Source organism: Cupressus sempervirens, chromosome 3 (assembly GCF_028749045.1).
Source record: "Cupressus sempervirens isolate cs-2001-9-10 chromosome 3, ASM2874904v1, whole genome shotgun sequence".
Classification (NCBI taxonomy): Eukaryota; Viridiplantae; Streptophyta; class Pinopsida; order Cupressales; family Cupressaceae; genus Cupressus; species Cupressus sempervirens.
Genome location: NC_143120.1, coordinates 612,669,947 through 612,742,035, shown reverse-complemented (window position 1 = coordinate 612,742,035; position 72,089 = coordinate 612,669,947). Strand labels below are relative to the sequence as shown.

General features: G+C 35.6%; 1 protein-coding gene across 1 annotated transcript; it reads right to left on the bottom strand.

The window, feature by feature from the left end:
• Window positions 1–25,205: 25,205 nt before the first annotated feature.
• On the bottom strand, window positions 25,206–57,733 carry LOC149568164 (serine/threonine-protein kinase D6PK-like). The gene is made up of 3 exons (XM_089821168.1): window positions 57,325–57,733; window positions 54,633–56,279; window positions 25,206–26,514 (listed from the first exon to the last, which is right to left on the bottom strand). The coding sequence occupies exons 2-3, from the start codon at window positions 56,036–56,038 to the stop codon at window positions 25,629–25,631; spliced, it is 2,292 nt and encodes a 763-aa protein (XP_089677294.1). The 5' UTR covers window positions 56,039–56,279; window positions 57,325–57,733; the 3' UTR covers window positions 25,206–25,628.
• Between the last annotated feature and the right edge of the window lie 14,356 nt (window positions 57,734–72,089).

Genomic DNA, 72,089 nt, shown 5'->3' with positions numbered 1-72,089 from the left:
GTATCAAAGCTATACCAAATTCTTACATTCTGGAGCATATTCTAAAAAATTTAAGCCTTTCTTGTAAATGTGCCTATAGCCATGTGAGTTTAGTGGATGCGAGCTATGCAAATTTCAATCACGAGTAACCCTAATTATACTTCACATACGCCTGTGTTAGTTTTCTTGAGAAATGAATATTTAGGAATTTAAAAGCTTTTGGAATGTAGTCAGATATTATGTGCTTTGTGTAGCAAACATATCACATTCATTGAGACAACAGATCTATGGAAAGTTGGAGAAATTAGCTTACGAGATGTGGGATCAACGTATTTAGTTAGTGGTGAAAAAAAGGAATCTATCATTGTGAAAAGTTCACATTTCAAATTTTTTTTGTCTTTCTAATTATTAGAATTGATAATAATATTGGAGCATGCATTTTTTGTAATCATATTGTAATGAAATTTGTTTCTAAGATTGTATTTTTGTCTTTCTAATTATTGGAATTGATAATTATATTTGTGTACAGGTTTACAATAATCATATTGTAATGGAATGTGTTTTTAAGATTGTTATAATAATTTCTACTTAAAATTCTTATTTTTATTAATTCCATGAAAATGAAATGAGTTCACTTCATGCTCATTTTGTTATGCATTATCCCAAGGTCTATTCAATTCACAAAGATTAATTTTCTATACGAATTTATTTTGAAAATATTTAACTATGAAAAACTTTACTATAAGAGTTTCTAAATTGACTTTTTTACTTTTAATATTTAAGATTTTTTTGAGTAAAATTTCTACTTCTAAATGTCTTGCAATATTTTCAATTGACACTTGGTCTTATGGAAAAATCTATGTAGTCATCTAGGTGGTATGGAGTTCAAATCCTTGTCTATACAAAAAAAATTTAAAAAATCATGTAACACCATTTCTAATTTTAGATAAAATTAGGAAACTACTTTATTATTGTTTGTCCTTTTAAGCTTTTTTATGTTGTAAATTGGGTTCTTAGTAAAAGTTCTCTAGTATACTTCTAATTCTTTTTCAATTTAATCTTGTTGTCAAAAGAGTCCCTTCTTGATAGTTGATCAACATTTAATTAATTTTGCACAAGAATTTATATGTGATAGCTTATTATAAGTGCAAATTTATTTAGGTCTAGTGCCTCCTTTCTTATTAGATCCATGTTAACATCTATAATTAATCTAAGAAGTACATCAAGATTGGAACCCCTTATACAAAAATCTTATTATTGTACTTTTTTTTCTTTTGTTATACAAATGTTGTCTCGTACCTATTTGTAGAGTGGTTGTGCTTATTTCTAATTTTTCACAGGTTTATAGGTTTCCTCTTACTTGTATTATTTCCACCCATTTATTGAGACCTTTGATTATTTTAGTCTTCTAGAAATCTCATTACCTAGGTGTTGTATCATGGTTTTCCTTATGGTTCCAATCCTTACATTGAAATTGTATTTGGCACTTGCACTTTAGATTTCAATATAGTCACACACTTCTTAAGCTATAAAGGTAACCCACAAACCTCATTTTTTGTCTACTTACTAATTTTTGTGCTTCTTGTCCTTTAGCATTAAGTATTCACCATCCATAATTCCTAATTTACAAATTAACTTTCCTTTAAGTCTCAACATTTTCACGTTTTAGATTTTTCTTACTTGTTTCCCTCATGCTACTTTCTCTTTTTACTTCATCTTTTTTGAATCTAGAATTGAAGGATTAGTTATACTATCATAGTTTAAAGTTATATTGTACTTAATAAAAGTAATAAAATAATATTTGAATATTCTTCTACCTTCTTTCCACTGATCTTTTTCTTCTAGGATTAGGCATCCCGCATTATTGATCCCTAATCCATTTCTCTTAAGTCAGAATTTTGGTGTTTGATATTTTCCTTTATGCCATTCTATACTCCTAATCCATAATCCATTGTCTTTAACATTTTTTTCAATATCATTTAGTGGCCTCATTTTTCCCTAACCCTAATCTTACTCTTCTTTCTTTAGTATTGATTTATTTCATTATTATTGGATATCAAATATACTATTATTATAATAATAATTCTCTTCATGTCATGACTTCTTACAATACGCACTTAGTATGCTTCTTTTTTTAAATGGTTTCTCCTCGAGAGATTTTTTTCCTTCTAGGTAATAATCTATGTGGTTTGTGTGCTCTTAGGCTTGATCTTTTTCTTATCTTTATCACTAGAAAACATATAGTCCTTCGCAACAAATTCATTGGAATTTAAAGACAAAAAAACCATTGAATAAGCTTATCTCATTCCTTGCAAGTGAGTTACATAGAGAAATCCTTAAAAGAAGGCATATCAAACTTACCTCCAAAGGTATATTTGTACCATATAAAGTAGAGACAAAAACTAAATGTTATGTCCTAGATTTGAAATAATGCATAATTCAATTGTGTGAAGATTAATTTTTCAATTGTGTTCTACTAACTTGAATTGGGTGATAAGGTTTTATATTTTGTGAAAAAATTATGGATTGAGACTAATGAGGTAAGTTATATTTTGTGTGTGTGTTTGTTAGATCTTTGAGAGTTGTTATATATTTGGGGAGTTATTATATATTTTTCTTTTGCTCTGAATATCCCACTTCATTTATTTCCCTCAAACATACCTTTCGCTCTCTATCACTCTTCCTCTACCCTCTTTATCTCTCTATGAGTGAGAGAGAGAGAGAGAGAGAGAGAGAGAGAGAGAGAGAGAGAGAGAGAGAGAGAGAGAGAGAGAGCCCTCTTTATCTCTCTATGAGAGAGAGAGAGAGAGAGAGAGAGCCCTCTTTATCTCTCTATGAGAGAGAGAGAGAGAGAGAGAGAGAGCCCTCTTTATCTCTCTATGAGAGAGAGAGAGAGAGAGAGAGAGAGAGAGAGAGAGAGAGAGAGAGAGTAGTTTTATGTTTGTGTACCTAAACTATATACCCTATATCCTATACCTAGATGGGTAGAGAGTGACAATATAGATTGAGTGAGATAGAGAGGTGGTGCAAGAGAGAGGGACAGATCAAGATGATGGGAGAGAAAGGTGGAAAACTAGACAATGGAGAGATAAATAAAGAGTAAGTGGATAAGGGAGAAAGATGAGGGTAAGCAGGGAGGGGGGATATATAAAGAGAGAGGTGGGTAATTAGATATAGATGGAGATTCCAAGGAGGAGAAATATAGAAAGGGGAAAGAAGGGAGAGAGTGGGAGGGAAATGTAATGACCTGGAAAATGGAGGCAGATAATGAGAGTAGGTGGAAAGGGCTAGTATTGGGGGTAAGGAGAGAGGAGAGATAGAGAAGGGAGGAGAAACATGGGGAGAGACTTTGAGATGGGAGGGAGCGAGAGGAGGATGGATAGAAGGGGGGGGGGGGGAGAGAGAGAGAGAGAGAGAGGGGGGGGGGGGGGGGGGGGGGGGAGAGAAATAAGGAATTGAGAGAGGGGATGACATGGAGGAAGTGAGAGACATAGTGAAGGAGGAGATAAAGAGGTGAGAAAAGAGAGAAGATGATATTATTAAATGGGTAGAAAAACTCTACATGCACCCATATGTAACCCACTAAATAACAAATATAAATAACATATAAGATCACATAAAATAATTTTCTTTTACATGTGGAGAATCATGATTCCTTTAGGTACACTAACATACATGCACACTTTGCTCCTTGCATATAAATCTTGCTCTCTTCTTATTCATATTTAGAAAATTTGGTAGAAAAAAAAGAGAAAGTTCAAGGGTTGGATAGGATGACATTGGATAGATTGGTTATTGGAAAGAAACTCATAAAAAAATAAATTAAGGGTTCTTCTTGCTTGATCCAATTAGTTTAATCTTGTGAACAACGAGAGATAATAAGTTTAGATAAGGATGAAAATTAATATAGTTTCAAATAGTTTACTAAATTATGAGAAAGTTATTGTTGGTATTTTTCTTCTTAGAATTATTCTTTTCTTGAGAAGAGGATGCATGACTATGTTAGTAGAGGCTTTACATGTCAATAAGGAGATGACCTTAAATTTATCTATCACCTTTGCATTATTATATAAGTTATACAAAGTGATAAAAGTGGGATAATTATGTGAGATTTTATAATTGTGAAGAATTGGAGCAAAAAACCTAATAGATACCTTCTCAATATTAGATTCAAGAAGAAGATAGGAGATACATGAAATAATGCATTAATAATAGAATATAAAATCAATTTTATATGTACTACTATTGGTCACTCAAATTATATTTTATAACCTTATTCAACTCCTTACATTCATTGGCCACTCATATAATATCATTTTTTTAGAACATAATGAATATATTGATCACTAGAAACAAATTTCAACAAAGAATTTAACCTACATAAAGGTAGTAAATTTTGTAAGATATTAACAACTATTAATCTCTAAATGCACAAGCATTCCCATTGGTCTAACACAATATGCATAATGAATTATTTGATTTGACAAAACATTGCATCTTAAAATTCCCAATCATCAAATCTTAGCATCCAATCAACCAATCCAAGAACACAAGCATTTAATCCAATGTGATAGCAAAAACTCAAAGTTGTTTCCATAAGGTAAAAGCTTAACATGATTGAGAATAACATCCAACGCACATGCCAATAAATCCAACCATCTGTATCTTTAAGGCCAATAATATCAGTAAATACATACCAATATTATTCAACAATGTCTAATAATGTCATACATGAAATATATGTTGAATATGCCATATATTGAATATAACATACCAAAAAATATCAAATATACATCAACTTATGAATGTCCAATAATGTCATATAGGTGTAAAATGTGCATCCTAGATATCTTGTTCCTTCTTTCTAGGGGAAGAAAACAAATCCCTTGCCATCTTTGATCATTGTGAAGAGGGAGATGTTGTGGATAAGGAGATCTTCCTAACACATTGGCTAGTCCATCAGTCTAGACTCTTCTATAACTCGACCTATTACAATCCAAATATATGTGAAATAATAACCATTATACCTCAAAAATAAAATTTACATACACATAAGACAATATTTTCTTACCACTAGTTGATAATCCCCCTCTACATCCACCTTAGGGGCACATGGATGATCGAGAGTAATAAGACCCTACAAAAATGATCAAAATTATCACTAAATCATACTTATGAATATCATATCTAATTTTAATACTAACTAAATTGTAAACAACAAATAAAATTATGCAAACTCTTTCATACTCTATCAGTGGCTCGAAATTAGCAACGACTCCTTGATCAATAAATTGAAGAAGATGTGGAGGAGTCACTGATGTCAATAGTTAAAAATGGTACAACATGATAATCAAATGTGGTTATGAAGAATACATATTTTACTATACCACATCATCAATAAAATGATTTGGTTACCTCTATGAATGTAGCACTATGTCCTTCATTGTGTGGTGTCGATGCCAAAGGTGCAACATTTACCTATTGATTATATATGTAAATATATTAGACATCACATTCTTGTGAAAAATAATGTACTATAGACATACAAATTAAAATGCATTAGTACATGTATATACCTCTGGGGAAAAGGAAGTCATCTAACAACTAGGTGACCCCAAATTAAAGTCACCATGACAACTCTAACTTTGCATATGATCATGTAATAAGCCAAACTAGTTAATTATTCATTCTTTTCTTAAATAAATTTTTTTTTTTGAATAAAATTAACATGTAAACAAATATACCTCTAGATGAGTGGTATCACACCCACGCTCAAAGTCCAATGTGAAAGTCGATGGTTCACCACAGAACTAATGCATGTGGATAAAATTTTTGAGTCAATCTTTCATATGATTACATTATAAATAGATGTGTTATTTTAATGAATACATTAATACATACATATGGAGTCATCAACATGGCATAAAATGGGATTGGGAGATTAGTACTAGTGACAGCAACACTTTGGCCCTAAATTTTGAACAATGTGAAGACATACTAATTTATTAGTCATTCATATACATATGAGATGTGATCAAAATAGTTTAAAATATAATTATTAATATTTACATTTGTATCAATGCCAAATGTGTCATTGAGGAAGTCATCTCTCGTCATCGTATTATCATCACCCTCTCTGTCGAAAGTGTCAAATGTGTACAGAGATCTACATGATGCATATATGTGATCACTAGACTAACAAGGCTCATCTGCAATCAAAGGAATGGCACACTAAATGAGGCTCTAAGTCAAAGCTCTAATAATGCCTACTGTGTCGGCCCCTACATGTTCATTACAATAGATGGAACAATAATATGCTCCACCTAGGGCTTGCCAATAGGTTCCCTAACAACATTAGGGTCATGAAGTTCCCATAATGTATCAAATGATGATCCTGCACGTCCACCCTAAGAAGGAAGAATGTCAAAATAATTGGCGATCTCCCCAAGGACAAACCCACAATATGTCATCTTTTGTAATCTTCTTATTTTTTAAATCTTCATAGGAAATTTTATCAATATAATATATTTTTTGTTCTTCTCTTTTATTATTCCATAGATTCAACTAACTAGTAATAGATGCTACCTAACTCACAATGGTCTAAAGGGATTGTGCCAATTGTGCCCTATCAATATTATTTTGAAGCGAATTCTTAAGCCTCCTAATAATAGTTTTTAACTTAGTTTTCCTTCTTTCAATTTAATTCAAAATTTTCTTGGGTCTCTAGAGGAGGTCTTTTGTTTGGTGGAGGTCGTGGAAGTGGTTGTTCTTCATTTTGAGGGATTTTTCAGGTTGATTCTATAGAGAGTTTGGCGGATTTTGCAGTGGATTATTTACAAGAGGGTTAGGTGGTGCATTTTCTACATTACCAAATAATTAAACAATACTATTTGTAAGAACTAAACAAATTACCCTATTCAAAATTAATATAAAACATTAAAAACACAAAATTTAGCAAAAACAAGAGTTAAGATTCATACCGATTTGTGATTCATTAAACACATGACATACAACCAACAAAAAAATTCGACAAAATAAAAAATACAAAATATACTCAAGGGGATAAGTTCATGAGTTTGTAACGCCCCGCTCGAGAACCCAAGAGAAATGAACCTAACATGTTACAATGTTTACTGAACTATTTTTTTTTTTTTTGAAGTTTAAACAACATCAAGATAACATTAATGCGGAAGCAATATGAACATACACATCAAATACACATATGCAAATATAGATACAGTTTCAATTCCTCAAGAGTTCCTTTACGTTGAGTCACATTTAATAATTTTTAAATTAATTAGTTTAAGTTCCAAGTACAATGTCTCATGATCATAAAGAAATACCAGATACATAATCGCATAAGCAATTGCATAAGTATAAACAATACAATGAAAGTACATCCAATCAATAACATCCACTGCACATGTCACAGGGTATGTGAGAATAGATACAATATATCAGAATACATGATAACATATATACTTCATCTGAAAAGAAGTCTCTGAGATAAGAAATAAGAATGATAAAGGTACATTTTTTGCATCAAACATCCAACAGCTGGCAATGTGAAGGGGAACCCAAATGGTAAGAAGACACTACCTCCCGACCACGTGGTTACCTAGTCAGGCTTCCACTCCCACCGTGCAGGGAAGATAATGAACGATCCACATACGGCTATCAAACATAAAACATTCGTGGGCAAGGTACCCCTAATAGCCAAAACTACCTCAAAGGTAACACATACTACTCAAGAAGATAAAATCATCCAAAAGTAAGAACACTCAATCCAATACCGACACCACATAACCAAACATCATACACGAACCAAGTATAAACCAAATACCAAGATCATAAGATAAAGTCAACGAAAGATAATCATCTCAAGTCAAAATCCACATGTCAAAAGTACAACATCCATGAATCACCAATCATCCTCAATGAAAGTAAATATCCATAATAAACACAATCAATAATAAGTACACCACTAGAGATACACAAAACTATAGAGAAGACTCAGGCTACATACTAGGGAGTGTCATCACATGGCTACTTGATTTACCCTGGACTGATCTTTTAATAGACCCCGGACCCTCAAGCGTTGAGTTACCCAGGACTGGTTACTTTGAACCCCGGACCCTCAACATCACACATATGGAAAACTAGAAAGCCCTCTCAAGAAGACGAGGCACTCATCTCATTCCCATCCTTAGTCTATACAAGCACTAAAGGCATGGGTAGATCAAATCTCTAACTTATCTTTTTAGTGTGTTTCCCCCCATAAATTTTAATTACTAGATTATCACTTATTACATAACTTGCATTAGGTTACCCTGGTACTGACCACTTTGGGTCTCAGACCTCTATTGCAAGCCACTCCCAAGTCACGTACCTAGACAACCTCTCCTAAGCACATAAAAACATAGTTGTGTCACATACCACAACACCCATAAAGATCAAACTCGGTTCCTTAACAAGATGGTTCTCCCATCCAAGTACACATAATTTCTCCACAAGATAAATCTCATAAATATAATCTCCAATATGAATCACAAAACACATCACAACATCTAGTCCCATAAATAGTATCCAAGAAATCTCACAAAACCTCTGGTGTTCATCCTAGACTGGTCAACACCTAATTGACTCCAAAATCCAAAGGCATAAACATCACATAGAAAACAAGACAATCTCACAGTTAGGTTTGATTTGAAAATACAAAGTTGAGTTAAACAATAAAGTTTCTAGTTCATGTTTGTAGTGCAAGCTTCAAGTAGATAAGATTCATCGTTTACCCCTGTAATTTAACCCATTCTTATATTCCTATAAATTGCACAATTATCTCTATTCATTTTTAAGTCAATTCTTTCAAAATTATCAAAGATAATTATTTGTTATTAAATAATACTTATTGATTTTAGAATAAGAAGCTTATAATTTTATAAAACTCAATATTAATAAAATTATATAAGCTTAGAACTTAATTGAACGTCCTTCATCATTAATTAATCTTAATTAAATCATATTTAATTAAATTAATTAATAATTACATAACATATTCATATTAATATACAGTTTATGATTCTAATTTATTTTAATAATAGTTTAATTAAGTTTTCTAATTAAATATTATCAAAACTTAGTAATCTTTTCTCTTATCTTCCAAATACATAATAATATAAATTAATTAAAACTTTTAATTAAACATTATTAAATTCCTTAAGTATTTATTTTATTAATTATTATCTAGACAATAATAATAATAAACAACGCTATAATTATCATCTAGCATTTATTATTTAACACTTAATAAACTTAATAACTTTAAAACATTTAATAATTTTGATATATCTATTAAATAACATTCATATTTATTAAATCACATATATTTTATAATGTAAATTTATTACAATTTAAATTAAATAAATTTTAAAATGTATTAAATTTTATTAAAACAAAATGAAACATATATTATTTAAGCGTATTTAAAGGCCCGCCGGCCTGGTACCTGCGACAGCAGGTACCCTGCTGCACGCAGCAGTAGTACAACTGTTGCCTGCGACAGCAGAAGTACCGACTGTCGCGGCTTATTAAAGCTGGCAGCAGGTACGGGGGGGGGGGGGGTAATATCCCCACCCTACATTATATTATTTTTTTAAAAAAAAAATTTAAAAAAAAAAAACAAAACAAAACCCAACAATATATTTCGACCATTATTAATTTATTTAATTTTTTTTTAACAATTTCAATTTATTCATATTAACTCCATAGTTAATAAAAATAATCAACAAAAACTTATATATATATATATATATATATATATATATATATATATATATATATATATATATATATATATATATATATATATATATATATATATATATATATATATATATATATATATATATATATATATTTTAACAATAAATAATTTTGTTTTACATTTTTCTTTAATTTATTATATATATATATATATATATATATATATATATATATATAATATAAACAGTTGCCATCTAAATCTGATAGGACGAATATGGCAATGATCAAAATTTTTCTTTCTAAATTAGAATTTACCTTTCTTTCAAACCCTACGTGATTTAAATTAATTTTTTCTACGATTTTCTTCATAAATATGAATAATGAAAGACTAATTTCAATCAATCAGATTTGGACAACAATCAAGACGACAAACAGAATTTCAACCACCCAAACAAACATGGAGCACACAGATATATTTTCCAAATTGAAAATGCATTCACGGGGTTTCAAACCCTACCTCGTACTAATGCAAAACTTTGATAATAAGATGAAAATTCCTACACAAAATCCTTCAAGCCACGAGAAATTCCTTTCTTTCGCAAACCCTCTGAGTTGCTCTCCAAAACCTATGTGTGTTCTCAAACTTGTCTCCAAAAATCTCTCTTGAAAAATGAACCCTCAAATTTGATAAGGAGTTCTCTTCCTACAATCGGGGCACTAATTGTGCGTTTACCCGAGAGGTCTCTTGATCAATCTTGTTAACTCTAAAATCAACCTTTATTTATCTTATCTTTCATATTTTCATGCACGTTAAATGGATTATTAAATCTCTTTATTTAATTTCCACACCACTTCTATTTTAATCAATTTATAACTTATAAATCTCATGCACACTTAATGCAATTAAATATCTTTATTAATTTCACATGTTTAATCTTTTCAATTAATTTCTTTTATTTTCAACTCATGCATAATTCATGCAAACTATAATCTTTATGATAATTAAATATCTTTTCACTTTTAATTTCATTTTTAGAAACTTAATTGATAAAAATATTTATTAACTTAAATAACAATAATATTTAGCATTTATTTAAAAATGCACTCTTAATATATTATTATTAAATTAAATAAATATAATCACGTTCTAAATTTAAACTTTAACTTTTATCTCCAATATTTAATTCTCTCTTATTTAATTAATTCATTCATGCACAATTAATTTCCTTTTTAAAATAAAATATTCTTTTATTATTCCTTCATGCACTTTAAGTGAATCATTAAATTACTTTATTTAACTTTCCACTTTACTTTACTTTAAATTAATTTATTAACTTTAATCTCATGCGCACTAATAAAATATCTTAATCAAGTTCACATATTTTATCTTTTAAATTAATCTCTTATATTTAAAACTCATTCATGCGAACTTAAATCTTTCCCATAAATTAATATCTTTTTTTCTTTTTTTAATATATTTTGAACGTTTAATTTGATAAATATTTATTAACTTAAATAACAATAATATTTAGCATTTATTTAAAAATGAACTCTAAATATATTATTATTAAATTAAATAAATATTATCATCTTCTAAATTTAATCTTAAAACTTTTATCTTCCAATTCAATTCTTTATATTTAATTAATTTCTCAATTAATTAAATATAATTAAATATTCAAAAAGTCATAATAATTCTCCATTAATTTAAACTATTAATTTAATCTATTAATTAGACTTAATTAATAGAAATTCATCAAAGACTCACAAAACAACATACGCACAAAAGACTCACGGATTTAAAAAGGGTAGACAGTCTGTTACGAGTCCTCCTTGCAGGACAAGTATTATAGGCTTATGGCTAGGATTGGACCTGATCATTATCTTCCCATTCTCACCATTTGAGTATTTGTAATAGGGCACGCTCATCCTAGCAATTTAGGGAAGTCGATGCCCGGTACCTACATCCTGCATAAAAGACAAGCATGTACATGTATATAATATATCTAAACTAAACAGACAATGGCGGGGAGTGGTTCATCGTGTAGATCCCGACTAGCAGGTGACTACGACTCCCTCCCCTAACCACATCAAACACGTCAGACAGAAAGATAAAATAAACACGCACACCATACACATGCAAGTATGGGGTAAGTATAAAAATCACAAATCTAAGATCAAATGCGTACATATAATAATGCATCTCTATCAATACAACATAATCATCATTAAAGACATCATGTTAACATTTTTATGAAAGAAACCACATTTACTAACTAGGATTATCAAAATATCATTAACGACACATGAATAAAATCAACTAAGCAATAATAACTAATACATTTGTAATCAAAATCATGAAATAATATCATAATATTACAAATCTAGTATCTCTAAAATTAATCAAAGCATAAAATCAACCTAAAGCAAATTGACAATGATAACAGAAATGCGATCTAGGGGCAGGCACTACAGAGTTCACCTCAGATTGAGGAATTCAGATGGATAATCAATCAAATATTTGTCCTTCTCAGGACAATAAAAGGGGTTAGGTTGGGATTTGGTCCTGAAAGTTATATTCTCGCTCTTACCATTGAGATATTACAATAAGGCATGTTCATCCTAACAATTCAAGGGAGTCAATGTTCGGAACCTGCATACCTACATTAAAGACATGAGCATATACAATATATATCTATATATAAAAGACAATGGTGATAAGTTGTACATCATGTATCCCAAATCCCAAGTGACTATGACTCCCTCCTTCAAACTGCATCACGCACATCAAACATAAATGTAAAACGGACACACACCATACACATGCAAGTATGGGGATAAGTTCACAAATTAACCTCACACTGAGGAATTCAGATGGATAATCAGTCAAATATTTGTCCTCCTTCTCAGGAAAATAAACAGGCTTAGGTTGGGATTTGGACCTAAAAATGATATCCCCTCTTTTGCCATTGAGATATTATGATAAGGCATGCCCATCCTAACAATTCAGGCAAGTCAATGTTTGGTACCTGCAAACCTGCATAAAAGACATGAGCATGTACAATATATATCTATATATAAAAGACAATGGTGATAAGTTGTGCATCCTATAGACCCCAACTCTCAAGTGACTATGACTCCCTCCTTTAAACTACATCACACACGTCAAACATAAATGTAAAACAATGCACACACACACCATACACATGCAAGTATGAGGATAAGTTCATGAATTCACCTCACATTGAGGAATTCATGTGGATAATCAGTCAAATATATGTCCTCCTCGAGACAATAAAAGGGCTTAGGTTGGGATTTAGACCTGAAAATTATCTTCCCTCTCTTACCATTGAGATATTATGATAAGGCGTGCTCATCCTAACAATTCAGAGAAGTCAATGTTCGGTACTTGCATATCTGCATAAAAGACATGAGCATATATATATATATAAGACAATGGTGATAAGTTGTACATCATGTAGATCCCATCCCCCAAGTGACTATGACTCCCTCCTTCAAACTACATCGCGCATGTCAAACATAAATATAAAATAGACACACACACCATGCACAAGCATGGGGTAAGTACAATTAATAAACTATGAATATAAATAACATTATTTCTCAACATATGAGTCTCATTTGTGATGATCAACTAATAGCACATAGTATAACATCACCATGAAAATAATTGTAATCATTAACCAAGAGCATATAAATATCTTCATCATAAGAAAGTAATCACCACTATCCACTAACATGATAAAATCAAATACTCTATATCAAGGTATTGCATTGTCAATATAACTAAAGAAATATATGCTCACAAAAAGGGTTTGGTAGGCTTTAACAACATGACCTACAATGATGCAAACGAATGGGTATTAAGCCATTTAATGGAATTTTATCAATCCAAGGGGATTTGAGATGCAATTCAATCTATTAGATTTTGAGGGATAATTTTCATAAAATAATTTTTAGATCTTTAAAAATTAATTTTAAGTGCAAATTTTGAATTACAATATTTCCTATTGCAATGTTTTTGCATCTCATTGTTTACAATCGTTAAGAATAACAACATGATTAAGAACAAGACACTGCTAAACATGACTAAGACAAGCAAACGCATCAAGGAAGATGGTAACGAAGAAGAATGTACTTTAACGATGCAAAGGTTGTCATGAAGAAGATGGAAGACTTCACAACATGGGAAATCTGCTAATTTTTCTATGCTCATTTAACCACGAACAATTTCTATATGCACACACGGAGATTTTGTGATATCATTCTTGTTTCATTCTCACACCTTTGTGATTGGTTTAGTATCAATTCTCACCATATAATTTTCTCTATTTGATATTCTGGCTCAATGTAAGTGAATTTGATATATAGACCATTTCCCATGGCTTGCAATAAAACATGTAATATGAATCAAGTCATGATTAACTAAATGCACCCAACATAGAGAGTCGTCCAAAGCTGCATTAGCAACATCAATCCATGCAAGTCTTTGGTAGTTGATAATATGGTGATTGGCCTATTCTTCCCTATCCCAGCATGAAATGAGTGGCTAACAAAAAAGGAGCCATGCAAATATTCATTATTCTCAAACACAAAGGAATAGTATAGCTCATAACCACAAGATTCACATTTAAAGCAAAACATTAGAAACTTAAATATTTATTCAAACTTCACAAAATATCAAAATATTTGCACTTCTCTTATATTTGCAGCCCAAAAAATATCCTCATGCCAATTATAGTCTTAGAAATTTCTAGAGTAATATATGGATGAAACAGTGATCTTCGACAATATATTAAGAAAAAATATGCAGAGGAATACCATTTTATTCTCAAATTTTAGTAGCTTCATAATTATATGATTTGTAGGTGAAGTCAAAATAGCCTTTAGTTGTGTCACATGTTATGATATCATTTTGATTATTTTTATTACTTATTTAACCTTTGGCATTGATTTGCCCTCTCAACCATAGATAATACAAAATTGTCTCAAACCCAAGCATTGTTTATTTTCAATAGGTTATTTGTGATATATATTATGTCCAAGAGAAAGATTAATCTTCCTTTATACCTTTTGTGGTGCCCCTTAACCAAAGGATGCCACTTCCATGTGATTCTAATTATTATATTATTATGTAATATAAGTATTTTATCACATAAATATTATTATACTTTATCGCAATAACTATAATATAATTATATTATTACATAATAGTATAATACTATTATCTCATAATAATAATATAAGAATTATATTATCAATCACAATAATTTTATCGATATAATTATTCTATAGGGAATTCTATCATTGTTAGTGTAAATAATTATTATTTACACTTTACTTAAGTTTACTTGGAATGAATGCATTATTTTATTAATTATTAAGATAGACACCTAGGAGTTTGCATACTCATATGAGTTGTCATGTTGACAATATAGAAGTAAGCAACTCTATTTTGGCACATGGTGTCTACAACACTGGACTTTGCATAATTAACTAAGTTGTCATGTTGACAACACAGTTATTTGCACTCTTAATTAAGCACATAGTGTCTACAACATAATTTTATGTGACACACCTTTGTAGGCTTATCCTCTCATCATCGCACTAACTCTGGTGCTTAATGGAGGATAATCCACTCTTGGTGGACATGTGCTTAGTTGTGAGGATTATCATATTGCTAGCTCCTAGACATTCTAAAAGCATTCTGGAGACCTTTATATATAGGCACTCCTAGTGTACTTGTACATCAATTGAATTTCATATTGTTATTTTGATCATACTCTATTGGTCTATTTTGTGCTAGTTGTTGAGCTTCTTAGTCTTGGTTGATTTTTCGCTAAGGAAAATTATTACATGGTATTAGAGCTATAGAGGCATCATTTCATATCCATTGGAGACAATTCTTGCTTCACCTTTCTGAGGACACCTCAATTCAAATTCGGAGTATCCACAGCTATTGGGAGTGTCTAGAGCCAAAGCGGACCTCACCATTGTGTTCGGAGCATTGATTCGGTAAAATTTGACTATAAATTTTCTTATATTGGGCCATAGTCAAATTTGAGGCAAAAAAAAATTCCAAACCGGCACCCAAAGGTCCGATTTGCAGTATTCGATATAATCATTTTTAAGATATGCGAATTTATTTTAGATCTGAATTTATTTTCTCTACAATTTCCATCAAAAAAATTCTACAATTTTTCAAAGTATTTTGTTCGAAATTTTTTTTTAGCCCATCTGGCTTGTAGAGAATTTTTTTTGCAAAAATTGAATGGTGAAATCCTGACCCCCGCAGGATTCGGCAGAACATTCCATCAAATGATAGTTTAATCCTCAAATACTGACCAAACATACACAAGAACCCAGCAGTCAAGCCAATGAGCGACAGTTCCACCTTCATCACACTGGTGGGCTTCTCAAACTTTCAGTAGCTCTTCGTTTAGTTTGGGCAGATTTGTATCTTTAAACAAGTTAACACTTGCAAAGGGGTAAATGTGGGACTAAAAGTCACACACACCCCACCCCCTATCAACCACCATCCATCCACTTCCCCTTGGCGGCATCCACTTTCCCCCATCGGCGCTGTCTTCCATAAACTTCCAGCAGTGAACTTCATTTTAGATTCCAGTCACCACAAGGGACTTCCGAAAATCATTGCATTTTCCACAAAAATTTTGGCAGCGACAAAAAAACCCTTTGACAAATTCACAGTGCCACGTCCTCAGCCCTCTCGATCTGTGACCTCTATGCCACGTACAGCTGTCAGGCCACGAGGACACCCGGCAGGGATAGCTCAGCGACTAACGTGTTGACGCACATCCGCAAAAGGCCAGAACTCTGATCCTACTTAACACCACAAAAGACCGTCCCAGTTAGCCGATCAGGTCAATGTCTCCACTCCACATAAGCAATTGTACACATCTGTATATGACACATCACATGGTCCGAATAGTGATGACAACATACGGCCCTGCTGCGTCAACCAAGAGGCCTTTTTTCACTGACATCAACTGACCACTACATTGAATTTGATAGCCATTTGACCATCATCCACAAGCCAAATTTCACTGCCGCAATGGTCTTTTGGATGTCAAATTTAACCTTGCAGTTTGCTGATCAAACACCTCTCCAAATTTTGTTTTGATTTGATAGTCCAACTTTGGGAGGCCATATCTTACTCATCTGGGCTCCAAATCAGGTGCAATTTTTTTAAATTTTGGCTAGAATTTTTTGAACTTTTTAGTGGTGCTATTATTTTATGGTTTTGGTGCACAAATTTGTTAGAAATTGCAGTTTTTGGTGGTTGTACCTATCCAATCCTGCATTTTGCAACTTCAATTACTCCGTACAGGCTCATCTGGACTCCAAATCAAGTTTTTTGTTTTGGAAGTGAATAATTTTTCATCTACTCTCCAGATCTGCAATCAGATTATAGGCTTGTGTGGACAAAAATACCACTTTCAGAATTAGGTCTTTTTTTGCATTGTAATGCTTTGATAAAACTTCTGAATTGTTGTATATCTGAGCTATAGTACTTTGTACTAGAATTTAACTCCAAGAGGAAGTTACAACAAATCAGAAGACCACTAAGGCCAAAATTGGCAAGTGGCTATTGTAACTGCACTAAGTATAAAGTGTCAAAATCTTTCATTTGAGAGGGGGGGGTGTTCGTGATTAGGTGAACAAGGGGGTGTCTCTTGGTATTGTGTTCCTCTTTTCCTGCTATTATCTTTCATTTCTTGCATCATGGAAAATCTGAAGATTCCAAAATTAACACCACATAACTATGCCACATGGTCCATTAAAAAATGGTGTGAATTGATGCATGATGAAGTTTCTCAATATGTAGATGGTTCCCTTCCAAAACCAATAGGTGATAAACTATCTCAAAGTGATATCGAAGCTTGGGTAAAGGCAGATAGGAAAGCCCTAAGTGATATTAGGTTAGGGGTTGAAGACAAGATCCTCTATCAAATCATGAAGTATGATACATCCAAGGAAGCTTGGGATGCCCTCAAAAACCTATATGGTAAAGTGACTGAGGAGGATGTTTATAAAATTGAAGATGAGCTTGTCTCCCTAGATCCTAAGAACTTTGATTCTATACATGATTTTATCATTAAGGTGAATGAATTAAGAACAAAACTTAATGATTGTGGTAGTCCTATTAAAGATGACAGGTTGATCTATCTCATTCATAGTAAGCCACCATCTGACTACTCCATATGTGTCTCTTCTTTCAACACCACAAAGACTACCTTAGGTGCTTCCTATAAGAAAATCACTTTTGATGATTATGCTCAGTTGTTAGAGGATGAACAAACTAAGTTGCAAACAATGGAGATTCTCAAGTTTTGAAAGCCTAAGGCAATGGTGGCTAATAACGAGGGTTCTCAAAATCCAACTGGTCAAAGTTCAAACAAATGAAAGGGAAAAAAGAAGTGGAAGAATAATACCAACATCAAATCAACAACAAGGCAAGTCTTCTAATACAAACAAGAAGGGGGACACTAATCAAGAGAAGAAAAAGTGTGCCTATTGTAAGAAGATGGGTCATGATGAACATCAATGTTATCACAAATAGATTGATGAGTTGAAGAACATCATAAAGAAACACAATGTTCCAGTACCTAATTCTTATAAGGAGAAAGGATCTTCATCTTCAGATTCTAAGGGAAAAGGGCATGCTTTACTCACCAAAACTATTAATCAGGGAGAATGGATCATTGATTCAAGTGCCACACATTATATGCATGTGTCAAAGAGAGATTTTCCTTCAATGACACATTCAGAGGTACCACACATCTTTGTAGGTGATGATACTAAAGTGGAAGTTGAAGGTAAAGGTGAAGTTGAGATGAACAATGGAGCATTCAAGGATGTTCTATATGTTCCTAATCTTACCTCCAAACTTCTTTTAGTCTACCAAATGACTCACTATAGAGGTGGAAATAAGGTTGAATTTCTTCCAAACTCGGTGGTAGTGAAAAGCATCAAGGATGACTATATGATTGCAATAGGTGAAGCTAATCATGATTCAAGGCTTTACACTTTCTCTTCCTTTGTGCCAAAATCAAATGCACAAGCCTTGTTATTACATTCAAATGCATAAAGCAAATTGTGGCATGAGAGATTTGCACATCTCAACTACATATATCTGCAGCAGCTTAGCAGCAAGAAAATGGTTAATGGTCTACCTCAAGTCCAATTTTCAGAACGTGTTTGTTCAAGTTGTTCACTTGGGAAACATCCTGAAAAAATGTTTGACAAGGGAAAGTCTTGGAGAGCACAATGTGTTCTTGAATTGATTCATAGTGATGTGGCGGGCCCATTTCCAGTGCCATCATTTGGCAAGTCTCGCTATGCACTCACCTTCATAGATGACTACTCTTGCTTTACTTGGGTTTTCTTCATGGCTCACAAGAGTGAAGTGTTTGAAAAATTTCTCAGCTTCAAGGCTCAAGTGGAAAAGTAGTTAGAAAAAGCCATAAAAGTTCTTTGCACAGATAATGGGGGGAGTATGTAAACTCAAGACTACTAGACTTTTGTCCTCAAGAGGGAATTGACCTTCAGCATTTAGTACCATATACACCATAGCAGAATGGTGTTGCTGAAAGGAAAAATAGAACACTCAAAGAGATGGTCATTTGCATGCTACTAAACAAGTCTCTTGATCAAATCTTTTGGGCTAAAGCAATGAATTGTGCTAACTATATTCAGAATAGGAGTCCTCATAAAGCTTTGGATGGTATAACTCCTTTTGAAGCATGGACTGGCAGGAAACCTATGGTTAAGCACTTTAGAGTCTTTGGTTGTCTAGCATGGGCACGAATACCTCCACAGAAACGCAAGGCATTAGAAGCTCAAAGAAAACCTTGTATCTTTGTTGGATATGTGGACTCACATAAAGCCTACAAGTTAATGGATCCAGAGACACATGATATATTTTATGAGTGTACATTTTGAAGAAAGTTGTCCAAGCTCTACTTCTTCAACTCCTCCTTCTTTGTACTTCATTGAAGAGAGTGATAGTGAAAACAATGACTTGGAAGATGTAAGTCCACGACCCAAATAGAGGCATCAGCTAGTTGAGGTTGAGGATACTCCTACTACATCTTCTTCCAATATACCTAGATGGGCTAAGTAGACAGTGGATGTCATAGGACCATTGGCAAGGAATCCTTCAAATACTAGGAGGACAAGATCACAGCACAACTCACTCCCGCGTGCTTATATTGCAGTTGCTTATGATCCACAATCATTTAAAGAAGCATCAGGTATTCCAAAATGGGATAGAGCAATGGAGGAAGAATATAATTCTCTTATGAGAAAGGATACATGGGACTTAGTCTCTCTTCCTAAGGGAAGAAAATTGGTTCGGTGTAAGTGGATCTATCAGACCAAATTTGCAGCAGATGGAAGTGTTGATAAACATAAGGATCGACTTATTGCAAAAGGTTTCTCTCAAGTACCTGGCATTGATTATATTGAGACCTTTGCACCAGTGGCAAGGATGAATTCCATTTGTTTGACACTAGCTATAGCAGCAACTCAGCGATGGGTTGTTCATCAGATGGATGTGAAAAGTGCATTCTTGAATGGGGATCTTCATGAGAAGATCTATATGGAGCAGCCATAGGGGTTCATATAGGATGCTACCTTGGTTTGCAAATTGAAGAAATCTATCTATGGACTTAAACAAGCTCTAAGAGCTTGGTATGCCAAGATGGATTCTTTTCTTCTCTCAATAGGGTTCACCAGATGTCATTCTGATCCAAATGTCTACATTCTTCAGAGGGATGATTCGCATTTGCTTCTTGTGCTTTATGTTGATGACTTGCTCATTACAAGGAGCACAGCATCCATTATTGATAGTGTCAAGACTACTTTGTAGGACAGGTTTTCGATGACAAACTTGGGTCTACTACACCACTTCCTTAGTATCAAGATACATCAGTCTTCATCAGGGATAACATTATCACAACCCAAGTATGCTCTTGATCTACTTGCTCGGTTTCGCATGAGTGACTGCAAGGCTACACCTACTCCCTTTCTTTCAAGTGATAAGTTAGAAACAAAATGTTCCAATCCACTTGTTGATGTGACTTTGTATAGACAGTTGGTTGGGAGCCTCATCTACTTGACACATACACGCCCTGACATCTCATTTGCAGTTGGTGTGTTTTCTCACTTCATGCAAGAGCCACATGAACTTCATTGGAAGGTAGCCAAACAAATTTTGAACTATATCCAAGGTACACATACACATGGGATACACTATACAGCTGGTATAGGACTTCAGTTAGTGGGTTATACAGACTCACACTATGCAAGGGGCCTTGATTCTCACAAGTCTACTTCAAGATATATGTTTCATCTTGGTTCCGACCCTATTTGTTGGCAGAGTAAAAAGCATAATACCATTGCTCTTTCATCGACTGAGATTGAGTATCGAGGAGTTGTGATTATGGCGATGGAAGCTATTTGGTTGCAGCAAATTCTGAAGGAGTTTGGTTTTGATCTACCCATACCCACAATCATCCATTGTGATAACCAGAGTGCTATTGAAATCTCCAAACATCCAATGCAACATTAGTGCACCAAACATATTGAGGTTCATATGCACTATATTAGAGAGTTGATTCATGAGCGAATCATTGCATTACAATATTGTCCTACTAAGTAGCAGGTAGCCGACGTCTTCACCAAGCCCTTCATGGAGGTCAAGTATCTTCATTTGCGAGATCTCTTGGGGGTGAGGGATTTTTCACTAGAGGGGGTCACATGATCTTTCTCTTCAATATTGTACATATCTCTCTTTTTGGAGGGTGATTTTTCCCATGAGGTTTTCCCTCTTTCTCTGTTTGCTAGGAGATTTCATTACATTTCAGCATTGCTTTGTACTTGGGTACCTAACATGCCCTAGTAGCCAAGACCCATTATGCATTTCATAATAGCTTTTGTGAGCTTAAGTGCATTCCCCTAAGTTGCACTTAAGAGGGGGTGTTATTGTAAATTATTATTATTTGCACTTTACTTAAGTTTACTTAGGATAAATGCATTATTTTATTATTTATTAAGATAGACACCTATGAGTTTGCGTACTCATATGAATTGTCATGTTAACAACACAGTTATTCGCACTCTTAATTAAGCACATGGTGTCTACAACATAATTTTATGTGACACACCTTTGTAAGTTTATCCTCTCGTTGTCGCACTAACTCCTGTGCTTAGTGGAGAATAATCCACTCTTGATGGACATGTGCTTAATTTTGAGGCTTATCATATTGCTAACTCCTAGATATTCTAGAAGCATTCTAGAGGCCTTTATATAAAAGCACTCCTAGTGTACTTGTACATCAATTGAGATTCATATTATTATTCTGATCATACTCTATTGGTCTATTTTGTGCTAGCTGTTGAGCTTCTTGGTCTTAGGTGGTTTTACCCTAAGGCAAATTCTTACACCAACATCAACCTTCTAACTCAAATCCACCAAAGGAATAGCAAATGAATCAACAGAGTCAGGCAGCAGGAGAAAAGCCCCTCAGCAAGAGAAGTGTTAGCAGTCAAAGGGACAACATTCAAATCGCTAGAGACAACAACCGGAACCATATACGAATTAGCAAAAGAAGAATTATCTGACTCATCTACCACCGTGGACACTTTCTGAACCGTATAGTGATCATGTGAAACCCCCAACCACCAAGAAGGTGATTTCTTCGAACGAACTTTGTCAGAGGAACAACGCGCCACTAGATGGCTAGTCATATGACATTTCCTACATCTAAAGGGGATACCCTCATAATCAAGAAGTTGAATCCGAGACCCAAGAGGAGAAGCTAACTTTATCTTTTCCGAAAGCCCCTTGGGGACATCAATCTCCACCAGGATGCAGGCATATGTTGTCCTATGAATGTTGGAGGAAGCCACATCAACCATCAAGAAATCCCCAAGGGCCTCCCCCACAATATCCAAGACTGAATCCAGCCAAAAGTGAAGGGGGAGGTTTGGTAGTTGAACCCAAAGAGGAATCTTAATGAAGGTTTCAATAGTCGGATTAAAAGTCGGATACCAAGGCTTAGCCTTTAGGGGGAACCTTTCCTCCCAAGAGAAGACATATCCTAGGATGGAGTTTCTATCATCAGCATTAGCAAATTTCACAATAAAAAAACCCCTTGCTATAAGGTAAATTTGAGCTGAATCTGAAATGATTGGCTCCCAAAATTTGGAGATCCAAGCATGCAAAGCGGAAAGAGAAGGCCAAAAACCCCTAAACCTAAAAATAGTAGCAATGGAAGAGTAATCTTCCACATATGTAAAAATCTCATCAATAACATCTGAATCAAGTTGAATCTCAATCAGTTTACTTATAGGAACAGGCACCATCGAACGACTAACAGAGGGCACAGCCGAATGGGACCCCAACTTCAGAACAAGAGCACCAATACCCACTTCAAACGCAACAACATCCGCATAGGAAATAGCTGATCTCCTCACAGCACCCATAGACGCAATAGGGGTAGAATCCCCAGTAGCAACTAGAGGACGAATGGCAGAAGAGGCAGCCAGATGAGCTCTAGCACAAGCAACATGGTTGGAACCAAGCACAAGAATCCAAACAAAGCCAGCCACAGGAACCTGATCATAAGCAAGTGCTTGAGCGGGAGCCACCGCAAGAATCACCAAGGCAGGTGCCACGTGAGCAAATGCAGCCGGGAACCGGGCCTCAGCAGAAGGACGGGCAGCCTTCGCACCAGTACTGGCCAGAGAGCCATGGGCAGCAACACCCTTCACACTAGTATTGGCCGAAGCCATGGGCGGCAACACCCTTCGCACCAGTACTGGCCAAAGAGCCATGGGCGAGAGTAGCAGTTTGAAACGTCACGCAAGTGGGAGCAAGAGCCATTTCTAAAAGGATCTTCATGTTATTTCTACATTTTGTATGGTTTCTAGTTATGTTTTTGTTGAAGTTAGTTAATTTTAATGGAGAAAAATAAAGGTATAATGATTTCCTTAGTTCATACCAATTGTAGTTTGTTGATTGCAAATTGCAATGTATTGTTAGTTCAAACCTACTTTAGCACTCGTTTGAATGTAGATGTTCACTCATTGTGTCAATATTAAGTATTTGAATAATTACTTATAATACGAAAATCCTTCATTATCTTTAGAGATTGCACCAAGTTTAGTCTAGTTTACTCATGGGAGAGCAAAGCTTGGTTTAAGAAATTCTAATATCCATGCATTAATCCTAAACTCTTATTCTTTTTTACCCTTTTTGGAAGTTGAAGTCAGTTAAGTTCAGGTTGCAGCTACTTTGTAAATATCATTAATGCTTTTCGGGGGTTAGAATTGATAAATTCTAGGAAGAATAGCATAAAGTCCCTTTATGTGTTGCTAACAATATGGTATCAGTTATATCCAACATAAAGTCGCCAGTTTGCAATGAAAGCCTTGAGGTTTTCTTAGTTGTCATACATTGTCAAATTGTTTGCAAGTGGAATTAAAGCACCAAGGTTGTAAGAGTGGAATTAAAGCACCAATTTGAAAGGGAAACTTGCAAAGTAGATTTTCTGAAGCAAAACGCAATAACACAAACATTGTACAGTGGAATTAGCTCACTTTAAATGAGAAGGAAGAAAGTGTCTGAAGGTGTAGATGGACCAAGCGATTGACAGCTTGCAAAGAGAATTTGTGCTAATACCACTAACAGTGCATCCCCATACAACTTTTGAACGTTTTGTTCAAAAAGCCTTGAAACGATACTGACATCTAACCAAATTAAAGCATCAAACCTCATCGACTATTTGTTCAAATGCCCCAAAGTTACATTCCACAACAAAAGTTTTTTAAGTCAATAATAGAAAACCAAACTAAAGCACAAATTCTTCTCAACTAATATATCATTACTCATAAGCCCATGCCTAACCATATCAAGATTTCTCCCATAATTGCACATTGAAACACAATGTGCTTTGGCCTTTTGAAATGCTCCAAACTAAAATATATTAAAACTAAAACCAAAAAGAATAAAGAATTCAGCATGCCAACTTTAATTGCATAAATTGTGAATTATGCTCCATAACAATGGAATTCTCAGAAATATGAATTCTCCAAAAAGGGTACACAGCATGTAATCCAAAAAAGCTCAATGAGCAAATATTATAATAATCTCACATTACTAGTAATTTTCGTGAAGCATTGACTAAAAATTCTAGGGAAAAAAAAAATACAAAGCACATAAAATTATAAATATTAAATACTGTAGCCATTAGAAAAAAATGGTTGAGATGATGTTTGCTTATCCAATTATTATAAATGTGGACAAAAATAAACTTGTATGGAGCATATTTTTGTTGTTGAAGCTAAAGAGCAGGTAACAATCAAATTAAATTTCAAAAAATATACTACAAAGGTAAATTCCATTCAAAAATCTCTTCCAAAGCATTGCCTGTACTGCATGTGATAATATATATGGCATAAAACTAATCCAATATGTTTTCACATTTGCTTCTGCCTGGGGCAAAACGGAAGAACCTATGATCAATACAAATTGTTACTTGATCGATCCTTATGATTTACTCAAAAGCGTGTATGGTCAACCTTAAAGAAATTTCCATCTAGCTTCTGTTAAAAGCTATAATACATTTTCAAACATGCACAATAAATCCAGTCAATGAAAGAAAAGAATCAAGTAGAAGCAACTACTTCTGACAGTACAGATCAATTACCATTTGCATCTTTGTGAGAAACTGTTGTCCTTTCCCTCAAGATAAAGGAACAGACTCGACAGTTCATACAGCTTATAAAGCAAACTGTTATTGGAAATTTTCAATTATGGAAGGAGAGGCACATCATACTTAAAAGAAATCAAAATCCAGATAATTACTGCCAGATTTTGAATCAACCTCAGTAAATTTCTTCTCACTGGAGGAAGCTGCTGGCACTTTCTTTCCAGGCAAATCAAGATCAACAGGCTTTGGAATTTCAGGGGGTGCAGTGCACCTGATAAGAGCCCAATTTACACCCTCAAAGAAAGGATGTTGCTTAATTTCAGTGGCTCCGCGTTTAAAGGCTAACCGATGTTGAGGCTCCTTCACCAGTAAACCCCTGATCAAATCCCTGGCTGCAAAACTTACTGTAGGTGATTCGGGAAACCTGAGTGGTTGCCCTACCACATTAAAAAGTGTAGCACGATTACCCGATCCCTTAAAGGGTGTCTTTCCAAACATTAGTTCATATAGAAATATTCCAAAAGTCCACCAATCTACAGCACTCCCATGACCTTCTCCTTTTATAATCTCAGGGGCTAAATATTCATGGGTTCCTACAAATGACATAGAGCGAGCACTTGTAGGCTCTGCAATAAGCTCTGGAAGAGGAGTCACTTGATTACCCACATCATTTTTGGGTTTTCGTATCTTCTTTGACTTGCTTGTAAATAAACGAGGTACAAAGCAAGTTGGCTGTATGCAAGAAGGCTGGACACATACTGGTTGGGCACAAGATGGTTGAATACAAGCCGGTTGAACACAATATGCTGGAATTTTCTTTGATAATTCAACATCAACAGATGAAGACTTCACCAGCGTAGGGCTAACAACACACCTTAAAGATAGATCAAAATCTGAAAGCATGATATGCCCATCCTCCCTTACAAGTACATTTTCTGGTTTAAGGTCTCTGTAAACAACTCCTAGCATATGTAGGTATTCCAAAGCCAGAAGCACCTCTGCGACATAAAATCTGCAAAAATGTAGCCAACATTAACTACCAAGAAAGATACAGAAATGCTAAATGGGATCAAAGAATCACATTTAAATATAATTGCTTTATATTTAGCCTATGTTTTATTGATCACATCTTTGAGAATATTATTTCTATCTAGTTAGGACAAGTACAACCATTATATACAAATGTAACAGTACACAAGCATGATAATTAATTTTAGTTTACTTGCATCAAGATATAAAATGCAAATACACCCTAACAGCACTTAAATGGGAAATTCACCTATACCATTTGGGAGACCTCCGAAAATGTTATTAACCAATTGAAGCCAAGATCAACAAACAAATAGCCAAATTGAAATAGAAATAGTGTCAAAGTCTGGTTCTCTTTTCTTAAAATCTGACATTTTGAGGATATCTTCAAATAAATAGTGCGAAGACCAAATCTGTTCATTAACTTATTCATGTGATCAATTCTCAAAGCTTTTCCATGCTTCTGACATAAACTGGTTGAAGTTTCTTTCATAAGATGTTCCAATTTCCAGGCTTCAAAGGTTATTCCTGTGTTTTGAAAAGTAATAACTCGTCATATTCAACATTATTCATGAGAATAAGATACTGAGAAGCCAGTTCTTAACCAATCATAGGTTTGAGTTTTTTAGAAGTAACACAACCACTTTCTTCTCCTGCAAAAAGCATCCCAGATATGATACAAGATGAATTAGTCAGTGTATTGTAAGCTAAACTTTTGTTGTACAATTCCCAATAATTGGAAATTAAGTAGTCCCTTTGGGTTATTGTGTGCAATCTGCCACCCTTCACAGGTGACAATTCTTCCATCAAATAGTCGACGGGTCTATAACAATATAATTAAGCTTGACTTACTTTATGGAGTTCAATCTTGAACTTTTCACTTTGTAGGCTTACAAGATTAAACTTTGCTGGCAAGAAACATTCGTATTCCACTTGCAATTCCCTATATGACCAACTTTTCTATTATTTGAATATATATCCATTCATCATGAATTACTGAAATCGTGTTATTACAGAGTGTTTTGAACTGTCAGCTTATGGCACTATAGTAGCATGACAATATACCTGTCATTAATCCCGACTAATCAGTGCAGCTAGCATAATTATAATTTGCTCTATTTTGTTCATACTTATGAATCTGGCTTAATTTGTTGGTCAGCTTTAGTATGTTGTTAGTGATTAGTTACAGGTAAATATCAACAGTTCAGTTTAAGGAAAGACCGTTGGCCCTTAAAAGTCTCTGTAATCAGGAAAGGAATCTGATTGATTATTTCTGTTGAGTCAATTTTGCCTTTCTGAGCAATAATTTTCTACTCAATAAATTCTTTAGAAACTGAAAGAAGATATTTGGGTGGGAAAAGATTGACACCATAATCAAAACAGCATTATTTCTTCCTCGGTAAATAAAATTATCTGCAGTCTGTCAAGTTATGATATTAATATTAGAATTTAACAGCGTAGTTTTCTGAGTTAAAACTTGTTGACCCATATTTCATGCAAACTACTAATCAGGAAATATATATCAATGAGTTTGACTCAAAAAACTACGGAATTGAATCCTGATTTTAATATCAGAGCATTATTTCACAATTTGAGAGCTGATCTTCACATGTGTGACAGAGTTGTATAGCACGGTAACAGACTCACAAGATTCAGACTTCGCACAAACTTCGCAGACCTATTGGCCACAGGCTTGGCAAAAATAGCTCAGAAAATATCCACAACCTGTAAATATGAAATATGAAATATGAAAAATACACTTTCCATGGATTTTAAAATTGGAATTGCTATTCTGTTTCTTTGGCAGACTCGTAAGTCTTTTAACTCTCAGGCTCGGCCTAATCTTCATGTCAAGGCTGCAAGCTTGCCAAGACTCATAACCATGGTTTATATAACACTCTTCTCCTCCATGGTTGATGCTAAAGCATATTTCTTGAGAATACTGCTACAGGCAGAAATGAAAGCACTGTGAGCTAGTTTAACTGCAGGCCATCCTCAGAGGAAAATTTACAGACAAAATAAATATAGATGCGTCATTGAACATCTGAATTTCATTTCAGCTGAACATCAGAAATTCTGCCTCAAATAATTTAAGCATGTGAATATAGCAAGATCATTTTAACAATATCAGATTTCCACTATCCATTTCTAATACAGTATTTTTGTGTCTGGATTTGATTGTGAATGCTTTTTTGGCATCAATATTTCGGATTACACTATGTGATCCATCATCAAGATGACAGAGAAGGATATAAGATAAAATCCAAAAACAGAGTGTGATCCGAAACGTTGATGCCTAAAAAGCATACACAATCAAATCCAGAAACAAAAAAACTGTGTGATCATCTTAGAAATATGAATTGGAACAAAAATGAAAATGCTCAATCTTGCATTCAAGCATAGCATAACCAGTCACACCGAAGTCTGTCCCAATAGCATATCCACCACTCCAAAGCAAACAACCACAGAGTGAAAGCACCACCCTACATGAAAGGAAATGAAAATGAGGAATCCATATTTTGTTGCAAAACATCACCTTATCATGGATACACTTTCTCATCAAAGAACCAACACAAACTCTGAAATTGCAATTAAATTTACTTGAATTCCACATAAATGTTGTCCAGACTCCTCATTCATTGTTCTCTGCAGGGATCGCAATGAAAAATAAGCCTGATGGATGGAGAGACAATATGATGGAAAGGGCACCCTGGAGATGGGCCTTCCTGTGCAGATCCAGGTGTTCTTGGAGAATCGAGTATTCAAAGGGAGAGTTTAGCACAGGAATGGCTGAAGCTCAATTTTGATGGTGCATCAAAAGGTAATCCAGGGCGTTCAAGGGCCAGTTATCTACCTAGGGATTGGCAAGGTGATATTATTGCTTGGGCAAAACAGCTATGCTATGGAATCAAGAACGAAGCACAAGCACAAGCAACTCTAAATGCATTATACATGGCAAAAAAATTATCAGTCTCTTGCATTCATTTCGAAGGGAGTTCACTAGGAAACATTGGCTTGGGATCAGAACAAATGCATAAAAAAAAATTAAAGTATTTTAGCCACCTCTGAAAATTTCAAAATCACAACATCAAAAGGGAGGGAAACACTATAGCACACATATTCAAATAGTGCCCTTTCATTATTACCAGATCAGGCAGAGAAATTGTTTGAAGATTTTCAGAGGTTTAGAAATTGATAAATCTGCTGCCCCGTATGCCATCAAAGGACAGCACATCAACAGACGTAACAGGGGTGAGGAGTTATGAATGCATGCGTAGGCATTTAAGGCATCTATATTTCTTATTGTTTCCCATTCAGTGATTGTAGAGTGGTGAAGAAAGCCGGAGATTGTGAAAGAGATGGAGGCTAATTTCTCACTGATTTCATCAACGCAACTGCTGTGCTTCAAAGGGCACATTTTGGACAAATGTTAAAAGGGGATTTTCAAGTTTGATGAGCCAGTCTTCTGGCAAATCATTGATCTTTTACTGGACAATGAGTTCATACCAATCAAACATAGGCATCGTTGCAACACTGATATTGTTTCGGCTCTATCGATGTGGTCATTGGAATTGGGGATGAAAGAAGAGGCAATGCGGATCATGAAGGAATGTGTCTGCCCATAACATTTGGCCATGGTAAAACCAGGTGTGTGACTAAGTGTGCAGGGTAAAGATTAGCAAAAAATAGGGGATGGGGATCAACCTATGCACCCCTTCTTGGTATGGAGCACCTCAAACAACAAGGAGCGTCAAGAGGAAGCTCTTCCATTGGATGGGAGTCTTTGAAAATTAATTCCTGCATTCCCAACTTCCCAAGAAAAGGAGATGTTGCAAAAGGCAGCAATGGACAAGAAGGTAGTTTATGGTCCATAAGATTACTGGTACAATGGCCCTATAGGGAAACCAAGGCCTTGACTGCGTTTGTAGTTTGCAAGCCAGATCATTTAAGGCCTCAGCCTTTTAAATTCTGTTGCAGTCTTTTTTACACTAAGGCTCCTGGATATAGGCAGGTATTCAGATAGAGATATTTTTGACAAGTCTGTATTAGTGGGATTTGATTTTTAGCAGCCATTTGATGTGAGCTTCACTTTTGCTCAATCTCAGACTGGTTTTTTATTTGGGGGGTTTTAACTCGGCAAAGCTTCAAATTTTAGCAAGGGTGAGAATCTGATGTATGTAGGTAGTGTTTATGGGCAGGCTAAGTTGCCGATTTGGATTGAAATTTGGATTCGGATTCAAGATTCGAGTTTGGAATTCATTCAAAAAATTTGGGTGTGTTTGAATTCATTTTAGGTTCGACTACACACACACACATGCAGCAGCAAACAAGTTCACACACCACTGAGCTAATAGTAGTGTAGACCAGTTGGTTGTGCTGTTCAATGAACAGACAATTGAACCAAGTTCAAACCTCGTCCGGTACTCAAGCTGGTTAACTTAGCCACACATAGGGTGAGTCCCCTGCGAAGCTCCACATGGCCCTGGAGGATTAGTCTCACATCAGCTCATCTCGACTTCGCCCCAACTTGGCAATATGTAAGACCAAGGCAAGGTTGGTTGGGCGCTGGGCTGGGTTGCAGGGATGCCCTCCTATGGGTAACAAAACAAAAGCAATATACATAATACACCACCATATATATTAACAATCAGAAATGGACACCACAGATCTAGATCTATAGGATTCATCACTTATAAAAATCAACATAGAAAATACATCTTTTCATGATGTGAACTGGGCCTTAGGTTTTATGACTCCAGTCCAAGTTATGGCTGCCCCAACATAATGCAAATGGAAGCATATCAAAGTTCTCTAAATTCTTTAAGGGTCAACTAAAGCACTAGATACTTTTCAAGTGCAATTAATTGCCTGAAACAGAGCAAAGACTACACACATGCAGATGACTGCAGTCTCCAGTAAATGCAGACTGAACCTTCAAGAATACAGAATGCAGCAGCCAAAATAAAATGTATATCTATTGCCAACAGTGGTATGTTGCGATGGTTAAATGTGTTGTTCTTATCATCAAGGTTTAAATCCTATTGGAGATGAGGTTCCCCATTTGTGGCCCCACCGATTCATAGCTCCAAGTCAAAGCATTTACCCATCTTCACAACAAAAAACAAAAGAAAAAAAGCCTGCCAATGCAAATAAGACAGTGAAAACATTAATCACAACCAGATAGTTTACTCCCAATATTATATTGGTCATTGATAAATAGAATAAACTATGCACGGTCAAACTGGAAAGAGGGAGATAGATTAATAATTTAATAGACAGGAATAAGACCTTTCCAGATGGCACTTAATTCACATACCAAAGTGATCATGTTTTTTCCATATTCATATAGACTAAATTAAGACACAATACAAAAAAAAAAAAATTTAAGAAGTCAAAAAATGTTGTTTTTGACTTAAGTCAGTCCAGGTTCTGCTGAGTTTAGTCAAAGTCGCCGCAAATTCTGGTAAATTCAACCCAGGTCCCTCTCTGAGAATTTGAGATGAATTCGATCCAGTACAGTAGAATTTGCAGCGAATTTGATAAGGACCAGAATCTGCAGCAAAACGAACCAGACTTTCAGCCTGCCCTAATTGAATCCAATAACATAGTGGGCAGGTATTGTTAGGGGCATATGGCATCAGTATTTAAAGTTGATACTACTCTCTAAAAGTTTATTTCCGATACTAATGAAATAGAAATACTCAGCAATCAAAAATATATATATGATTGAAAGGACATAAACAAGGGTTCACTTAATTCTGTCATACATAATAAATTTAGGACTAGGAGTTATGTTCTCTCTAATTTCAGATGCAGTTGCAGTGCTAAGCTGCCCTAGCTGCTCAACCCCTTTGTCAGAGGTAGGGTTTCTGTGACCCTTTTCTATTATGTCTTTTTTTCTATCATCTTTCTTCAATGATGCTGCCCTCCTGCAAGAACATTGATGATTTTAGGCTCAAACTGCCATTTGACGCAGACTGCCATGATACTTCAAGTATTAAAGTACTTGTGGACAACTTTTTTATTTCTATTGATACACCTTTGGAGCATGCCCTTGTTGGACTTTTCATCAAGCTTTAGCAGAGCCCCTTAGCTCTCAAAAAATGGATTCCACGGTCTGGGGCTCCAAAGTAACCCACCTATGAATTGTTGTTGTGTTTTCATGAGTATCTTAAAATCATGTTTCAATCTAAAGAGAAACAAGTTACAATTTTTAAGGGAGGTTTCTGGTTTGTGGGCACTGGTGCCCTATTTCTGAATTTTTTCTGCCCACTTTGATCCTGCCCAAAGAAGAGACAGTTAATGTAAAACTCCCCTTCCGTCCATTGCATCTCTAGAACAAACCATCATTAGAACTAATTTAATAAAATTAACAAATTTCTTGAATGGATTCCTCCCAAAGCTCCAATGCTGCTTCTGCATGTGTGTGTGGATTAATCTCAAAAGCAGCCTACCTAAAGCCATTGGTATAAAAGGCTTGCACCAAGTGCATATTCAAATGCTAGACTATGAGCATGTGCCTTCAAATGCCTATCATGTCATAAGTTGGGCTATTTTTACAGGGACTTCCCCCTTAATTAGAAGCTGCAGCTGTTAAGGATCTACCTAGAAATGACAGATTTCAAAGAGTTTAAAACAAGAAAATTTAGACCGTCACTCTGAAAATCCAAACAAATTTGTTGCACTCTTTGTTGAGAAAGATAAAGCCATTCCTCCTGAATTTGAAGAAGAGAACTAAGAGCAAGACACTCAAGTAACCCCAAATAAAGCAATTGAGGGCACCCAGACACTGGTAGAAGACCTGCTTGAAGAACTTCCAGAAGAAACAAAAAAAATGACAACTGGTCTTGAATGGGGAGATGTCATTATTCCTACAACTGGTCTTGACCGTACCCTTACCAGATCATCTACCAAGATGTGAAGCGAAACAAATCAAGACATTAGAATTAACGCAGCAAAGAAGAATGGCGTTGTTAAGATCCAAACAACCTTTGAGTGTTTCTCCACAAAAGACAAGGATAAGAAGCCCTCCAAAATCTGAGATTGCTCTCATAAAATCATATGGACTCAGGTAGTGCGGGAAAATTAACTCAAAGTTCTCATCAAATACCACAGTTGATCAGAAGAGTACATTAAACTCATAGCAATCTATTTGGAATAGATCTGAAGTGGAGACCACCAGCACACATGCAGCCTCTAAAGACCTCCACAAAGCTTGGGATACTATATCACTAGAAATGACCAACATCAAAGTGGCTTTTGGCTTCGTTCAATCTTTAGGGCAAGTGGATCACATTTACCTACTTGACTGTTAGTCCCCAACTCCCATGTTAGCAAATGTCTGAAAACAATGACGTTTCTCTATTTTCTCCTTCATTGAGGAACAAACCTAATTTTAAATTGAGATTTCAGCATGGTTCTCATCACATAAAAAGCGTGGTTCTATTATCAGAGATCCTTAAAAAGAACACGTTGAAAACATTATTCCCGTGGTTGGGCTTCCAAATGTCAAGCCTTCCAGAAGAAATATACTTGGTCCAATAAGAGAGCTAGAGACAATTTCACTGTTGGAAGACTTAATAGGTTTAATATCCAAGCTAGTATTGTTACTCTCTTCCCCACTATCAACAGCAATATCATTCATTGTACAGTTTCTGGCCTGAATTTATCCTCTGGAAAGTGGCTGCAATTAAAACAAGGGCACCATCCCCTTTAAATATAATACTGATTACATTCATTTGACTGGCTTCTCCCCAATTGCAGTGTTTAGCTGGAACTCTTGGTGCTCCGCCAACAGGGGCCAAGATAAGAAAATTCACGGTAAAATCTGATCTGAGAAATTGGATAAGATCTTATTTTTCTCTTATGGGACTAAGCATTCCCTTAGGCTCAAAAATAGATAGAAGAGCTTTTAAAATTTAAACCTCAAATGAGAAAGCTGCTAAAGAAGAACAATAATAGAAGCTCAAATCCTACATGACTTGGCTGCATAACCTAGATAAGAGTAACATGGGGATGCATTGCCCCTCAAAACCCCAGCGTTCCCCAGAACAGGGGGTCATGGATAAGGCATCTCCCCACCATTACCATTCTGCCACACTTTGGCTGTTGGGACACCATGGGGACATCACGACTAAGCATTCCCCCTTAGACTCAAACATAGATAGAAGTGCTTTTAAAATTGAAACCTCAAAAGAGAAAGCTACTAAAGAACAATACTAGAAGCTCAAATCCTACATGACTTGGCTGTGTAAGGTAGATAAGTGTAACATGGGGATGCATTGCCCCACAAAACCCCCTGCATTCTCCAGGACAGGGTCTGGGACAAGGCATCTCCCTACCATTACCACTCTACCATGCTTTGGCTGTTGGAACACCACTGCGACATCAGACGGTGCAGTGCCCAAGCGTCCCTCAACCGTCATGGCGACACTTACATGTGCAGTTTTGAAGAATATTATTAAAATTTTGTATTTTAAAATGTTAAAGGAATTTGCTCAGTTATTACTGATTTGTTCCTGGGTTTTTTGGTGAGTCACAAGCTTTCATAAATTTTAGGCCAGCTGAGTCATTGTCGAGTCCTAGATTTTCAACTATGGTTCTTAAGCTGGATGTTCTAAGGCCAGCATAAATTTGCGCCAATGCTGTCTCCTCTCCACCTACTTATACATCATTTTAGCCAAAGCTACGAGGATGTCCCCCATCAACTAAAAAGAAACATTTGGTTACTAGAATCAAGGTTGTCGATAGAGTTGGAGAAATTTGCTCATGCAAAATTTGTTGATGACTCCATCATATCAAGGGAATTGGTTTGACAATTTCTTACTTTCTTCTAGAGATGCCATCAATGCCAGTAAATGTAGATTTGAACATAAAAAACACCTTCGCTGCTGAAAAATAAGCTTTTCCCATATTGTCCAATTCACACATCATGGTGCTAATCTTTTCAAATATTTGGGGATCCCCGCGAGCCTCAAATTAAATAACTCTTAACTACTGGCTTAACCATGTGAAAAAAATCAGCAAGCACATTCAATGCTGCAACAATGGATGGCTCAGTCTTTCTAGCAGATTGGTCTTAATAAAATCAATCATCTCTACTCTTCCTGTCTAATAGCTTATGAGCTATCATGCTCCTATTTAAATTTTTCATGCTCTTGAAAAGAAACTCAAAGTTTCTTTATGGCATGAGGTAGGCAAGCTCATTGCAAGAGACTTCACCTTGTTGGAAAGAATATAGTTCATGAAAGAACAATCTCAAGGTGGTCTGTGTATTACATCTGTGCTCAGCTAAGCTGGTCTAAACTCTTCTATGACACTTTAGAAACAAATTATCACTTACAAATATGATGTTTGCAAACAAGGTATGTGTCTACTCAATACTATCCATCAAATGTCTTGCACTTCCAAAAGATGGTCCCTGAGTATTACAGTTGTTGAATCCATAGTTGAAACACTTGACAAGTTTTAAAAAACTTGCAAGAGCTTTTTGAATGGAAAGTATTGAGTATTTCCACATCACAGACTTTACTCACTATGTTTTGGAGAGTTTTTGGCAAAAATATAATGCCTGGAACACAAAACAGTTGATTCTAATTTGATTTTGAATTATTTCTTGTTGGATTTCGAGCCAAGAAACTAAGATGATAACAGCAATAAGAAAGAGCCAAAACTAAAACAATAAACACCAGAAATACCCAGGGAAAACCATTCTAGAATGAAGGGAAAAACCCAGCCACACAACAACATCATTTTATTGATCACAAATGGTCAAGTGAATAATGCCTATCACTTGACGCAATATATATAGCTTAAGGAGAGACTCTTCACATTCCAACCGAAGGTCTCACCAATTTCCCAAAACGTAACTCTTTATTATAATTACAACTCTTTGTATTTCCATGCCTTAATGCATGTTGTATGACACATGTCATTACACCTAATATTACAATTTAATCATAAGTGTCCTTTTCAGCTGAAGGTGACAATAACAGTAATAAAGTTCATATTTCCAGAGATAAAGATCTCCACCACAGCTACAATCTTCAACACTCCCTCTTAGCCAAAGAGAGATCTTTAGCTAATTAGTCACACAAGGCTGCAACCAAAATGTTGGTCTAATCACATAGATCCTATAAAATCCATGGAATCGCTCAACATGAAAACCTATAACAATTACTCATAATCATGGAATCACTAAACATGAAAACCTGTAACAATCGCATTCAACTTTCATCACAGACTCACTCAACATGATGTTGTCATGGAATCTCTCAACATGACACTAAGAGAAGAATTTGTTAATAATCATGGAATCACTCAACATGAAAAATCACAAATGACTTCATCAAAGACTCACTCAACGTGATGTTGTCATGGAGTCCCTCGACATGACAAGTGAGTAAGGTTTACAGCCAACATTTTATCACGGAATTTCTCAATGTGATACAGCCATGGACTCTCTCAACATGACTTCCAACTCCCATCACGGAATCTCCCAACGTGGTGTCATCATAGACTCTCTCAACATGATGTTTGCTTAGATCTATGAGATTTCCACAATCCATGAATATGAGTTTTAGTTTTTGGATTTTATTGTGTGTAGTTTTTTACCATCAATGTTTCGAATCATACTACATGATCCATCATCAGGATGCCAAAGAACATGAAGAACAAAAAATGTTTGCTACCAAAGTGAAAGAGTTATTAGGTTGACCTTATAACTATCATGAATAAGAACTCGTAATTAGCAAATGCAATCACAGCTAAGACGCATTTTCATCAAGTCTCAAAATCTACAATATCAAAATATTAACAATATGTATAAACATGATAGGGATTCCATATGCACTCCCTTAATACAAATTACTGGATCATCAGATTCAGATAGATGACATAACCTCCCTTTTAGGGTAAACATCTCCCTCTGAATCATGAGCTTCCTCTAACCGCAAATATAAATCATCTTGATGCTTCCCAAACCCCGATCGTGAAAGATTTCCTCAAAGCCAAGTCTATCTTTTTGTCATAATGGTCACCAAGGATGCTGAGTTGAGGGATGTTGAATTGAGCAATTGATCCACCTTGATTCTCTAGGCTGCATATTTAGTTTTCAGAGAAGATCTCGTCGGGTACAACATTAATTTGAGAGGGAAAACCAGCTCACATCATATAAGGCACTTGTTGGCACACTTCTCAATGAACTTTTATGGTGCATGAAGACTTCAACGATAAAAGAGACCACGTATATAATCCGATCGCTAATACAGGGGACTTTTCCGAGAGAGAAGCCATCTAATGCAAATATATACTTAACCCAACTTAAGTAATCCTCGTAAAACTATCAGCAATGCCCAATCGACTCCTCTCACCTATGATTAGAAAACAAATCGATTGACCAAGCACTCTCAATATCATGTACAAGACTCGATATCCTGTAGAATACACTAGACAATTAGAATGTGACAGCCCATGAACACGGTGGTTCTCCAACAAAAAGAATACACTAGGCAACTTGAAAACATTCTACAAAGAAGCATATGTGAATACAATCTATGCGTCTCTAGCAAATTCTTCAATGAAATTAGATTCTATAATTGTCACTTTGTTAGGCTTAGTTGATGCCTTTCTCCAGAATGCATGCAAACACACCTTTTCTATTATATTGTTTCAGCCCCAAAAGAATCTTGTATCAACTTTAATCCAAAGGCCCTTGTCTCACCATTTTCAACATATTCCACACAGCCTTAGCAACCCTATTGCAACTCATAGTTGTAACAGCTTTCTTGATATGTTGAGACACGTTCATTACCCACCATTAATGTTATCTTGTGTTTGCCTCTCAGTTCAAACTCCTTTGATATCCTCAATCGTTATTTTTGGGCATACGTTTGTGCCATGGATAGCGATCACTCACAAGATGATACTACAGTTGTGGTCGTGCAACCATCATTAATAACTAAATACCAATAAATGGCAATTACGAAGAGAGAAGAAATCATGAGCCTGACGGTGAGAGGAAAATAAACATTACTACTTGAGATGTTAGGCAGTTTGACTTCTCCATATCAAGATCCCAGCATGAAACTTTATTCATTTATGATCCACAACCATAACAAATATTTTCCTTGCCTTCCTTGCAACGGAGACCTCATAAAATGCAAATGAATAGCTCCAAGAGACATTATATGATTAAATGACACAAGAAGCTCAGCTTCTTTCCCTCTCCTCTGCTATGCACTCACAGCAATAACAAGAAAAGTCAGCTCGTCAAAACTCAGCCAGACTCCAGTCTAAATAGCAATGACGAGATGTTGCTCAGGCTATCCTTCGACCTGTTGGAACAAGCACTCTGGTTTCTGTCATGTGAAGAGAGTTAGGCCAGACATACAAACAAAGATCCTGCAGGTTAAAATAACACTACCTGTTTTCACAGCTTCTATGATTTTTTTTACTTGACCATGTTTAAAGCTACCAAATAAAAAAATATTTCACAATGGAGCGGATCAACTTTCTTCAATGCTATTATCTATCCTAGCTCTCAAGTCATGTTGGATTTTGAGCCCACAAACTAAGATGATAAACATCAATAAGAAAGAGCCAAAACTGAAACAATAAACACCAGAAATACCCTCAGAAAACCCTTCTAGAATGAAGGGAAAAACCCAGCCACACAACAAAATATCATTTTATTGATCATAAATGGTCAAGTGCACAATGCCTATCGCTTGATACAATATATATATATATATATATATATATATAACTTAAGGAGAGACTCTTTACATTCCAACCAAAGGTCTCACCAATTTCCCAAAATGTGACTCTTTATTACAATTACCACTCTTCGTATTTCCATGCCTTAATGCATGTTCTATGATAATGTCATTACTTGATATTACAATTTAATCATAAGTGTCCTTTTCAGCTGAAGGTGACTATAATGCTAATAACGTCCATATTTCTAGAGAGAAAGATCTTTATCGCAGCTACAATCTTCAACATTTCTCTCTCCTGCAGTATAAAAACACCCTCCCAAACCTTCTACAAGGTCATTTACTGTGATTTTGCACCAAGGAGTGAAGATTTTAGTTCATCTAGAGATATGAGCAAAATCTGGGCTTGTTTGAGGCCCTCGACACAAAGAAGAGTTAGTTAGCTCAGAAACACCTCAATGACCTTGTCTTTATGCAATAGACTCTTCTGTTGCACACAAGGTAGAGAAAAAAATTAAGTGGTCCAATTGATTTGGATAATATAAATCCTAATAATGATTTGTAGGACAAGCCTCCATTGTTTATTGAGGATGACATCTAAGATTTATAATGACAGACAATGGAGGAGGGGGCGGATTTGGGTTCACATTGGATGACATTGAGAAGGACAAGGAGACCAAGGATGATTGGGAGGATTCATTGCCAATGCCATTGGCATTGACATCCAGGGTGGAGGCCAAGCCAGAGCCCTATCATGCCGAGCAATGTGTATTAGCTGTAGCGGACTACTAAGACTAAACCCTCTAGTTCTACCTCTCCCATAGTCTTTACTACAGCTGGGAAGATGTAAAATGTTTCAAAGTAGTTTACTTTTAGTATTGCAATAACAATTTGCTATTTCCGTTTTGTTTAAGACTATCAGCCATCAGCATTCCACATGAGGATGCCAATTTGTAGCTAGTTTGCATTTAAATCAGTCAAAAATACTATATTCAACTTATTTCTTTAATGTGCTCATTTAGTGACTCACTAGATGCATCTCCTCTTTGACTTTTGCAACAAAAAAGGCATTTCTAATGAAATTTAAGCAAACTTTAATATTATGGAGTCACATTTTCCAGCCCCACCAAGTTTTTGTTGAGTGCAAGTTTTTCAACTATGGTAGAATTAATCAAAACCAATGTACCTTGGTATACTAGAGACGGTCACAATATTAAGTATTGAGATGATCTCGTTCTAGGCAATGAACCCCTAATCTCTCTCATGTCCTTGAAACAACTTGTTGAGATAGAAATCACCCTAAGTGGCTTCATCCAAATAGATTTTATGCAGAACATCAACGAGTAGGATCTCATAGAGAGAAATTCATGAGCATTATCCCTGCAGATGGTGGTAGTAAAGATGGTTTAATTTGAAGCAAGCTAGGCTCTATGAGGAGCTACACAATTTGTGGCGGAGATCATTCTTTTGAATTTGAACCAATCGACTACTTCCTAAACATCATATGGACATTTAGCAACACCATCAAAATGTTTACATAGCTTGTCCAAAAGAATAAAATTTTCAATGGTGAATATCTACTGGAGAGCATAGTTCCCAGGCTCGTCATGACTCGTTGAGTCTTGGCAAATTGCGAATCGTGTTATCCCTACCAAGTCAAATTGACTCTAACTCAGACTCATACGAGTCAAACAAGTGATTTGCCAAGACATGGTGAGTCACGAATCTTGTTGTGACTCACTGAATCCTAATGACAAGAGTCGACCGGCGGCCAGCTCTTTTTAGCAAAAAAAAAAAAAAAGGGAACATTTTAAGTTATTCTATCGAGTTGTATGTTGAATCACCACGTGAACACCACCCTTCCCTGCAGCAGCTGCAATTCTTAAAGGTCTTCTCTCTTGTTAAACAACTAAGAGATTTATAAATTGCATTTTTGGGCTTTATCATTACCATTTTTGGCTTCTTCAAAATCAAAGAAAATGATGCCCATTATGGAGTTTTATTAGTTCTAAAGGTGCTAATTTGGTCTTGAGGAATTGCCCCCAAACCCCCGTTGGAGGCACTGCCCATAGACCCATGCAAGGGCCGCTGCCCCTTGACCCTGTTGAGGGCGTTGCCCCCAAACCCATTTTATTTTTTAAATATACAACATTGAGTTCACATTGTACAAATCATTCTCTACACTCTTGTCATTAATCTTCCTCGATATTACTTGATTTATCTTTATAGAATGACTATTGTTGTGTTTGTTAATATTAATGACCTACAAGTATATTAATTGTCATCAATGTATTAATTTGTGTTTGTACTTATGTAATCGAGGTATGTTTATGTATGTGATCAAATTAGCTTCTATTTGATGGTGCTATTCTCTTTAAGCTTTATCCAATAATGGGTGCATGAAACAAGATTCAAATACTTAAAAATCTTTAGATACTCAAGGGTGTTTACGAGTTTTTTGTCAAATCATAAGTCACGTCAGCCTTGCTCGGTCCAAGTTTGGGAACTTTGGTTAAGACTCAAGAGAGCCATCTTGGGTCCTCATATCTGCTTTACAAGTGTCCAAGATTGTGAATCTCACCTCCTCTTTGATTATGAGGAAGATGCTTCTATTTGGATTTCTCTCTCTCTACTATAGTGTCCTCTTTCGTAACAAACTAAATTTAGAAATTTGCATTCAATTTTGGAATTCAGCTACAACAGTTTTAGATTTTTATGGTCCTCCTTCCCTTTCTTCTGTATGCAGTAAATTTGGAATGGCAGGAATAAAATAATTTTGTGAAACACTGCTACCTCCAAGAACATTATGATTTAAAGGATTCAGCAAGCTATGGTAGTAAATGTGTCGAATCCTATTTCAAGAAAATAGCAATTCCTCAAAAGTCTATCTAAAGAAGAAATTCACATTCTTAGGAATTGGAGCATTGTGGGTTTTATCAGCAACTCTCCAGCTCACTGCCCCACTACAGAAACCCATTTCAGCAATCCTACTCTCCTTTTTGAGAGAACTTTGAAATACAATCCAGGTATTGCTGCTCTGATTTGATATGGCTCTCAGCTCAAGACAGTGGACTTTTAATGAATTTAGAGCAGGCCTATAACAACGTTCTTGAATTGATGTGCTGCCCGTTTGACCATGAAGAATTCACTATTTCTAAGAATCATATGTTAGTAATTCAATGCCTCAAAAACAAGTGGTCTGATATGTTCAGCTATGTTTTTTGCATTGTCAAGTCTCAATAAACTTCCAAAGTTCTGATCAAATCAGCTGAAGGTGTCTCCTCAGAAAATCAAATTGTCTTGGCAACAAAAAGGCCAATGAAGTCATTTAAGTCACAGCCCATTTCAGCCTGTATAAGACATATATATTCTAGATGAGATTACATGCCCAAAGAACTTGGAGCATCTTTCTGGCTTTACTACCTTCCACTGTTCCAGTCATTTTATTTATTTTGTCACGTTTCTTGTACTCTAAGCAACAGATTTTTGTGACAAAATAAAATGTTTTTCTTTTTGATATAAATTTATGACTGGTAACGAATTAGAATGGAAAGAAAGACATTCTATCTATGAGCTTTAAAAACCATAGTAGGTCAAGAGGACTCGAATTACAGTTGACATACATTGTGATGAAAGGAATATCAAAAGCAACTTCCAATTACAAAAGCAAAAGAGCTTTACCTAGAGAAGCATAAGCTCTATAAGTTATAACAAAAACAAAAGGAGTATACTATATAGTTACTAACATGGTTACGCCGCCATGTGGGATGGGGGAACAGCAGGACAAGGGGACAAGTTTCTGAGACAGGGGGACAGAGAGGCCTTGATTTGGGGACGGGGGGGGGACGGGGGGTGGCAGGGGGAGTGGGGGTGTATATACCATACATATGGTACTTAAAATGCTAGTTACGAAAAGATGTACTACAATTATACACTATAAGATATAAAGATGTAAAAAACTTAAACATTGAACATTGCATTGAGGTTTTGAACTGGAAAATCATGATTCAGGATCAAATGACAAACAATGAACATTGAATATCAGCAAACAAAAGAGTGTCAAATTATATAATTTGATATTTATAATATGTATCAGTCTTCAGATATAGAAATGCAAATGTGAATAAATATGAAGAAGAGAAGGCTTTTGAATAGAGGAGGGAGGAATGGGCCCGACATCCCATTATAACAAAAATAGAACCAAAAAAATATTAAAATAATGCCTTATTTTTTTATTTTTTAATGTCCCCCATCTTGTTGCTGCAGGAGACGTCCCGGCGTCCCCCCTGCACCCGCAGGGGATACAGAGACGTCTCGCCATCTTTGGCGGAGGTGGTACACTGAGTGGCGCCACCCGAGACGCAAAGACGCCATCCCCCGTCTCGGGTGTGGCCCAATTTTGGTGGGGGAACGCGTCCCCATGTTACATTGGTTACTAGCCCCATTGAAACATACAGAAAAGCTAGAAGAGTTGCCCACAGAGGAGATGAAGAAAGAAACTGCAGGTCCTCAACAAGAGAAAAAAGTTGTAGTCACCAGTAATGATTCTAGGATCAAAATATAAACAATGGCATAAACCATGGTTCTATACTCACATCCATTTTCATACTTACAGTATTGCTTCCATGATCAAAATATAGAAAATGTCATGGATCAATTCAAGCCTTGGCTCTATCCTCCCATCCATTTTCATACACCTCAATGAATGTGCAGACCTGATAGCAACTGTGGCTAAGCATCCTGTGAATAAGGTAAATAAGCTAGTGATCTGGTACTTTTGAATTTTCCCAACATGAAGGTGATGCTGGAAGGAGTAGAAACCCCCCTACATCTAATGCCATATATCTAAGAAAACAAAATATTACTGAAGTTTTGATTTCAGAAGATTCTGTTCATAGTCTGTCATTGACCAAAAAAAACACAATAAAAAGTACCCAATCAGGAAGGTCAAGTAGGCTATCCACCACCAAACAGCTCATGGACTAGTGATTCTTGATGACTGGAAGTATGTTAGCATAAATTAGAATATTACTTTGTTATCACTATTATACAGTTACAGTAATTCTGTTACTGTACTGTGTACCTCCCTATAAATGTTTAAACTTATAAAGTTTACACTGTCCCTATGGTATCAGAGCATCACTTATCTCCTGTGTGCCTGTGCATGATAATCTGGAAAAGACTGTGGATTGGTGTGAGAAATCCCCGGTGTTTGAACTGTTGTATAACCACCGAAGGCGGATGATTAGAGAATTAGTTTGTGCTAACATCAGGATAAGTTGACAAATATGCATTGAGTTCTGTCCATGACACATCAAATGGAGAGAGACAAAGAAGAGCAAAGGTATACCATTGGTGCTGCAGTCCTCTGTTTATGCAGCCTCCATAAATGACTAGAACATGTGACTGATTCTAAACTTTTACAAAGACAGTTCTACTTTTGAATTTTCTATCATAGGCTTAGAGATGCATTGCTTTGCACCATTTTTAAAAAACCTCACTCGTATTAGAAATTACTTCTGGGTATAATCACTTTATAGTTTATTTACTGGTGCCATGCGGATTTATAAGACATAAGTGCAGCATTGCATCATCAAATGAGATTTCACAGTAATTGTTAACAATTGTTTTTGGAATCTGAATCGAATTTAATTTCTTGCATTTTTTGTGGTGAACAGTGACGTTTCTGTTGCATATAATACTAACTTTGGCATTTGAGAAATGGAGAAGGCGCCCATACGATTATCTTCATTAAGTTTCTCAATGTTGAAGGCAGAGAGATGATTAAGGTTTGCACCATGTGATTAAAACCCTTAGGTAGTTATTTGGAGCAAAAGATCACAGAAGAACTCCTAAATTGAAATTTTAATTTGATCCAAGTGCCTATTGCAATTGTTTAGTCATTACTGGTGATATGAGGGATTTGAGGAAAAATTGTTTTCGTATCGGGAGTCATGTTAAACAAATTGCATTTACAGGATAGAGAGGGAGTTGATGATCAATGCATATTAGTCAACAGTGACATCCTATTTTATGAATATGAATACACAGTATAGTAGTTGTTGGTGTCATTATACGATATCCAGCTAAGAGGCGCTAAGACCTTCAATACTATCCTGAGGTAGCTCATTCAGAAAATGGGATGATGACAAGACACTGTTACCTTTTTATTGTTTGTAGCATTAAGACTCTTGGAAACTAAAAAATGAGTTATAATAGAATTCAAGAAGTTAAAGATAGTGTTGAACCAAACAACCATTTAATATAGCAATTAGCAGATGGTGTTAACCTAATTAACTGATGCGTTGGCCCTGGAGGGGAGTATGCATGCAGATGCCGACTGGTGCGTGGATGCAAGAGGAGGCGTTGTGGGTGCTGTCAAGAAGCACAGTTATCTCCTGCGAATGCACGCGGGGTGCTCCGGAGAGCATCCGAAGAGCATCCGGGCACATCCCGTGAGCATCCACTTGTTTCCTGCATCCAGAAAAACATGTGATCAAAATGTTTTTTTTCCTTCTATTTGCCTCACAACCCTAAAACGGCCCTAAAAGAGGCCATTCATTGCCCATTCTTCCCATTTTGTTTGCAACTGGGCTCTCTTCTCATTTGGTCTCCATTGTGGCATTCTAAAAGCAAGGTCATTAGTTTTGAAGAGGATCATTCGTAGGGTGTCTATTGATCTTCCAAAAATGACGAATAAGCATCTAAGGTAAGCATATCATGAGTTTTTTAGTGATTTTTTTTAGTTCATGAATTTTTTAAGTTTTCGAAGAAATTTTTCATGATATTTTGTTTTGTTTTTTTGTAAAGAAATGAAGGAGTAAGTTTTTTTAAACATTTCTGAGTTAATTTTTTTCTTTTTTCTTATTAGATTCATAGTTTCTATTGTGCAATAATGGCCACTACTGACAGTCAAAGTTCAGCAGCAGGGCAAGAATGAAGTGATAACTTCAATATTGATGTGGCATCTCCATTATGGAGACACGCCACAAGATCATCACAAGTTTCTAGAGGTGGGTCATACATTTGGAGATGCAATATATGTCATAGTAAACCATTCAACAACTCATATTCCTGGGTCAAAGTTCATTTTATGAGCCCTACTGGTAAAGGAATAGCATTGTGCAAGGGAAGTAAAGATGGAAAAAGGTTGAGCGATGCACAATTAGTCGGATTCATAAAAGAACATTGTTGATCGTTAAGTGAGCAAATAAAAAACAAGTTTGTACAAACCTTCATCTACAAAGAGCAAAGTGAATGTGCCCACTGATCATGTTGCATCCTCCAAACATCCATTCTTGGAAGTGGGAGAGGAGGATGATGAAGTAGAAGTTATTACCTACAAAAAAGGTCCGTTAGATCAAGCATTAAAAATGGAGGCAAGAGAGATTGTTGATGAAGCAATTGCACGTTGCCTTTATGCCAATGGTCTTCCTTTCAATTTGGTAAGATCTAAGTCACAGGGTTCGCTGAATTTTTGGCTTGAGATTCGAAATTCGGCGAATCCATTAAAACCAAAAAAAATTCGTTAATGTTCGCCTAACATTCGTACAGAATATTAAAAAGGTGTCGTTTTCCAAAAATAATAATTTATCACGCCACTTTTTAGAGTTTTCAATCGAGTTTTTACTATCAATGAAACCAATCTGCATGCTGAGTGCACGAATACTTTCTGAGCATCAGCAGCTAGGGCATCTGTATTTTTTTGAGCATTGGCGGAAACTTTTCATCTATTTGATTGTCCACCAAAATCACTCTTTGCTTCATTTTTGGCTTCAAATTGCAGATTATTATGCGGACACTTTGTGCTTTGTGTCACATCTGCAACACCCCATCTTACCTACAACTCCTGACTCTTATGGACTCTGCAACCCCTAACTCTCATTCATTGCGACTTGTCTCTGCAACCTCCTGCCTCTGTTCTGGTGTTCGGGTCACCTTCAATCGATGACCACGGCTCGGCTTTAATATTTTAATAGTTTTAAGGTTTTAATTTCGTGATTTTAGGATTCAGTTTATTTTATAAGAGTTTCATTTTATTTTTTAGTTTGAATATAGTTTAGTTTGATTTATATCATTGTTATTATATTTATAATATTAATACAATTATTTATATATTATATTTATAATATTACTACAATTATTCATTTTATTATTATAATATTAATAATACAATTAAAATATTTTCATTCGATTGATGGACACTTTAGTTTATATTATTGTTTTGATTAATTTATGTTATGTAATTTCATATGTTACAATACAAATTTAATATTTTTTTAATTTTGTAAATTTTAAAATTGTTAACTTCTTACATATTAAACATTATAGGTATTTTGTAATTTTGAATTGAAAAATTCTTTGCATGAAATTCATAAATATATAATAATAAATAGCATATACTTTTTTTTTTTTAATTACATAAGGCGAATTTATTATCGAATTTTTTTCGATCTTTTTGACTCGTCAAATTTCATCCAAACTTCATATTTGTTGAACTCGAACTCGAACTTGAACCTTGTGACTTAGTTTAAGATTGCCATATTGGAGAGAAATGATTGCAGCCATCCTTAGAGCACCAGCTGATTACATTAGCCCCAGGTCTGAAACGGTGCCTACTACTCTTTTGCAAAAAGAAAAGATTTCTATAGACAAAGCTCTTCAACCAATTAGGACATCTTGGAAAACTTCCAGCATAACTATTGTATCTAATGGATGGAAAGACACAAGAAACCGACCATTGATAATTGCAATTGCAATGTCCCCCAAAGGGGAAAAGTTTTTGAGGGCTATTGATTGTGAAGGGCAAGTTAAGGATTCACAATTCATTTCTAGGATTCTCATTGAGGCAATAGAGATGGTGGGTAGTGAGAATGTGATCCAAGTGGTCACAAATAATGCCACAAATTGTAGGGGTGCAGGTGCTTTGGTTTAGTCTCGATACGACCATATTTTTTGGACACCATGCACCGTATCACCTTGGTCATGCAACAAATTGGCACCCAAATAGATTGGGTGAAGCAAATATACCAAGAGGGAGAGGAGATACAAACATTTGTGACAAACCACCACATGTCACAATCTATACTCGGATCATTCTCCAAGTTGGAGTTGTTGAAGGTAGATTTAAAATTGTAATTATTTAGTTTCATTTATTTATTTATTTTGAATAAGTTTTATATTCTGTTCAATATCAAATTTCTTGTTTATAACTTCGTTTTATATTTGATGTCATATTGTCAACTTGCTTATAGGTTGTTGAGACTAGATTTGCATCTCATACTGTTGTTCTGAAATGACTCCTCAAGGTGAAATCAGCATTGGACCAAATGGTTATTTGTAACCAATGGGCTATATGGAAGGCTTCAAATTCAAAGAGAGCCTTGAAGGTCAAGGGTATGATCTTCGATGAGCATTGGTGGGCTCGTGTGCAATTTGTATTTGATTTCACTGGGCCTATCATGACTATGTTGCACTTTGCCAATACAAATGCACCTTGCTTGGGAGATCTGTACGATGGCATAGACACCATGGTAGAAAAGGTAAAGCTTTCCATACAAGCACATGAGACTAACCTCACAGAATGTGAAGCCTTGTGCAAAAAGGTGGAGGATATCATTCATCATCGTTGGGAGAGGATGACTATCCCATTGCACCTTTGTGCATATGCCTTATCTCCAAGGTACTATAGCCAGGAAATACTTGCTATGCCGGATAGAATTGCACCATATGCGAATGAAGAAGTTGCTACTGGGTGCTACACTGCATTTGCAAGACTCTTCCCAAATGATGAAATACACAAAAAGGTGAGGCAAGAATTTGGCTTATTTGCAAAACTTACTCCATATGCAATAAAGGACCAAAATGACATGGGAGCTATCACATGGTGGTACATGTATGGTCAACCATTCAAGCATCTATAACCACTTGCAATCAAGATCCTCTCACAAGTAAGTTTTCATTTATTTATTTACTTAGCAATTGTATTCTACATTTTAGTGTTTAACATTCTCTAATTTGTTTTTCATTTGTATGTTTAATTTTAAAATTTTAAAATTTATTTTTTTATGAACACTATTCAGGTTGCAAGTTCTTTTTCCGCTGAACGGAATTGGAGTACGTACTCCTATATCCATTCAGTGAAGCACAACCAGTTGGGCTCAAAGAAAGCTCAGGACTTGGTTTATATAAATATCAACTTGCATCTTTTGATACAAAGAAGGCTCAACCAAGCTTTGGGGTGTAGCCCCTGAATATGCAGACTTGGATGCAACACTTCAGGATCTTATTGTGATGACTGATGATAATGTTGATAACATCATAGCACGTGCATCTAGCACAATTGGAACCATGCATGGTTCAAATGAATTTGCAAATGTTGCAGCAGCAGGAGATGATGAGAATGTGGATTTTTTTGAGAATCCTTATGATTCTGAATGACTGAATGTGATTTGTGAATCTTGAGCCTTGACTCTTTGATTGATCAACATTGAACCATGAGCTATGTTTTGATTTTTTAATTCGAATTGCATTGGAATCTTTAACTTGAGTGATTTACTAATTAGATATTACTGTTATTTCAATTTGATTATGATAATGACTCAATCAATGGTTTATTTTTGTATATTTAATATTTCTTCTTTGCATACATTGTCATAAATTATAGTTAACAACTTTACACACACACACACACATATATTTAAATATATATAGACTTATGTACGGACACACCCAAACGCATCCAAAATCACCAAAAAAAAATCCACAAATCAGCACCCCGCACCTGCATCAGCATCAGAACCAGAACTGGTAACTTAGGTGTTAACCCTGTAGTCACTACAAACCTGTGCACATAGGAATTTTAAGGCATTGAAGAAATCATTTCCTATGTTGATTGAGCACTTCCTCAAGTGCAATTTTAAGAGGCTAAGGACTAAAACAGTCATTATTTGGAGGATATCACCCTTCTGAGGGTCACAATACAAATTGGAGGATTCTAGATCAGAATAATTCATTGTCTGTGATCCAAGAGTTTGGGACTGAGAGCTCAAGAATTCAACTTGGAGCAACACCTTTCTGAGGGTCACGAGGCAATTTGAGGGAGTTCCACTTGATTCAAGATTTTGTTCTTCAAGGAAAAAATATGTACTCATTTATTTAATCAGCAGGTTTTAATGTGTAAGCCTTAAGGGGAGATCCCTATAGCAAGGTAAATATGACGATTTTGAGAACAATGTATTTAGAGAAGGAATGTTAGTGCAAATTAGAAGCTTTCAACATCAAAAAACTATCAAAAAGCTTTCGCCATCATCAAAGGGAGCAATAATTACTGGATCTCTCTTAAAATCATAATGATAAAACCTTGTTAAACTGGCAGATTCATTCCTGCAATGACACTGTCAACATATTCAATGCTCTTAAAAGACTTGACATTGACAGTCCATAGAAGTTTGATTATTATGCATGTTTAATAATTGTGGCCAGGACAAAGGTGGCTCAAGGGTAAGCTTGAAAATCTATGAATACAGTAGTTTTGACAAAATTACAGTAAATTAAGCTCTCTTCACTTAGACGAAATGTTAGCCAAATGATGTAAAACCACAGCAGCTCAATAATGCTTGCTCCACATTATGGTGAAAATAAGGTTCAACAGACTTAATCTCAAATCCGAATAAAAGCATTAAACTTAGTCTCATGCCCTTAAAATTATGTCCTGCAGATCATTGCGAGATGACACTTCGATGAATTTCATATAGAATTACCAATATCCATCAAAATAAAATGGCTGATAGGGGCTGAAGTCTGCCATTCATTATAGCAGGCATAGCAGCCTGAATCTATCATTTTTTCATTGGTACCCTATAAAGTAAATACGTTTTAATCTTCAACTGACATGTCCAGAAAAATTGCAATGCTAAACAAATTTATATCTTTTCTTTTGCAATATAAATATCAAACAATAATGAGTAAAGCTGTATGCCTTTCTTTAACTGACATTTCCAGATGAATTAAGATTTTAAACAGGTCACCGCATCTTACCTTTCTTTTCCTTCCCAATTTAAATATCAAACAACAATCAATTACACTGTCAATGAACACTCAGCTCCAGTGAAAATTACTGGATAGCTGGAAGAAGGTGTAGTAAATCAATATATTTGAAAATTTCTTGATTCTACTCCCTAGGGCGAGGAAACCATATTGGTAGTACTGTAACTATAAATTAGCATAAAGCCTTGAGTCTTGGCAGTGCAAAAGATTTTAAATAAGTTAACTATCCATGATTTTGAATAAAAGGAAGAACCAGCAGCCAAGAATACTCCCAAAATAACATAACTTTATTTCATATAAATTAATAATCATTCATTTGAAATTCCAAAACAATTAAGTTTGAATGTGCATAGTCTTATTTGGTGTGAATCTGTTCTACCTCAGTTTGGTCTACTCAAACTTAGGGAACAACCAGCTAGCTTAGGCTTGTTACACCTGATCATTATTATTGTCAAATGAATATTGCAATTATTTAAATATAGTTCATTAAAAATCATTTAAATAGCAGAGTCATTTGATGAAATATATAACTTTTGGATGCCCTAAGTGCTTATCCCACTAAAATGTCATTATAAGAGTACATGTTGGTGTAATGTTTTCATGTTGAAATTATGATCCCACATCATTTTAAGAACAATATACCATTAGAAATATGATGAAGTTGTCAAAAAATTATAAAGATTAGTTACCCGATTCACAATAGAATGCTCATTACAAAAGTCTCACTCCAGCCACTAAACCAACTTTCTCTCAGCAGAAACACATTCAGGAAGCAGGGAAAACACCGACTGACCTCTATCTTTGATCCCCTCTAGATTTTATTATTTTTATTTTTATTATGAATAAGTAGGGATTATTATAAAGATGTGCTATTACATCTTTATGTGATATCTTTACCAGTGTAAAGTTATTTGGCCACTTAAAATATCATCTATGGAGGCTATCAATTTTCTGTATGTCTTGCTAATTAGATCAAATGTTATTATATCAATATACAAGAATACTAACATTATGTGGTGTCTTATTGACCAAGTGTGCTTATGGTAATCTTATGTTGAATATCAACAACTTTTTTACTACTATATGGGTTACTTAGCCTTGGATATTGTTGCCATTCAAGGGGAAGTATGTTGCTTAACCCCCCCAGCCTCCAGTACTCCCCAATGAGCATTGTCAGATCATGTATTGGTCCCTTCATAGTGATTAATGATGTCACAGTTACTTCACCATTTCTAGTCCAGGCAGTGATATTCATGATCTCCATTTTTCCTCATATTTGCTCCTTGGAGTACTTGTTCCCACTTCTTGGCTATATGTACTATTTCCCTAACCACTTGTGTTGGCAGTTCATTATTATTTATTATTTCTTTGGTTTTGCTCCTCCCCTTGTGGAGTCTTTCACAGTTTCTCTTCCTATAACTTTCTATTTAATATCACTGTTCTCTTGAGTTTCATTAACCTATTTTTGGTCATCCATGGACATTAACATAATTTCTTCTTTCTTTCAATACTGACCTGGCCAGAATATTAAATGGAGGTATTGAACCATTGGCTAATCTCTTGTCTGGTTAAAGTTGAGGAATTTCGATAAAGTGACAGCCTAGAGTCAATACTATGGCAGTGAGTTTGCAGAAGCTTTATGTGTTCATCATAATTGGCATCGTGCAAATTCGACAAGGTAACAAGCAAGTAAAGCTAAAAGGAATTTTTACCCCTTAATCACTGGATCATTTTTGGCCATCAACAGGCTGCAGAGAATCCACGTACTACAAAACGAGGTTAATAAAATATGTCCGTCAGAGAATTCGTGCAGATATTTTTCATATGCAATTATGCTCCATGGTCCAAATGATTATGGTCTAGATGATATGCACAATTAGCTGCAAATTATTTACTAACATAGATAGCTCAAAGATTATTAGCACGCCTGTCCCAAACTGGCATAGCTACTTTCTGACGAGCTTAGTAATAATGGATTTTAGACAGAGTAAACCCCAAGACTAATGAAGTTCTTGTGGAAAATGATTTGACTTAATGCAGTCATGCATCCAAGAACTACTTATAGTTTGCAAAGATCCTGAGGTTAATCAATAATTAATCCGAAACTGCAATTCAGCTTCAACCTAACCTTTTATGACAAGCACGGGTATTTCTGTGCATCAAGGATAATTAGGATACTACTTAGTTTCACTGTCTGAAGTTTTAAAAAGCTGTATTACAGAAAAGATGACCAGCATAGCAACTTCTTTGACAAGAAAAGGTATATTCTATTAAATAAATTTTGATACATTTAAGTCCCTTTTGGAAATTCAGGGAACACTAACACAATAACACATTGATACTTTTACTCTAAATTTTTATCCCTTAATGCCCACAGTGAAACGTCAGAGAAAACTTTCATAATGAAGCAACTGCTAAACACTTTTGAGCTACCAGCCTCTGGCACAAGTAGAAGAAACATGGAAAACACTTCATGACGGTTTGGCACTTTCAGAAAATCAATTAATTCTTAGTCCACCAAGATGGATAGTTCAACCATTTCCTATGCTTATGCAAATTGTAGTTTATTTTCTTAGTGATGAATTTCTGTAACTCTCATTTAATAAGTTCTGTATAAATTCTTTGATTACTGCATAAATCAATATTTGGCATTCCATTGTAGCTTTAAAATCATCCACAAATTGCAATGACTTGATTTTTCCATATGCACATAACTTATATCAATAGGATTCCAAATGATCTCCTACTGAGACTATAGCGATTAACATATCAACTTTCTTTTGGCATTCCAATCTTCAAGTTTCAACCAGACCCTAATAATTTGAGCTGACATATGGAGCTAACAGACCATGTGATCCACTTCATATAAGTAATTCAAGACCTCCATGTTTAAAAGCATCCATTATATATAAAAATAGTTAATAGAAAGTTCTTATGCTACCATTGCAAATTCATGTTGGATATCTCAGTTTGTAGAAATGTTTATTGGTGCACCTTCTTAGAGTTACCAGTAACCAAAAAGAAATTGGGGATTTTTAAAAATATCTTACACAGCTAAAATCAACGAGAAAGAAAGTTGCTTTTTGATTTACTTTCAGAGAATACAAGTAGAAAGTTTACTCCCCTCAAAGCTAAGAGATGAAAAAAGGACAAACCCCAAAATAATGATGTTCGTGAAGTTAACAATGATGACTTACATCCAGAATACTGCCCAGTAAGAAAATTGAGTTACTTAGAATTCTACCATTCAGTTGACATTGCACATATACCCACTGACCAATATAAGTCAGCCAAGTAATTAGAATTTACCAATCATACAAAAGATTGAGGTTCTTACCGTACTGCTTGCTCAGAGAAGTGCTTTCCTGGTTGTCGTTGGCGAAGAGTGTGCAAATCTCCTCCTGGACAATACTCCATAACCAAACATGAGAACCTGTCTGTCTCAAAGTGAGTGTATAATGTAGGGAGAAAAGGATGATCCAGAGATTGCAGTATTTCCCTTTCAGTTTGAGCTCTCAACAACTTTTTCCGACTTGCCAGAGAGCCTTTATCCATCACCTTCATTGCAAAGTAGGATCTTGTACCACTTAATTCTGAAAGATAAACACTGCCTATGTCACCACACCCTAGCTTTTTAAGCAATCTGAAATGGCTTAATCCCAAAATTCCATCCCGCATTCTAACTACTCGAATGGCTTCCCATCGTGGATCGTTGGACTTGTGAGGCTTGTTGGCATTACTACTTAAACTGCTGCAGGTGCTTTCATCACTGACCCCGCTACTATTACTACCTCTGCAAACACTACTCTTAGCACTTTCAATAAAATCTCCTTTTTCACTAACTTTGGCACTTTCACTAGTCTTTGGTATAGAATTAGCCACACTGCTAGTACCATCACTTAGTTTTGCACTTGAGCTGTTTTTAACACTACTTGGTGCTGTCATAACACTTGTGCTGTCGCTGCTGTTATGAGGACTGAGATTGCTGCTTGTAGGCAAGGAAGCATCCCTGGTGCATTTTTCATCCCGTTCAGATGATCCTTTATGTGACAAGTCTTCTGGTGAATGACAAACAGCTTCAGCTTTCTGTGAGTTACAACAAGCTGATGATGCTGAAGTAGCTACTCCAGATGATGCTTCAGTAACCGTGGACATATCCGTGCAACCCCTCAGTGGATGCTTCGCCTTATTTGCCTCAAGTGACTGGGTGCAATTTGCACGAGACACTTGATCTGTATGATCTGCTTTTGTGTTTTGTGGGATCATAGACTCATCAAATACAGGATTTAGATTCCTTGTCTCTGATGCTTCTCTTGATGAATGTTTCATAGTACTTCTGGCAGTTCCCTGAGAAACAGCCCCTACTCTACTTCCACTTTTGGAAGTGGGTGATTGTAATGTGCCTGCTTCGTATAATGGATTATTCACTGGACCCTTCAATGGTGACTTCTGATTAGCTGCTTCTGGGACCCCTGAAATACCACCTTCCTTAGATGCTTGCTCCAACATAATTTTCTCTGATGGGAGCACATTACCCCCTAGCTTCAACTTTTGTTTCACAGGACCTGCTTCTTGTGTTCTAGAAGTACCAACTTTCTCTGTTTTCTTCAAGCTAGTTGCATCTAGCGCCTGCGTAATTCCTTCTACTGATATGTTCTTGATGGAAGATGATCCAGGTGCCTGACAGGAGGCTGGCTTGCATGACTGTTTGAAATTTGCTTCTGATGATCTAAATGTTGCCATTAATCAGAATATTGTATTCTCAATGCAATTCATTCATGCAAGGCCATGAATTCTATAACAACTAGAAGATACACGTTTTCAGTCTCTTCCACCACAGTCCTCTAATTCCTTTAACCTCACCACAAAGAATAGAGCTGCATGTTTTCTGTAAGGCCATATGATGTGTAGCTTGTATCGATATGTAGTTTGCATCAACCAATAGCCTACAGAAAATTTCCTTTATACTGAAATGATTACATTCCTGCCATCAGATCAGAGCATAAATCATCAATTATCATAAGTAAATCCCTACTAATTGAAATGCGCTGTATTGACTTGACAAGTCACAAACTATCTAACGGAAACAATAATGCCGACACAACTTAGCATGCATTCAAGTCAAACGTGATGTACACATTGATGCCCAATACAAAATGCTTACAAAAAACAGTCTGTCCTTCCTCATCCAATACTCTTGTTATCAGAGATTGTAAGCTTAGAACTCAAAACATACGCCAACAGCTTAAGATCCAAAAAGGCTTGACATAGCATGGCAGAAAGGCTCTGTTCTTCGTTCAGGAATAGAATCAAGATAACCCATCAGGCAACTCAGAAAAGATAAACATAAAAAATTGGCTTCAGGGATTATTGGTACGCAAATCACAATTCAAGGGCAATGGCAGGTAGCATTTGATAATTATTTGGTAGATCTGGATACCCTTACAAAATGTCAATTAAATGGATTTGTCCAAGACCAAATCCTCAGGAGTATCCAAAAATTAAAAGGTTGTCCCTGGCATTGAAGATTATGTAATCTCGGGCAGCCAAGCAATCTAGAAAAAAATACAAGGCTCCCTAAAACCCTGCAAATAAGCTTCGCTAAAAGACAAGCTGAAACGAAAACAAATGAAGCAGCAATTCTTGTTCGGGGGAACGGCAAATATTCCCGAAATCTTTGTAACAAAAATACCCATATCCTCAAAATGCGACCTCTCAGTTCGTCGGCTTACAATTGATTCTCAGATCGGTACCAAGCAATACAGCTAGGCTTGCTTAATTAAACTCGCTAGATTTTTCTTGTTTCCACTTAAAAACCAGCCATAAAATCTAGAATTTAACGATGAATGAGTTAGCACGATAACGAAAAAAAACATCTGGATCAAGAATGTAACTAGTATGCAGAAAAATGTGTGGAAAGAAACTCAAAGATGGAGAAGGGACAAAATTTTGGATCTGAATATGCATGCACTTTCTGATAAACATAATGTGTATGATGCCATTTATTCAGAGTACAATGGGATGTTTACCTGCGTTGTTGAGATCGCAGAGAAGAGCAGATGAGTGTCCTTGTTTGGTGCTGAACCAGAACTAAAGAGTGTATGAAGAAAGTGTAGAGAGCCCCTTTGGTTAAACGAGGAAAGCTGCCTGGTCAAAGCTAAAGAATGGTTTCTCCCTTCATTAAATTAAGAAAGTTTCTATTTTATTTCCCTTGTTGCTTGGATCTTTGTAACCAATAAAACATGGTAAGTTGCGCTGCCTTGGCATTCGGAGCCCGGCGTCCCCACTTCCGCCCTTTCTTGTCACCCGTACTACGTGGAGCTCATGTGGCAATACCTTTTTACAGTTTTGTTGGGAAGATAACCAAAAACATTTATTTATGTAAACTCAAATAGTAAACCTAGTTGTTTTAAGGCTTTAGCTTCGGGTTGTTTATATAATTATTATTTCCTCTCATTCATATATTTATTCATTATTCATTCATTAGTCTTTCACTAGAAGTGAACTTCATAAATTTGGGTTTCTGATTTAAAGGATGTGGGCTTGCTTAATATTGGTTCTTAGATCAATTCTCTTTGTTTTGAATTACTAGAAATAGAAGGTCTAGTTGGATGAATGTCTTCATTTGAGTTGTCTTACACACTTCTTACTATTACTTCACATTCATTCATTCATTTCATTTATTCTATTTAGAAATGAACTCTATAACGTTGGTCAATCTAACAAATAAAATGGGTGTGTCAAAAAGTGACCTTGAACTCATCCTATGTAGGTCCTTTTATCAGTTCTCTTTGTCTTGAATTGTCCTACCTAAATGTGAACTCGAGGTTGATAGTTGACTCTTTAAAAATAATATTATAAAGTTTTATATTATTGTGTCTTTGAACTTAATCTAAATTGATCTTTTTACTTTAAAATGTCTCTAAATAAATAGTTCTATGAAGTATAAATAATGAGAGTGATCTTACAGATCTTTTTAGTAATATCATACAAGATTACAATGGTAAATTAGGAAATACTTTAAAATTTTGTATGTTTTGTATTAATTTTATTTTTAATTAGCTTGATTTAGTTATTAGTGTATCAATGATGTGATTATTGCATAAAATCTATCACGTTTCAAGTCAGATTTGATTCTATTGTACTTGGTCTTAAAGTTGAATCATTGTTCTTAGTATATTCATCCAATGCATTAATCTTGTTCAAATATGTAGTCATGGAACTAAATAAACTGGTTCAATTCTATTATTTGCAAAATGATCCTAGACATTTCAAAATTTACAATCAAATTTGTGTCCAAGACAAGTTATTTCTTAATTGATCTTTATCTACTAACTTGAAGACCTTTAAAGTTTTATTTCAAGTTTAATCTTAATTCATTTTTCATTCTTAAAACTTTAGAATAAAGACAAAATTCTTGAGTGCAATAACCTTCTTTCATAGAGCTTCAATATCGTGTCCCTTGTAAGGGCTTCAAGATCCACAATTATAGACTCACAGATCACATGGTATTAAAAAAAAATGATAAATTAGAATCTTATTCTTAAAAAATAAGAGATCTTCCTTTTTAGCTATTATTTGTTAGTAGTTTTTGATAAGATAAGCATGTTTTATAGGGACCCTGAAACCCAAAAGTAGCTACAGTAACATTGTTGAAAATAAGCAATAGAAGCCCAGCCAGATAAAAACAAGTCTAACGGCTGATAATAAGCACAAGGCCCAACCAGAAACAAAGGCCAATGGAAAGGCCAGTAATACAACCTATCTTTTAACAGAACTTAGCAAAAGCCAGAACCAAAAGCCAAAAAAGAAACAGCAACAAACAAAAAGACGAAACAAGAGGGCTACTCTTCATTCTTCCTCTCGAGTTCCTACATGGCCTAGGCTACCTCATAAGTCTTCTGGTTCTCCTCGACCATCTGCTCTTGGGCTTTCTGCGTATCCTGGTCCAAACTGGTGTAGGTGATATCAATGGCCATATCATCATCCGACCTGGCTCTACCCTCTGTCCTTACTGTCCTCACCAACCAACAAGCCTCTATCTTTAAGCACATCGATTAAGGAGAGAATGTTGTCATTGATCGAATTGAGGAGAGTTATCATTTGATTAGCCAAGTTATGGTTGTAGTTTTCCAAATTCTGAATTCTCCTCTTAGCCAAACTGAATCTTTCCTCTTGGACCTCCAGGTTCTCATGATCTGTATTCTTCTTGTTACCCTCCAACTGACCAACCTTCTCTCTGACCTCTTCCAGCTCATGATATAGCCACTTGATTGATCTAAAATTAACAATCATGTTGTTACGAGCGTTGTTCAGAAGAATCATTCCCATCTCCCCAGCATTATCAGTGATAGCCACAATAGTCGGGTCAATGAGCTCTTCAAGTCAGGGTTGTTCTTGGTTAGCCACCAGAATCTAAGGATTCATAGCTTCTCTAAAAAATCCCATCTTCATAGTCCTAACATTGAAATTTCTCCAAGCTTTTCTCCTTTTTTTCACTAGCACTTCCCCCTCTTTACCACCCGTTTCAACCTTTTCCTTCTCCTCAGGATGGGATTGGGGGTGGACAGGGAAGAGAAGGAGAGTTGTAACTTTCGGCCCCTGATTCGAAACCCTCTCATCATCCGTCCCATCCCTCTTTCGTTTCTTCCCAACATGTTCAACCATATTCTCCTCATCCTTCTCCTTACCCTCATCATCTGAAGCCATGTCCTCCTCATCCTCATTATAGTCCATCTCATCTTGACCAGAGATTTTTTGGCCATGACCCCTTGGACTCTTTCTGCTTGGGGTAATTGGAGAGGGTGACTTCTTTTCATGACCCTTAATTTTCTTTCCAGATGAAATATTCCCCTCCCCTTTTGAACTTATGCTCTGAATGTCATTAGAATTAGAAGAGTCACTAGAGCTACCATTGTCAACATCCGCTTTTAGCAAGGGATTGTTGCTAATCATCTGAGCTTTGAAGTGCTTATGAATTAGCAATAACAATCCCTCGTGCAAAGCAGGGTTGATAGTAGGTTTCTTCTTAAAACTAGACATTTCCTTACTCATAGAAGTTAATAAATAGTAAGGGAAAGAGATTTTGCTATCATGACGAAAATGATTAAGAAGAACGAAATGATGGGTTCTTACTCAATCAAACCTAGGATCCAGAGTAATATACTCAATGACGGCATGCAAAACATACCTCGAGAGCTTCTTGACGGATTCTATAACATTAAATGTCTCGCTTTTAACCAGTTCATTCATTTCTTCAGTGCTCTTCACAAAATCCTTCACTGCATTGGTTGAGAGTTTTTCATCCCTAAAAAACTTAAAATCCTCCATTAGAATCTTAGTAACCGCAATGACAACCTCCTCTGTGATCATAAAAGAAACACCATTCACCTTAACCTTGTCGTCCTTCCGCGAATTCACCATGCTATTGGTGACCTCAAGATCAAACCCATGAAGTTTTACATTGCAATTTGCAATTCCTCCCTTTTCCAGCTTTTTCCATACTTTTCCCTTGTTTCTCCATTTCTCCACTTCCCCCACCGGCTTCTTTCTGCAATGTTCTCCCACCATCTCTTCACTTTCAGCTCCTGCAATTCTCATATACTCAAAGCTCTGCAACTCCTTCATAGATGAAATATTGGCTCTATTCCTATGAAAAGTGCCAAAATATTTCACCATATAGAAACATAGATAGCAAATGAAAATTTTGACCCACAATATGTGTTGAAAAGACAATGATAACCTTAGTTGCTTGCGATTTGCAAAAAAGCCTTTATTGTTGGAAATGATTGAAAAGCTCATGAATGAAGAGTAATGGAACTGGTAAAGAATGTTTTCAATCATTGTTTTGTCATTGATGTCAAACTTGCTACTTGCAGGAATGACAATTGCTTTAGTGATCCAAATACTATAAGTTGGTTGATTGACAAGGAGGTGGCAATCAATAAGATGTAACTAGAGTACCTAGGGAAAGGTTGAAGTTATGATGTTGTAATGAAGTATAAGGATCAGCTAAGCCAGTGATGAAATAGTGTATTGATGACATACTCTAAGACACAAGGATTAACTAAGTTCTAGTTAGTGCTGAACAGATTCTTAGTTGAAGCGGAGCAAGTTCAATTTTAGTGTGTGCCGAGTGATCTTCAAGTGTTAAGCAGTCTTCAGGTGCCGAGCAAGAAACAGGTGCCGAGTGAAGATACAGGTGCCGAGCAAGATACAAGTGCCGAGTAACACTGAAGAAGCCGAGCATCAGTAAATCAATAATGCTGAGTTGCTACATTATTTTGAAAATCAAAGATTCGCCAGATCTGAGCCAACATGGTAGTTATCTAGAATTTTGTGAATCAAAATAATGAGTTGGTGGCACAGAACACTATGTAAAACATTTTTGGCAAATACAACTAGATTCTAGACGAAGTTTTTAGATAAAGAGCAAGATATGGGATAGATACATTGCATCCTACCTAATCTATTGAAACCCTAAAGTTGGAGAGGGAAAATTGAGCAGGAAAGGTATCCCAGATTTCTATTTAAGGAGTCATAAAGTCACGAAGCAAAGAGATGGCCAAGCATGAAAGCATGAAGTACTAAAGAAGGTACTAAGGTGGAAGAGAGCATAGATACTCTTCTTCGATAGGTGACCATAGATATGATTGCATTGGTATGATGAGCAAGACGACTCAAGGTGACAAAGCTTGAGATGACAAGCTATCAGAGTTGCAGTGATTAAAGCCAAGCAAAGTATTGAACTGAAGTGTGATCTGTAATCTGCAAGATATGTTGTATGTTGTATCAGATCAAAAGCCATTATTGTTACTCTCTAGCAATTGTAACAGTTAGAATAAATCCTATGGACTTAGGTTGGTTTAATAGCCATGTTGTAAATCCTTTAACAGGGTGACATTCCAAGTGAATGTTCTAAACTCCTTTGACTAGGCCCATTCCTAACAGTATGGTGAAATCCTCTAACAAGGTCACATTTAACAATGTGTTGTAGCCTTTAACAAGGCAGACCATCAGAAGTGGTTGAAATCAACTGCGTTGTTATTTTGTGGGTATTATCCCCACTCTAGTTTTACCTTCTTATTCCTGGAGGGTTTCTGGGTTATCAAATTCTTAGTGTTATGGTGTGATGCATGTTTACTTTTCATAATTGTTTAATGTTCAATTGCATGCATGATAATTTCAGTTATGCTCCATTAAATATTTGTAGAAAAAGTTGCATTGGACCTTGAATAACTGATTCACACCCCCCCCCTCTCATTTATTCTAAAGAATTATAACAATTGGTATTAGAGCCTAGTTGTTGCTGACTTAGTTTAAAGGGACTAGAAGCAGAAAAGATCAAAATGCCTAAGAGAGAAGTTCCCAAGCTTAACAAAGACAACTTTGTTGCAAGGAAAAGCTTGATGAAGCTACATCTTGGATCCATAGGAGATTATGCCCAAAATTCAATTGTTACTGAACATGTTGATCCAACTGGCACTCTTACTGCAGAAGATTTGAAAAAAAAACAGGAACACAATCAAACAATGTTGGAAATTGCTTTTGCACTCAACTATGTTGAATTCGATGATATCAAAGGATGTGACATTGCATTCAAGATGTGGAAAGCCCTATCAGACATTTATGGAGGAGATCTGAATGTCCAAAGAGCAAAAAGAGAAAGCCTCGAAGGAAAGTTTGATGATATGAAAATGGAAGAAAGTGAGAATGCTGCTCAGTATGCCTCTAGAATAAAGGAAGTGGTAAGTGCAATAAGATGTTTGAGTGGTCAATTAGATGATGACACTGTTAATAGTAAGTTCTTAAGAACCCTGCTTCCTATCTATGCTATTAGAGTATCAGCTATACAATAGCTAAGATGTGTACCAAGAAACAATCTAAGTTTTGAAGGTATAGTGGGTAGACTTACTACATTTGAGTTATCTAACTTTGACAACTACAGACCTGAGAATGTTGAATCTGCTTTCAAGGCCAAGCTATCACTGAAAGATGTTGAACAAGTGAAATCAAAGAAGGGAAGAAAGATGAAATATGTATCCAGTGACAGTAGCACTAATGAGGAAGATGTGGAACAATTGGAAGCATTACTAGCTAGAAGATTTCACAGAGGCAAAGGAAAATTCAAAGGTAAGTTGCCTATCATTTGTTTCAATTGCAATGAAGTAGGACATATTGCTGCAAGGTGTACACAGAAAAAGGAATACAAGGAAGGCAACAAGTACAGACATAGAAGAGAGATTACAAAGACAAAGGTAAGAAGTGTTATATTGTTGAAGAGGATTCTGATGATAATGATGATGAAGTTTTTTATGTGGCCATGAAGGACCAATCTGATGAAGAAGAGCCTACAACACTGGTAACATGTATGAACAAGAATGACAGATGGATCATAGACAGTGGATGCTCACATCACATGACAGGAGACAAAAGTAAGTTTGTTAACTTTACTCAGTATGATGGAAATAGTGTTAGATTTGGTATTGATGATCCATGTCAAATCAAAGGAAAAGGCTCCATTAAGTTTACAAAGAAAATTTCATGTGATAATGCATACTATGTTGAAGGACTAAACTACAATTTGCTAAGCGTCTCACAGTTAGGCAATGTAGGGTGCAAAGTAGAATTTGGAAATAAAATAGCAAAAATCTATGATACTGATGGTAAATTGATAGGAAAAGGAGATCAAACAAGAAGTAATATGTTTTATCTTGATGTGGAAAGTGCTTCTTGTCTTGTTGCAAAATTTGATGATGTGTGGTTATGGCATAGAAGGCTATGTCATGTCAACTTTGATAATCTGGTCAATATCAGTAAAATGAAGAAAGTTAGAGGTTTACCTAAACTGAAGAAGGCTGACAATAGCATGTGCAAACAGTGTCAGCTAGGAAAGATGACCAAGTCAAGCTTCAAGAGTAAAAACTATACATCTAAAGAAGTACTTGAGTTAGTTCATACTAACTTATGTGGTCCAATATAAGTACAAAGCTACAAAGGAGATAAATATATAATGTTGTTTGTTGATGACTATTCCAAGATGATGACTATTATGTTCTTAAAACAAAAATCTGATGCTTTTCAAATGTTTAAGTGGTATGTGGCTAGAGTTGAAAAAGAAACAGGAAAGAGTTTGAAATGCCTGAGATCAGACAGAGGTGGTGAATTCACATCAAATGAATTTGAGACATTTTGCAATGATAAAGGAATCAAGAGACAAACATCAGCTCCTAGAACTCCCCCACAAAATGGAATTGCTGAGAGAAGAAATAGATCTGTAATTGACTATGTCAGAACATTAATGATGGAAAAGACTGTTGCTCTAAAATGTTGGAGAGAAGTTGTAAGTGTGGTTGTTCAGACACTGAACTGAATACAAGTCAAGAAAGGCACAAGTGCAACACCTTTTGAATTATGGTACGGTCACTCACCCAATGTAAGACATTTCAAAGTATTTGGTTGTAAATGTTTTATCCTTAAAGATGCTAGAAATGGAAAATTTGATGCAAAAAGTGATGAAGGCATATTCCTTGGTTACTCAACTAGAAGTAAAGTATATAAGTGTTTAAATACTAACACTGACAAAATTGTGGAAAGTGCAAATGTAAACTTTGATGAGCATGCAGATGTCCAAGTTGAAAAACCAAAGAGAATGGATGATTATAGAACCTTTGTGTATTCTTATGAAGGAATGCATGTTGACGAGGATGTTATCAATCAAATTGGGATTCAACAACAAGTTTCAGTTTCAGCCGAGTCACAACTAGTAAATGTTGAGCTGCATTCAGAAGCTGAGTTGCAGAATAAAGGAAATGCACATTCTAATTTTGAAGTCAGTACACATGAAAGAGATGTAGAATTACCTAACAACGAAGTGCATAGTGACCCTGAATCTGAAAGATCAAACATGGAAACAAGGACAGAACCAAGATTATCCAAATATGTGAAGAGACATCACCTTGCTGAACAGATAATTGGTGACAAAGATGCAAGATCAATGACAAGGAATAGACTAAGAAATGAATCGTGTCTATTAAGCAAATTTAAACCTAAAATAGTGTATGATGCATTACAAGATGGTGACTGGTATAAAGTTATGGAAGAAGAGATTGATCAAATAAAGAAGAACAAAACTTGGAGTTTGGTTCCCAGACCAGTTGACAAGAATGTGATTGGCACTAAGTGGGTGTTCAGAAACAAGCTAGATGAGAATGGTGAGATTACTAGAAACAAAGCCAGACTAGTATGTAAGGGTTATGCTCAAGAAGAAGGATTAGACTATGGGGAAACATTTGCCCATGTTGCGAGAATGGAAGGAGTAAGAACTTTACTTGCATATGTTGCATATAAAGGTTTTAAAGTCTATCATATGGATGTAAAGTCTACTTTTCTAAATGGTATATTGGAAGAGGAAGTCTATATTAAACAACCAAAGGGATTTGTTTATGAGAACAATAGGGATATGGTTTGTAAACTACATAAAGCACTCTATGGTCTGAAACAAGCACTTAGAGCATGATATGAGAGACTTCACAAGTATCTAGTGCAAATAGGATTTGAAAGAACTGATGATAACAACAACATGTACATCAAATCAGAAGAAAGTAAGCATATTATTGTATCTAAAATCTTTGTGGATGACATAGTTTTTGGAGGAAAGGAAGTGCTTTGCAAAAGTTTTGCTGACAAAATGAAACATGAGTTTGAGATGTCTATGTTTGGAGAGATCAAATTTTTTGTTGGTTTGCAAGTACATCAACTAAAACATGGTATATTTATGACACAATCAAAGTACATCAAAGAGATACTTAAAACGTTTGGATTGGAAGACTCCAAACTAGTCAACACACCAATGGCAACAAGACATAAGCTATCCAAAAATGATGTATCAGCTGAACTCAATCAAATAATGTACAGATCCATGATTGGAAAACTACAATATGTTGTACATAGCAGACCAGACATACCATTAGCAGTTAGAATAGTGGCTAGATTCTCTGCTAATCCTAAAGAAAATCATTTCATAGCAATAAAAAGAATAACGAGGTATCTCAAAGGAACTGATGATTTTGGCCTATATTGTAAAAAGAATGAAAAGTTTGAGCTCAATGCACACACAGATGCAGATTGGGGAGGCAACATTGATGATAAGAAAAGCACAAGTGGAGGAGCATTATTTTTAGGTAAAAGACTAGTTACTTGGACTAGCAAGAAACAAACATGCACATCTCAGTCCACTACAGAATCAGAATATGTGGCAGCAATAGTCAATTGCACAAACATTGTGTGGCTCACACATCTATTGAAAGGAATGAAAGAAGAGGTAACCAAACCTGTGATATTGTATTGTGATAATACAAGTGCTATAAACATATCCAAGAATCTAGTAATGCATGCAAAAACTAAGCATATTGCAATCAAGTATCACTATGTTAGAGAATTGGTAGAAGACAAACAAGTGAAGATGGAGTACATTCACACAAAGGAACAAACTGCAGATATCTTCACCAAACCATTGCCCAAGGATGCTTATGAATATCTTAGAGGCAAGTTGGGGGTAATGCCCCTAACTCAAGCAGTTTAAAGCAACAAAGAAGCTGCCCTGCATCAACAAGAACAAATTATTGAAATATCAGAAGAATGATGCAGAGGATGACAATAGGAGCAGGAACTCCAAATCAGTCACAAGCATGGTGACAGAGGGAGAAAACATGAGATGCAAAGCTTATATTTCGCATGTTAAAGATGCTACATCTTTAGCATTTATGTCAAAGAGGGAGATATATGCAGAAAACTGATCAATAGAAATTAAGAGGGAGATATATATGAAAGAGGGAGATTTATGAGAAACTGAAAGGTAAAGATATGGAGATATATGAGATCAGTTTGGTTTGCCATCAATGCCAAAGATGGACATTGTTGGAAATGATTGAAAAGCTCATGAATGAAGAGTAATGGAATTGGTAAAGAATGTTTTCAATCATTGTTTTGTCATTGATGTCAAACTTGCTACTTGCAAGAATGACAATTGCTTTAGTGATCCAAATACTATAAGTTGGTTGATTGACAAGGAGGTGGAAATCAATAAGATGTAACTAGAGTACCTAGAGAAAGGTTGAAGTTATGATGTTGTAATGAAGTATAAGGATCAGCTAAGCCATTGATGAAATAGTGTATTGATGACATACTCTAAGACACAAAGATTAACTAAGTTCTAGTTAGTGCTGAATAGATTCTCAGTTGAAGCTGAGCAAGTTCAATTTTAGTGTGTGTTGAGTGATCTTTAGGTGTCGAGTGAAGATCAAGTACCGTGTGATTTTCAGGTGCCGAGCAGTCTTCAAGTGCTAAGCAAGAAATAGATGCCGAGTGAAGATACAGGTGCCGAGCAAGATATAAGTGCTGAGTAACACAAAAGAAGTTGAGCATCAGTAAACCAACAATGCTGAGTTGCTGCATTATTTTGAAAATCGAAGATTCGCTAGATTTGAGCCGACATGGTAGTTATCTACAATTTTGTGAATCAGAATAATGAGCTGGTGGCACAGAACACTATGTAAAATGTTTTTGGCGAATACAACTGGATTCTAGATGAAGTTTCTAGATAAAGAGCAAGATATGGGACAGATACATTGTATCCTACCTAATCTATTGAAACCCTAAAGTTGGAGAGGGAAAATTGAGTAGGAAAGGTATCCCAGATTTCTATTTAAGGAGTCACAAGGTCACGAAGTGAAGAGATGGTCAAGCATGAAAGCATGAAGTACTAAAGAAGGTACTAAGGTGGAAGAGAGCACAGATACTCTACTTCGATAGGTGACCATAGATATGATTGCATTGGTATGATGAGCAAGAAGACTCAAGGTGACAAAGCTTGAGATGACAAGCTGTCAGAGCTGCAGTGATTAAAGCCAAGCAAAGTATTGAACTAAAATGTGGTCTGTAATCTGCAAGATATGTTGTAAGTTGTATCAAATTAAAAGCCATTATTGTTACTCTCTAGCAATTGTAACAGTTAGAATAAATCCTATGGACTTAGGTTGGTTTAATAGCCATGTTGTAAATCCTTTAATGGGGTGACATTCCAAGTGAATGTTCCAAAGTCCTTTGACCAAGCCCATTCCTAATAGTATGGTGAAATCCTCTAACAAGGTCACATTTAACAATGGGTTGTACCCTTTAACAGGGCAGACCATCAGAAGTGGTTGAAATCAATTGCGTTGTTATTTTGTGGGTCTCATCCCCACTCCAGTTTTACCTTCTTATTCTTGGAGGGTATCTGGGTTATCAAATTCTTAGTGTTATGGTGTGATGCATGTTTACTTTTCATAATTGTTTAATGTTCAATTGCATGCATGATAATTTCAGTTATGCACCGTTAAGGATTTGTAGAAAAAGTTGCATTGGACCTTGAATAACTGATTCACACCCCCCCCCCCCTCTCAGTTATTCTAAAGAATTATAACATTTATGACTCGTACTCATTCCCCAAATTCCATAAATAGTCATAATTTCTATTAGATCTCCACCGTGCACCCCTAGATTTATTCTAGGTTGATTAGGGTCTTGGCTTCTACCAGAATATTCTTTCTCGATTGCCATGTAATCAACTTGTCTGATCCTACACCTTTGTTGGCAAACCAATCCACAACAACATTTGCTTCCCTAAAAACATGTGAGACGTGGACTCTTTCAAATTTAGCAAGTGTATCATGTGTCTCTTCAATTAAATTAGCAATTGACCAAGATGGAAGATTTTTGCCATTTATATATTTAATGATATTATTGGAGTCCCCTTCTAACCAAAGTTTAGTTATTCCTACTTCAAAAGCTAGTTTAACCACATGACATGCTACTCTGGCTTCAGCAAAATGATTGGTTTGGATTCCCAACAAAAGAGAAAAAGTTGCGACTCCCTCACCGAAGTTGTTTCTTATTATTTCCACCACTTCTCGAAGGACCTAGATTTCCTTTAGAGGCACTGTCGAGGTTGGCTTTATACCATCCCTCTGGGAGAAGAAGCCATTTGGCTTCCTATCTTTTTAACTTCTTGTCTTTTTCCTTTTCCATCTTTTTGCCACCAACTTCGATATCTCCCCCTTTCCTGACTTGATAATTTTTCTAAATATTTTTATAAATCTTCTTCCCGAGAACAAAAGCTAGCTCCTCTCTTTCTCTAAGAATTCTGTTGTTCCTTTCCTTCCAGATACTCTAGCAAAAGTGAGGCAAAATCTAGGTGCTTAATTCCTGCAAAACAAAAGAATTAAACAGACTTTTTCATTGACTGAAAAAGTCTAGAAGATTGTCTGGCATACACCAGCTAATCCCTAAATCCTGGGTTACAAAATCCCAAACTTCCCTAGAGTAAACACAATGAATGAACAAATGGTTACCCGGCTCCAACTAGTTTTTACATAAAATACATCTATTTGGAAAAACATGCCCTCTTTTTATAAGATTATCCTGAGTGAGAATTTTATTCTGATGGGCTAGCCAATATAAGATATTGATCTTAGGTATAAGACCAGAGAGCCAAGCTTTCGCTCAAGGGGTTTCTCCCTTAAGCACCAAAGAGAGTTATAGCCAGAAGTAATAAAATAACTACCATTAGGATTGTCCCCCCAAATCACTTCATTTCTCTTGTTACTAAGAACCATAGAGTTTAACATTAACATAATCGGTTTCAAATCCTCGAATATGAGGCAAATATCTCTCCATTCCTAGCCAATCCTATAATTGCTAACTTTCATCCCAAATTGTTGAATACATTCATTGACCTAAACTTCATAAATAGGATTGTTAATAAGGGGACCTTGAAATAACCAACTATCAGACCAAAACTGGATATCCTCCCCATTGCCCAACTTCCATGAAACTTTGGCCCTTGCTAGATCCTTGGCCTTCATAATACCATTCCAAATGACTGATCCTTTAGGAATGTCCACATTATTCAGAATAAAATGAAGAGAAGGCCTTTTGATGTATATATTTACCAAGATATCTCTCCATTCACCAGTGCTATTAAAAATACGCCATAATTGCTTAGCCAAAAGAGCCTTATTGAGATGGGTTAACTTCCTAATTCCAAGACCTCCATACCTCTTTGGGAGAAAAAAATTCTCCCAAGCAACAAGAGAATACCTTTTTCTCCCTTCAAGACTAGTCCATAAAAAGTCTCTCTAAATTTTTTCCATTTTCTCAGCAAATCTCACTGGAATCCCAAAAAGACTCAAAGCACACATTGGCAAGTTCTGTATAGTAGATTTGACCAGTTGACATTTACCTGCCTAACTGAGTGAAGCACCTTTCCAACCAACTAGCTTTTTACTAAATCTGTCCAAAATTCCATTCCAGAAGGAATTAGAAGGAGAAGAACCCAAAGGGAGCCCAAGGTAAGTAGAGGGAAGCTTTCCCACTCCACAACCAAGGATCCTAGCAATTTTCCTTTGTCTATCTTCTGGGGTATTAGCAAAGAATATTGAGCTCTTATCCCAATTAATCAGTTGCCTCGACCCTCTAGTGTAAATATCAAGGATCTCCTTCATAGCATTTGCCTCCTTAACAGAAGCTTCCCTCCCATTATTGTATCATCCACAAATTGTTGGTGGGAGAAATGATCACACTGAGAGGAAGGCTTGATCCCCTTGAGTCTTCCTTCCTTCTTTTTTCGCCCAATAAGCCTACCAATACATTCAGCTAAGATAATGAAAAAGAGAGGGAAGAGGAGATCTCCCTGTCTAAGTCCTTTAGAAGGTTTAAAGAAGTCTAAAGGAACACCATTAACCAAAACAACCAGAGAAGAGGTTGAAACTAGTTGAGAGATAATCTTACATACTTTTTGATCAAAACTAAATGCTTGAAAGACCAAATCAAGAAAAGATCAGTCAACCTAATCATAGGCTTTTGAGAGATCCAGTTTCAATAGAATACCTTCATGTTTACTAGCTTCCATAGAATGAATTACTTCATGAACCATCATTATCGAATCTAAAATATGTCTTCTAGGGACAAAACCAGTTTGTTGTTGTGATATAATCAAAGGGAGAATTTTAAGCATCATTAAAGTTAGAACCTTTAAGATAATCTTATAAAAAGAGTTGCATAAACTAATAGGTTTGAACTTATCCAAAGAATTAGCCCCGAGAGATTTAGGAATGAGGACCAAGAAAGTGGAATTTATCTCCTTAAGAATACTTCTTGCTCCAAAGAACTCCTGAACAGCCTTCACCACATCTTCCATAACCACCTACCATTATATTTGAAAAAAGAAGGTAGGAAACCCATCTAGGCCTAGGGATTTATCAGCATGCAAAGAAAAAAGAGCTTCTCTAACTTCCAGAGCATTAGGAATAGCCTGAAGCATTTTCTTGTGGTGGGGTTGGATAATCTGAGGAATACACAAAACAATATCATCCTGGTCCACCCTTGATAACAAGGGGTCCCAAAACAGAAGAGAAGAGAAGAAAGATTTCACCTCAACAGAGATATCATTCTCTTTTGACAGCAAAACCTGCCCCTTCTTGATTCTAGAAATTTTGTTATTGGCTCTATGCTTATGAGTGGTAAGGTGAAAAAACTTCATATTCTGATCTCCATCCTTGAGCCAATTTATCCTTGATCTTTGTCTCCAAAACTTTTCCTCCTTATTGATTATATTATGCAAGTCTAAAAGAATAGTCAACTCAACCTCCCTATTTAACCATTATAGCCTTCCTATTGAATATTATCTTGAATTGAAGTTAATTTTTTAGATAGATCATCCTTATCATGAAAGATATGACCAAATTCTGTTTTATTC

Bases quoted from the DNA above. Each gene is read 5' to 3' on its own strand.
- LOC149568164 (XM_089821168.1), bottom strand. From the start codon at position 56,038: ATGGCAACATTTAGATCATCAGAAGCAAATTTCAAACAGTCATGCAAG. The intron at 26,515-54,632 runs GTAAGAACCTCA...ACATTTTTGCAG, and splicing joins TTCTCTGAGCAAGCAGTACG to ATTTTATGTCGCAGAGGTGC.